The sequence below is a fragment of the Schistocerca piceifrons genome, chromosome 6 (genome assembly GCF_021461385.2).
Source record: "Schistocerca piceifrons isolate TAMUIC-IGC-003096 chromosome 6, iqSchPice1.1, whole genome shotgun sequence".
Taxonomy (NCBI): domain Eukaryota; kingdom Metazoa; phylum Arthropoda; class Insecta; order Orthoptera; family Acrididae; genus Schistocerca; species Schistocerca piceifrons.
Genome location: NC_060143.1, coordinates 308,060,152 through 308,132,240, shown reverse-complemented (window position 1 = coordinate 308,132,240; position 72,089 = coordinate 308,060,152). Strand labels below are relative to the sequence as shown.

The following is a 72,089-nucleotide window of genomic DNA, read 5'->3' as shown; positions in this document are numbered from 1 at the left end:
TTTCAAAGCAATCTGTGAGGAACTTTTGGGGGATACACGATTTTGAACAAACGAACATTTGCATCTATATAAATAAAGATATAAAGATTCTTATTGCTTTGAAATTTTGACACAGCGTTGCATTTGAACACGCTCGTGTTTTTATATACCTCACATATTATACATATGCATATACGTAATAATTATGGAAGTAATCTACATAAAAATCTTAAATCTCCGACAGTTCTTTACTGATTGCTTTGATATTTTGCCACAAAGTTGCATTCGACTACACCCGTATCTTCATATACCGGTAACTATTTCTTAAATATATATATAATACACAAATAAATGTGTATCACATAAAATGGATACGTTATTACCAAAAATTTCGAAAATTTATTGAGCTATCTGCTTCAAATTTCTACAAAGTACACTATGGACACTCGGACGGGCAAACGCTGTACTTTTTTAACCTATACTGTACATAAATATATATATACAATATATGATAATGAAACATGACTAGCAAACAGGAAAATTAAATTTATGGCTCATCGGCTTATAATTAGAATACTACTACAGAATCTAAATTTGCAGTAACAATAAACAAGGCCCATCGAGAGAGGGGAGAAGAAGAGATGGACAAAACAGTGTTAGGAAATGAACATAGCAAGCGGAAAGCAGGTGATGGACAGAGAGAGGTGGAGAGAGAGGTGGCAGAAGGAGATGGAGAGAGGGGGTTAAGGACAAGATGGACGAGAAAGAGGCAGGAGGTGATGGACAGGGAATGGAGGGGGAAAGGGGGAGGAGGCGATGGAGAGGGATTAGATAGGAAAAGGTTGATGGAGAAAGGGTGAGAAGATGATGGAAAGAGAGAGGGGGAAAGAGAAATAGATGGACAAAGAGAGAGGAAGAAGCAGATAAGACAGAGACAAGGAGAGAAGCATGTTAGGATGTATCTCCAATTTCCCTACACATTAGAAACGTGTGCGCTCTCTTTTGTTTCTTTTCCATTTAACCAGACTGAGCCACAGCAACGTGTTGTCTTGAACGGCTGGTGTTTGAGTTAGTTATGACATAGATGAAATCGAGGTGATATTTCAAGCTATTCGTTTGTTTCGTAACACAGATTCATGGTGGTCTAATATTGTAAGTCATCTCTTCGGCGCAATGCAGACTAAACTGTCAAGAGCCGAAAACAACCTTCAAACAATGATATGAAACTGACAACTGTTCCGAAATGTAGCATTGTCTTTCAAAACAAATTACATAAGTAGCTACGTGCCGAAAGGCTCTAACATAACGCTATATCCAGCAAATCAGTGAAGAGACTTTCAAATATGTTTTGTAGAAAATCACCTCATGTAATTCTATTTAGTAATATATCCTTATTCTTTTACACAAACAAATTACATGAATTCCAAATTACTTTATTGCTATTTTATTACAGAACCTTTTCCACACTTTATTATGTTCTTTCCTATGGCTGTATTCAGCACTATTGTGATCGTAAATCCATGGGTACTCTTCACTAGACCAAAATCCAATGAGACCGATGACCTCGCTGTTTGGTCTCTTCCCCAAAATAACCCAACCCAACAAAAAATTAATATTGAACTTAGAAGCGCTTATAATTTTGGAAATTTGTGGTAAGGTCTTATGGGACCAAACTGTGGAGTTCATCGGTCCCTAAAGTTACGCACTACTTAACCTAACTTAAACAAACTTACGCTAAGGACAACACACATAACCAAGCCCAAGGAAGGACTCGGATCTCCGACGGGGGAGCCACGCATGTCTTGACAGGATGCCTAGTCCGCGCGGCTAACCCACTCTGCGTTTCTAATTTTCCTAGGTACGAAGACAACCGCATAGCTAAAGTAGAAAAGTTCATGAAATATAAGTATCACAGGCGTGGTGCGTGGCAAAATGTGGAGCAGGCTGCATTCAATTGGCAGTGGCGTGGCTTGTCATGCTACAGTCTGGAACCGCGTGACAGCTACGGTCGCAGGTTCGAATCCTGCCTCGGACATGGATGTGTGTGACTTCCTTAGGTTAGTTAGGTTTAAGTACTTCTAAGTTCTAGTCCCATAGTACTCAGAGCCATATGAACCATTTTTTGGCTTGTCACACGACTCAGCTTGATTGCATAGTCCGGTAGGTTCTTCTCTATTATAATCAGATTTAAATTACTTTGTGATTGACGTTCGGAAACATGGAAAATGGCTAAACGAGAAAATGAAAGAGTATTAATATTTGAAAGAAGAATTATGAGGAAGATTTGGGGACTGATCATTTAGGAGAATGGGGAGAAGGGTAAATGAGTAAATCTACCTCTTGATGCAACAACCGACAATCGTATAGAAGCTGAAGAGCAAAAGAATACACTAGGTTGGCCATGCAGCAGTAAGAAAGAACAAAGATGAAGAAAACACTTGAGGGGAAACCAAACAGCTGAGGCTCCATAGGAGGACCAAGGCAGCGCTGGATGGAAACGTGGCAAAGAAGCTGGGGCCTTGGGGACTAAAATCACCTGGAGGAACGGAGCACAAAACAGATGGGAAAGGAGGTAGTCTGTGGTAGCAGCATATCGTCTGCTGGGCCTGTGATGACTGAATATGTTTGTGTGTTTGGCGTCTCAGCGAGTCGAGTTGTAGGAACCAGCCGCCATCAATCGTATTGCTTTCTCGAGTGCCATGAGCTTACTGTGTTGCAAGTTTTGCAGATACGTGCCGCTTTTTCTAGCATGGCTAGCTGCACGTCAGCAACACTGCCCTCGCCTCTTCGGTTTGTCAGTCACAAAATAATTTTTAAGCGAGTATAGACCGTCTGTGCGCTCCATCTGAAGCTGTAACACAGGTGCATACCCTTCGTCACGCCGCGTGTCACTCCACTTGCCGCGTCTCTCCGATGGTTGACTTAGATAGGCAACTTGGACACAGTGACCACTTTAACTGTTCAGTAATGCTTTTTTTATTGCGTGGTTGCTTGGCCACCACAGCGTACGTTATGGCTGGCATAAGGCAATTCCGCAACGAGTATTACGATGAGAAGCGGCAGGGAGAGGCAGTTATTCCATGTGGCGTTCACTTTTGGCGTTACTTGTCACCAGAGTAGACAAAGGCAGCAGCCCGTGGTGTGGGTCAGAGATAGAGGGCACACTGCCGACGCCCCGTCCCTGTTCGCAGAGAACGCTCCACGCAGCATTCTGACTTGCAAAACCACTACAATCCATTACAACGTCTGGCTTCATTCGAACTATAACAAAACTGATCTGTTCTTCGGTTTCGCAAAGGAGGGTGTGAGTTCTGTGTGAGAAAAATTTTTTTGCCCTAGGAGCTGGTGTGGCAACTGGTGTCACATGCCACGCGCTGGTTACAACTCTGTTCACTCCATGTTCGAGTGGAACAGGAAAGAAAATGGTTAGTAATGGCACTACGTGCATGCAGTTTACAGTGCCCTGCTGACGTTGTACTTCGATGTATATTTACGTAGATGTAGATCCAGCGCCGACACTTTGTCAGACCAGGTCTTTCCACTTTTCCCGCAGCGCACTCCAGTTGTAATTAATTCTGTCTACAGAACCGCAACACCTCATTAACAGCTCCTCGACGTTTTTCCACTTTCTTCTGGGGTTACAGTCAATTAAGCAGATGGTGCAGGGAGCAGTGTGTGAGTGAGTGTGTGTGTGTTGAGAAGGAGTGCAGCGCTCGCGTTGGAGAGGAGCGAGCTAGGCGCCTGCGGCTTGTCTATTAAGGCGGGGGCGGCAAGGCCATTAGCCGACCCCAGGTGCGCCGCTAAAAGGCGAAAGCGCCCCGAATGAAAGAGCTGCGAGGGACGCCGGTTTAGGCGTTGCAGCGCGTCAAAGCTTGCTGCCCGTCTGCTCATTACCAGAGCAGCTGCAGCCCGGAGGGGCTGCACTGGACCAGCCCCCGCAATGCCCCCCTCCGTCATTAGAGCAGCAGGCGGGAAGTACGGGGAAGTCCCTAACAGGTGGCTCTGGTTTGAAGGGCTGCTGATGGCGCTCAAGCGATTCTCTTTGCTGGCCAGGTCTGCCAACAGTATGGGAATCAAGTATGCACCAACACTAGGAAACATCTCGAAGAAAACGACGATTAACACAAATCGGACATGTTGTTGTGGTCTTAAGTCTGAAGACTGGGCCGCGCGGTGTGGCAGCACAGTTTGAGGCACCATGTCACGGATTGCGCGGCTCCTATCGCCGGAGGTTCGAGTCCTCCACATAAGTTGGTTTAATTAGTGTGTAAGTCTACGGACCGATGACCTCAGCAGTTTGGTCCCTTAGGAATTCACACATAACTTTTTTTTCTGAAGACTGTTTAGACGCGGCTCTACATGCTACTGTATCCTGTGCTCTTCATCTCCGAATAACTACTGCAAATTAAATCGTTCTGAATCTGCTTATTGTAGTCAACTGGTCTTCCTCTACGATTTTTACCCCCCCCCCCCCCTCAAACTTCCTTCCAATACTAGATTTGTTACCCCTAGTGTCTCAGAATGTGTACTATCAAATGGCTCCATCTTCTAGTCAGGATGCGCCACAATTCCTCCCCAATTCTATTGAGTATTTTCTCAATAGTTACATGATCTACTCATCTAATCTCTAACATTGCTCTGTGGTCCCATGTTTCAAAAACTTCTATTCTCTTCACTGTCTATTCACTCTCTAAATTCGGTGATTTTATTGCGAGCTTACATCGCTGGTGACGTGCACCCGCTCTTTCGGTCTGTTAATACAGATCACTGTCTATATTCAATGTCTCGGGACTTGTGAGGAAAACCACTTCATTCTGAAGCAATACCGTATCTCTAGTTCTAAAGCATGTATAGTTTTTAACATGGATCTTGTTAGCGATACTTCTATGCGCCGGTAGAACCAGACTGCTTGTCACGGTCACATAGTTATTGCGATCGCGTTTTTTAAATAGCTGGTCGCTTATAAAACTATTATGTCTCTCTTCCTAGGACACAACCAGTCCCACTCGCAAGAAAAATAAGATATATCCATCCATCGCGAATTTTTGTTCAGTACTGTTTGGCGTCACCAGCATTCAATTTTTGGTGAAGTATTACACTTAGTGCAGCATGTGTGATAGATTCACTGTGATCAGAGCGTTTATAAAGTGCGTACGTGTGTTACAACGTGTGCAAAGAAAATTACTATGTCGCGTCATAGAGAAGGTATGGATTTGACGTGGAAAACTGAATAGCCATCAGGGGAATGAAACATTTTTAATGTGGGATACAATAGTACAGATATTATTTCCAGAGGCGCAGCCATCAGGAGGGGCTATTTCTGATACTTGTCGAATGTCATCAGATTGAGGCTGCAATCGTAATCTTTAAGTACAGTGATAAAATGTGCGTGGGTGGTTTCCTAGAACAATTCTGTCACCGGAACGATTGACATTTTCGGCTTACGGTGAGAGTCGTCCAACTGTAGAATTGGGTTGGGGGTACAGGAATGTAGCTGACCTAACCCTGTCGCCCTCTAGGCAGATGAATAGCGAACTAGTACTCAGTATGTGTTGGGCAGCCTTCGTGATCCTGTCTCTGTGGAGATTTGACAAGCTTCTATATGGACATGTGTTTAAGCTGGACCATTATTCTCTTCCAAATAAATTGTCCAGTTGATTGTTTCTACATATTTCCCATCTTTACATGGTGAAAGACAGATGGAAGACACGTTTGTTGGTTCTCTAGACATGAGAAACACGTTAGTTGACTTTGTAAAGTAGGTGGATGACTTGGAATCTGTTATATCACTTAAATCGGTATTCGCGAGTGGAACTACCAGTATCCTTTATTTTTTTCCAGTTCTCACCTAATGGTCTTTGTAGACGAAATAAGTTTTTAGTTACTGAGGGGTTTGCAGCACATTCCACCTCACTACACCTCGCTAAAGTTTCTTGTTTCTAGAAAAATAATTTCCTCTCTTTATCTTCGGAATTATACTGTGCATGCGATATTGCTATGCAGTTGATATTGCTATGTGCTTAATATCGAGAACTATTCTGGCAAATCTTGCGAAAATATATGAGTTCTTGTAATCCCAGAGTACTGAGATGTGTGTGGAAAGCATGGCAGTAGCAAACAAGCAAGCAGATCAGGGCCAGAAACACTAACGCCTTTGTGCCGATGGGAACCAGCCCAGATTTTGTACAACGGTTTGGACAGTGATTGCTGTCTGTGGATCTGATCACACGTTGTGCTAGCATGTGAACAGGACATTTGACTCATGACCATTGGATGCAGTGGGCTAGAATGTGAGCAGGGCATTTGAGTCGTGACCATTGGATGCCGTGGATGATCTACCGGCCTCACAGGAAACATCTAGTGTTGTGAGGATTATATGCAGTTAATGTGCTTTTTTTTTAGATATGTCTGTCTTCGTGGTATTTGTACATGAGTCCGGTGGTCGATAGCTACATGCAGGATGCAAAAGTTATGATTTTGTATGGTGCAGGATATGATTTGTGTATTTAGTACATCAACATGGTATGTGGTGATATAGCCCAGTTGGAGATCGGTTTCATGCTGAAATACTCAAGAATTCCTCGACAGTACCAGAGCAGTGTAATTGAGGAAGTGTCTTTGGCAATACTTTACGTAATTTATTATCTGTAGAGGACTTCTGCAGAGTTTAAGTGTCAGTGCACTATGACTGCTGTATGTTTTTTTCTTTCCTTTCGATCTGTACAAAATAGTTTATCCGCTGAAAGTCTCGTCTGCAGAAAAGGGAGGTCAGCGCTCCAACACCAGAAGCAGCAGCAGTTTGGCAGGTAAATTCAGGAAGGACTAATCAAAATCCTCTATTTCCAAGATATCCTTCGTGTGGGGCATAGGAGCCTCTACACACTAGTTCGAACAAGTGCGGAGCAAGTTATCTTCAGAAAGTGCTGTGACGTCTGAGTGTAACATGATGTCTTCTTTGTTCGAGTGTTCAGAGACATGCCCAAGGAGACCATCCATCTCTTGCAAAATGCTGTCCCTCACCCCATCATTGTGGTTTTAGAGCATCTCCAGACCAGCAGCTGTAAGATATCGAAAATTCACCGAAAATTCCAGCCATTTTTCTCGTCTGTAGGACAGTCTTCGAATTCTGTTTGTGAAATTGTCCTGATTTTCCCCTCTGTGCTTAGACAGTGCTTCGAGAAGTAAGGAAAACAATGTTCCTGACTCCAGCAGCAGCAAATATAACACTAAGCCCACTCACCATTTCAGAAAAGTGATGAACACCCCAGCAGCTGTAGGATTTAGAATTTTTTCTCTCTCTCTGGCAGTGACTTCAGACAAGTCATGAGCTTGCCGTTTAGAGTTACAGAGACATTTATTTTGACTTCCAAATATCATTGTTTTGGCGTGTAAAATCAGATATTGCAGCTGATATTGGTTTCAGGATCTGTTTCCCACAAAAGCGTGTGGAGTGTCTCAGGGAGGTTTCACAATATACAGCGATCATTTTAGAGTCCATTTTCGAGTGTGGCGGTATACATCGCAAAATTGTACACTTTTATTAGACGTTTTTGCAAGTAACAATACTGGTCAATAATTACATACTCGTATAGAGTTCATGAGATTTAGTGGAATTTGAGTGCATGACTTCAGAAATAACTTACAACACTGAAAAGTGAATATATGAACATGGCTGACTTTGGAATTGAAAGTTCGAACACGCATGTGTGTTTTAAGGGATCATAATATGCTTGAAGAGTGAGTGTGTTACAGGAAGTAAACATTACAAGTTTTATATGTGAAGGTTGGTTGGTTGGTTGGGTGATTCGGGGGAGGAGACCAACCAGCGAGGTCATCGGTCCCATCAGATTATGGTATGATAGGGAAGGAAGTTGGCTGTGCCCTTTAAAAGGAACCAGCCCGGCATTTGTCAGAAGCAATTGATGGAAATCACGGAAAACCGAAATCAGGCTGGCCGGACGCGAGTTTGAACTGTACTTCCCCCGAAAGCGAGTCCAGTGTGCTAACCACTGCACTTATATAGCATGAGGTTCGAGAGAGTTCACCAGTTCAAATACTTTGTTTACTGGCAACAACAGCTTAGAAACGGGCAACAATGACAGAGTGGCAATTGCATGTACTCCCTCAGGGAGACATTCAAATCACAATATCAGCGAATACTAAGACCAGAATATATAACAAAGTGATTTGCCCAGCTGTCAGAAACTGGAACAGGACAAAATGTGAATAGGGAAAGCTATTAATATTTTAGAGAAAAGTAATGAGGAAGATACAGAGACCAATCTTAGATAAAGTAGAATGGAGAAGGAGGAAGAATGAGGGAATCTACCTCTTGATGCAAGAATTAACAGTACTACAGAAGCTGAAGACCAAAAGAATCCAGTGGACAGGATATATAGTCCATGTGCCAGAAGAAAGACGGGTGAAGAAAGCATTTGTTGGAAAACCAAACATTAGATGCCCCCTAGGACGACCAAGGCAGCGTTGGGTGGGCGACCTGGCAATGGACCTAGCAGCCCTGAGAACTGAAAACACCTGCGGGGACTGAACACAAAACAGAAAAGAATGTAGGCAGTTTGTTGAAGCAACACGTGATCTGCAGGGCCTGTGACTGTTGAATACGCATTTGTCGACGTATGATATGCACCCAAAGTATTCCACAAAATCATCGTAACCACACTGTCCACTACCATTCCTGAAGTACAGCTGAAAATGTAAGACTACTATTTCAACCCAAATTAATTTTGTACTCTCTTTACAAAATCGGACAAATTCAGAATATGACATCAAGCAAGAGGAACTTTATCCTCCAAAATGTCATTACTGTCCATAATTCGTCGCATATAAGTGCAATGGTTAGCTCACTAGACTCGCTTTCGGGGGAAGTACAGTTCAAACTCGCGTCCGACCATCCTGATTTCGGTTTTCCATGATTTCCCTCAATTGCTTCTGGCAAATGCCGGGCTGGTTCCTTTGAAAGGGCACGGCCGACTTCCTTCCCGATCATTCCATAATCTGATGGGACCGATGACCTCGCTGGTTGGTCTCCTCCCCCGAATCACCCAACCAACCAATCAACCTTCACATATAAAACTTGTAATCTTTACTTCCTTTAACACACTCACTCTTCAAGCTTATTATGATCCCTTAAAACACACATGCGTGTTCGAACTTTCAACTCCCAAGTCAGCCACGTTCATATATTCACTTTTCAATGTTGTAAGTTATTTCTGAAGTCATGCATTCAAATTGCGCTAAATCCCATAGACTCTATACGAGTATATAACTAATGACCAGTATTGTTACTTGCAAAAACGTCTAATAAAAGTGTGTAATGTTGTGTGCTCTCAGTACAGGTTGTGATTCCATATAGTAAAATATGCCAAAACTGAAAACCACTGCAGAGAAGATGATTTCAAGAATCAGGATAAAAACTAATTATTACTGAAGCAATTAGGAAAACCCATGTTATACACCACAACAGGATCGTCCAGGTATAAGTGGTTTGTTGTATATGAATTTGTCAGGTTCTAATAGGACTGGAACACTGAATATGTATCTTTACAGTTCATCTATTCCAGGAATTGAGAATGTCGACCATTTCTGCCTTTTATCGGCATTGATTCTAGCAGGACATCACTTCCAGGGATTCAAAGATTTTAGAGAATGTTTTGATTTCAGTGATACAATTGTGACAAAGTCATGTAGGAGGCAGACTAGTTTGCGAATGTTTGTTTCATTTGCAGCTTGAAACGCTATGCCTACATGCAGTAGTCACTCCTGGGTATCCAATGATTGACAAATTCCGAAACGCGTGATATGAGCAATAAAGTAATTCCTTGCATGGTGTCTGACTTTCACTACTGTGACCCACATTTCGTAGATACAGGACTGATTGTTTTAATTTCAAGTCTGACGTCGGATAACAAATGACAAGAAATATTTTTTTGTGAGATATAATCACAAATTTATAGTTTTCATATTTTTTACTTTTGTTTTACTGTGAAACTTTCCTTTTTGCCAGATTTCATGATTCTAGGCCAGTTGGAAGTACCCTTGTGATGACTGAGGTTGCACCTATCAAAATATGTTAAATAAATTGTAAGGTGGCAGAATAAATGAAGACCAATTTCGCACCTTATATAAGAGTTCATACGTTGTAACAGGAAAGTTAATATGACATCTAATTTATTTCGGTGGTAAGGAGCAGATTTGCTGTTAAGTATGTAACGAAAAAGGGATGATACTCGATCGACGGTACTAACACACCACTCCTATATAATGCATTCCAATGAGCAGAGGGTGAAACAAGCAGCGAGAGGGAACATTTTGTGTGGAAGCCAGCATGGTCAGAGGATGCAGCCCAGGAGGCACTACAGAAAGCTCTTAAAGAAGCACGTCCCGCAGCGAGTCAGTGAGCGGACAGGTGACACATACTGCAGGGAGAGTAACGGACCACCAGAAGAAGGACAGAAACAAGCTTTATAAATCTGCATTTCGGAATGCCAGAGGGATACATACAAAACTAGTGATGCATTTGATCACGTGAACTCATAAGTTCTGGCTTGTAAAGGATAACAACGGCGTCACAGTTTCTGACGTAATGCATCGCTTGTAATACTATGTTCAGAGCAGGGGTTGCCTGCACTGGCGCCTGTATGCTGCCATAAACATACCAATATCACCACGCCACGCTCTACCTTCAGTGTACAAATGTCTCCTAGTCTGGTCTGCTGAACTGCTCTCACACTGGAACGTAATTCACATACATTGCCACATTAAAACATGTTTTCTTGTGGTTGTTACATTTGCCGTCATCTAGTCGATATGCCAGCCGGCAGTAATGAAAAAAAACTAGATATTTTTTTTAATTTTTGGCGAATTTCACAAAAATGTAACTGCAGTTGTGACATTGTATGCTGAGACTAACATACTGAGGAAATTTATGTGAAATGTATTCCAGATTTTCTCTCAGTTGTTCTGCCACTAATGCTGCTGAGTCGGGAGGTCGGTAAAAGGAGCAAATTATTAAGCTAGCTCGGTTGTTGAGTGTAACCTCCACCCATAGTAGTTCACAGGAACTATCCACTTCTGTTTCACAACAGGATAAACTACTACTAACAGTGACAAACACGCCACCACCGGTTGCATGCAGTCTATCCTTTCTAAACACCATCTGTGTCTTTGTGAAAATTTCGGCAGAATTTATTTCTGGCTTCAACCAGCTTTCCGTACCTATAACGATTTTAGCTTCGGTGCTTTCTATCAGCGCTTAAAGTTCCGGTACTTTACCAACGCAGCTTCGACAGTTTACAATTACAATACCGACTGCTGCTTGGTCCCCGCATGTCCTGACTTTACCCCGCACCCTTTGAGGCTGTTGCCCTTTCTGTACTTGCCCGAGGCCATCTAACCTAAAAAACCGCCCAGTCCATGCCACACAACCGCTGCTACCCGTGTAGCCGCCTGCTGCGTGTAGTGGACTCCTGACCTATCCAGCGGAACCCGAAAACCCACGACCTTATGGCGCTAGTCGAGGAATCAGCAGCCCACACGGTCGCAGGAATCGTCTCAGCCTCTGATTCAAACCCTCCACTCGGCTCTCTACCAAATGTCCGCAGTCAGTCCTGTCGACGATGCTGCAAATGGTGAGCTCTGCTTTCATCCCGCTAGCGAGACTGGCAGTCTTCACCAAATTAGATAGCCGCCAGAAGCCAGAGAGGATTTCCTCTGATCCATAGGCGACACACATCATTGGTGCCGACATGAGCAACCACCTGCAGATGGGTACCCTTCATGGTATCCGGAAGGACCCTTTCCACATCTGGAATGACTCCCCCCCCCCCCCCCAGTATGCACACGGAGTGCACATTGGTTTTCTTCCCCTCCCTTGCAACCATATCTATAAGGGGCGCCATTACGCGCCTGACGTTGGAGCTCCCAAATACCAATAAGCCCACCCTCTGCGACCGCCTGGATCTTGCAGACTGAGGTGCAATCTCTGGAACAGGACAAGCAGCCATGTCCGGCTGAAGATCAGTATCAGCCAGAGACAGATCCTCAAACTGGTTCGTCAGACAAAATGGAGAGGCCTTTCGTTCAGCCCTCCGGAATGTCTTTCGCCCCCTGCCACACCTCGAGACGAGCTCCCACTCTACCACGGGTGAGAGGTCAGCCTCAATGTGCGCAGTATCCCAGGCAGCCACAGCCGTTGTCCGATCGGGGGATGCGTGGGAGCCAGCCGGTGTGACCGAGCGATTCTAGGTGCTTCAGTCTGGAACCGCGCGACCGCTACGGTGGCAGGTTCGAATCCTGCCTCGGGCATGGATGTGTGTGATGTCCTTAAGTTAGATAGGTTTAAGTAGTTCTAAGTTCTAGGGGATTGATGACCTCAGATGTTAAGTCCCATAGTACTCAGAGCCATTTGAACCACTTTTGATGCGTGGGACGAGCTGGCAGTCCCTGACAAACCCCCGTCCAGGCCCCCACAGTGATGCCCATTGACAACAGCCTCAAGCTGTGTGACTGAAGCCAACACTGCCTGAAGCTGGGAGCGAAGGGGTGCCAACTCAGCCCACATCCGAACACAGCAGTCGCAGTCCATGCTAAATACTGTTGTGCAAAGAACATCAAACCTATCTACAGAGAGCACAAACAATTCGACACATAATTTAAATGGTTATTAAAATACAAGACTGCCTAGTAAATGCAGGAATGCTGCTACTTGCGCACTGCTGATGCACTGCTCGGCTGCAGATGGCTAACTGTTTACGGATGAGGCTTCTTTTACAAATCATGGTAATGTGAATCTGTGGAACATGCTCTACTGTTCCGTGCAAAATCCCCACTGGACTCGCTAAGTTGCGACAGTGGAGTGTCAATGTTTGATGTGGTATGATTGCTAACTGTATTGTAGGTCCCTATTTTTACCGTGGAACAATAAATGGACAACGATATGCATCATTTCTTCAGCACACACTAGAGCTCGTCATAGAAGATCTAGGACTGGAAACTCATCTATCACTGTGCTTCCAACATACATATAAGCAAATCTGGTCCTTACCACCGAAGTAAATGAGATGTCACATTCACTTTCCTGTTACTATGTATGAACTCTTATGTAAGGTGCGAAATTGGTCTTCATTTATTCTGCCACCTTACAATTTATTTAACATATTTTGATAGGTGCAACCTCAGTCATCACAAGGGTACTTCCAACTGGCCTAGAATCATGAAATCTGGCAAAAAGGAAAGTTTCACAGTAAAACAAAAGTAAAAAATACGAAAACTATAAATTTGTGATTATATCACATGAAAAAATATTTCTTGTCATTTGTTATCCGACGTCAGACTTGAAATTAAAACCATCAGTCCTTCTGTATTTACGCAGTGTGGGTCACAGTGGTGAAAGTCAGACACCTGGCAAGGAATTACTTTATTGCTCATATCACACGTTTCGGAATTTGTCAATCACTGGATACCCAGGAGTGATTACTGCATGTAGGTATAGCGTTTCAAGCTGCAAATGAAACAAACATTCGCAGACTAGTCTGCCTCCTACAAATCTTTGTCACATTTATATCACTGAAATCAAAACATTCTCTAAAATCTTTGAATCCCTGGGAGTGATGTCTTGCTAGTATCAATGCCGGTAAAAGGCAAAAATGGTCGACATTCTCATTTCCTGGAATGGATGAACTGTAAAGATACATATTCAGTGTTCCAGTGTCCCGCATACAATGCAAAAGTTGCCAGAGACGTTCTACATGCGACATTTCCAAATAGGTGGATGGGGCGGGGAGGTACTGTGCGATGGCCTGCACGGTCCCCCGTCTTGATGACATTAGAGTTCTTCCTCTGGGGCGCAGTGAGAAACAGAGAACCACCAAGAACAGTAGTACGCAACATCGTATTACAGAGCGTGTGCGGCAATATCTGTAGAAACTCAACAATCTGTGCAACACTTTCTCGTTACCCTTCTGCAAATGTGTATTGATTCAAATTGAGGGCACTTCGAATATATGTTGACGTGAAAGGTTTCATTGGCCAAAATGTGGGTGTGTTTTCTATGCTGGGTGTAATGCACAAGAATACAGTTTCTGTGGGCGACAGAGCACTAGCTAATGTGTTTAGGAAAGTGATTTCAAGTGTGTTATTTCTAATTGTAGCTCTAGTTGTCATTTCGCTAGAATAAACATACATTTACAATTTGAAAAACGTAACTTTTCATTCGACGTGTTACTTGTTTATTTTTGTGGGTTGTGCATACCTACCCATTGTGTGAGACCCTGACACAGGCAGCGTGAGGTGCACGATTTAGTCTCAAGACGTGCGCTAGCTATGCGCTTCATTTATTTCAAGTGTCAACTTCACTTCGCAATTTCTCGGGATGTATTAGACTTATTGCCATGCAACCAACGCAATTCTTTCTGTGATTTTTCATTCTATTGATTCCATATGAAATAATAGGGGGTGTCTATTTAAAAATACAGACGTTTCTGTTAAAAATAATATTTGTTTACGTATTAAATCTTCGCATGGTATTTGGTTTCCTAAGCCCCTGTCGTACGTTCATTCTGGTGAAAACCGTTTTTGAATATCTACTGTTGTTCCAGAGATATTTGAGGTGGCAGAGTTAAGTGAGACATCCCGTATATATTGTTTTCAAAACACCATAGATGATCCACAGACCCCAAAAGCACTCTAACAGAGCTTCAACAGAGTAGCAAAGTTACATATTCGCAGCACACGACTTATAGCAAGAGTATAAATAATTTATAATACAGGAGAGAATGATAAGTTTGTATCTACAAAACTGTGGTTTGAAAAGATATTACTCGATTCTATAATCAACTCTCATTTCACGAAAAGGGAAAACACTATGAATCATCGTTCCTATGTGTAAAAGGATACCATTGAAAATGCTGTGCACGACCGATCGCAAGGTAACTGCAGGACTATTTAGAATACCTATAAGAGTATATTATTAGACACCACAGCAAGTAACTGAAAAGTCTCACCCATGATCTTCAAAGTCGTAGAAGCTCGGAAACAGTTAGCATTCTCCCAGACAAGCGAGAAGCAGAATAGACCAGACGGTATCCCAAACGGGAAACCAGGAACGCCGGCCGGGGTGGCCGAGAGGTTCTAGGCGTTGCGGTCTGGAGCCGCGCGACCGCTGCGGTCGCAGGTTCCAATCCTGCCTCAGACATGAATGTGTGTGATGTCCTTAGGTTAGTTAGGTTTAAGTACTTCTTAGTTCTAGGGGACTGATGACCTCAGAAGTTAAGTCCCATAGTGCTCAGAGCCATTTGAACCATTTGAAACCAGGAACGGAATGGCGAAATCTCATTTGAAACTACATCACCTTGTGGTTCCACACCCGAAAACATTTCCCATTCACTAATTGCCTAAACTGACGTCCAAAGGTACAAAATGTGTCAGTGAAGTCACAAAGAGTTACCTCAAAGAACTCGTTTCGACTAATCGAAGCTGACTATAGGACAAACACGCAAAGCATTGCGAAGATAATCTCACGAGTTGTGAAAAGTAAAAATATTGTGGGCGAAAAATAAAACTGTAACTTCCAAGGCGCACGTAAAAAACTGAATGGAGTTGTAAAGCAGGGAAATGCCCGTATGCACAAAGGTAATTACATATAATAACATCGTTTTATGAGTTTAAACTCAAGATATACAGTTACATTGAAAACTAAGATCTGCAACAGTATAAAATGGAGACCGCAGAGGAATGTGATCATAAAAACATTCTAAAAATTCCATTTTTGTCATCAAGTGTTCGAAATGACCAGTGTCTATGCAACATGTTTACAGTATCTGACAGACTTCGACACAGACTGATATCGGTGAACATGTTCCAACAACAATGTATTGTCTTAAATTTCCTTGGGTCATTGGAACTGATGCATAAGATTCATCTTTGAATTTTCACAAGGGAAATAAGTCCAGTAGTGTCGAATAAGGTAAAGGTGCAGGCCAACTGATAATGCTATCACATCCTATCCAGAGACTAGGAAATTCCTTGATGAGCGTTTCACTAGCTACGAGCAACTAGTGAGCTGCGCATCCATCGCGCTGGTACCACATACTCGTATTTCAAGTGATACTTGCTCTAAGAGAGCACTGGAACTTCTATTAGAAACTGTGCACGTCTTTTACCTATTAAGGTTTCTTCAACGAAGTAAGGACCAATCAAGTAGTGTCTTATTATCCCGTTCCAAACGTTCACATTTCACTGCCTCCTGATGTTCAAGCTGTCTCGGCCAGTGATTATTCTCGGCGGCTCAACAATACATATTACTTATATACATCGTCCCATAATTCGTAAAGGTGAAGGGAATCCTTTAAAGAAAGAACATATTCTACATCTAAATCTACATTTATACTCCGCAAGCTACCCAACGGCGTGTGGCGGAGGGCACTTGACGTGCCACTGTCATTACCTCCCTTTTCTGTTCCAGTCGCGTATGGTTCGCGGGAAGAACGACTGCCGGAAAGCCTCCGCGCGCTCTCGAATCTCTCTAATTTTACATTCGTGATCTCCTCGGGAGGTATAAGTAGGGGGAAGCAAAATATTCGATACCTCATCCAGAAACGCACCCTCTCGAAACCTTGACATCAAGCTACACCGCGATGCAGAACGCCTGTCTTGCAGAGTTTGCCACTTGAGTTTGCTAAACATCTCCGTAACGCTATCACGCTTACCAACTAACTCTGTGACGAAACGCGCCGCTCTTCTTTGGATCTTTTCTATCTCCTCTGTCAACCCGACCTGGTACGGATACCACACTGATGAGCAATACTCAAGTATAGGTCGAACGAGTGTTTTGTAAGCCACCTCCTTTGTTGATGGACTACGTTTTCTAAGGACTCTCCCAATGAATCTCAACCTGGCACCCGCCTTACCAACAATTAATTTTATATGATTATTCCGCTTCAAATTGCTCCGTACGCATACTCCCAGCTATTTTACAGAATTAACTGCTACCAGTGTTTTTTCTGCTATCATATAATCATACAATAAAGCATCCTTCTTTCTATGTATTCGCAATACATTATATTTGTCTATGTTAAGGGTCAGTTGCCACTCCCTGCACCAAGTGCCTATCCGCTGCAGATCTTCCTTCATTTCGCTACAATTTTCTAAAGCTGCAACTTCTCTGTATACTACAGCATCATCCGCGAAAAGCCGCATGGAACTTCCGACACTTATCTACTAGGTCATTTATATATATTGTGATGTGATGTGATGCCTTATCAGAATTGAGCGACAGAATTCCACACGTCTGCTGCATCACCTCTGGTTAATCTGTAGGTGAAGGGACACACATTACGGATGGAAGCTGTTTGCGCGCAATATGCGAACAATGTTGGACTGATTTTTCCAGAGGTATACCTCTTTATCTGAGGTACATCTGGTTTATGAGCAACAGCGGCCAGAACATTTATTTCGTTCACTTGCCTTGTTGCAGGCTTCTTCGTTACTCTCTTTGTTGTATTCCAGTACCATTCCAGTATGCCCGCATCTCGTGGTCGTGCGGTAGCGTTCTCGCTTCCCACGCCCGGGTTCCCGGGTTCGATTCCCGGTGGGGTCAGGGATTTTCTCTGCCTCGTGATGGCTGGGTGTTGTGTGCTGTCCTTAGGTTAGTTAGGTTTAAGTTGTTCTAAGTTCTAGGGGACTGATGACCATAGATGTTAAGTCCCATAGTGCTCAGAGCCATTTTTGAACCATTCCAGTAGCTTTTTCTTCCTAATTTGTTTAATTTTCATTCTTATTGGAGACCATCTACTCCAACATCTGTCGGGACACTTTTGTGTCTACAGTTCAACAGTTCGAGTCATGTTCCTTTTTCATTCTGTGTAAAGAAGAAGCACATTTAGTTTCTCTTGGATTGTGGTAGACAATTTGGTTTTTGAGGCTAACCTTACTCGATACACCTGAACGACACAGACAGAATGAAAGACCTATTTCTCTCTGCCCCTTTTATGCTGGTACAGGAGCAGTATCGTGTTCTTATCTGATGTGACTTATTTCCATATTTGGGTATGAAATCACGACTTTCTGCATAAGACAGCAAATCGTTTCTTCTTCAAAACAAGTAAATCCTTAGTTCTACAAGACTAGTAATCGTATTTCGTAAAACAAATCTTCGTTGAATACACCTTCTTTAAAACTACTATATGAGCAGCAGAAATGACCACATTTCCATATGAAAAATTGAAATTGATACCGATATCTCTGTAATTAGTATAACTATGAAAAGAGGCTATACATTGTTTAATAAGAACTTTCTCACAGTTAATTCAGCCATAATCAGAATTACCGTGTACAGATCCAGAAGTATAAGAGGTGAACACCTTAGCTGATTTGTCCTGTATGTTCAAGAGATGGTGACTTCCTAATATATTTTTATTTGTTCTGCAATCCATCCATCAAGTTCTTCTGTAAATGTGCTCTCATTTTATGCTTACATTTAATTGTTGGACTCTAGTGAAATTTGTAATAGTCATAGATGCACGTTATGTTACTTACACTTCAAGTAAGTCTCATCTGGAGCATGAAGAGAACTGCAGTTTGCTCAGGACACTCATACAGGCAGTTGCACAGTAAAAGAAAATATATTGTAGGGTTGTCTTCATTCCGTAGGTTATCGTTTTATTTTCATTTTAATAGTGCATATGGATTATTTATATACAATAGCAATACTAACATAATATTGATTTCATTATTACATATATAAGAAATATACATACCTGATCTATTAAATACAATATCGAATTCTATTGACAACAAAGAAGAGATACTGTATGAACCATCAAACCTAACAAAACCTAGATTTCGGTTACGAACATTATAACAAAAAATCGCTTTATTTTCAGTTTAATAGTGCATATGGATTATATATAAAATATACAATAGCAATACTAACTGTAACACTAACATAATATTGATTTCATTGTAACATATGTAAGTAATATACATACCAAATCTATTAAATACAATATCGAATTCTGTTGACAACAATGAAGATATACTGTATGACCCATTAAACCTAATGAAACCAAAATTTCGATTATGAATATTATAACTAAAAAATGAATAATTGCCTGTGTCAAGGAATGATAATGTTTCATTATTACTGTTATAGTTACCGATACGAAAATCTTGAAAATTTAGTAAACAAATATTGTTTCCATTGGTGGCAATATTAGTATTATCGTGATATATATAAAATATACTAAATACAATATCACGTATTATTGATAACAATGGCAAAATACTGTTTGAGCCATTATACCTAACAAAATGAAAATTTCGGTTACGAAAGTTATAACTAAAAAATGAATAGTTGCCTATGTCAAAAACTGATAATGTTTCATTATTACTGTTATAGTTACCGATACGAAAATCTTGAAAATTTAGTAAACAAATATTGTTTCCATTGGTGCCAATATTAGTATTGTCGTGATATATATAAAATATACTAAATACAATATCACGTATTATTGATAACAATGGCAAAATACTGTTTGAGCCATTATACCTAACAAAATGAAAATTTCGGTTACGAAAGTTATAACTAAAAAATGAATAGTTGCCTATGTCAAGAATTGATAATATTTCATTATTTCTGTTATAGCTACCAATATAAAAATCACGGAAATGAAGTAAACAAACATTTTCATTGACGACAGTATTAGTATAATCGCTATTATCAGTGTCTCTACACATATAAAATATATTAAATACAATATCATGAACTGTTGGTAGCAACGATGGGATACTGTTTGAGCCACTATACCTAACAAACCAAAAGTTTTGGTCATGAATGTTATAACTAAAAAATGAATAATTCCCTATGTCAATAACTGATAATGTTTCGTTATTTCTGTTATAGTTACCAATATAAAAATCGTGGAAATGAAATAAACAAATATTGCTTTCATTGATGTCAATATCAGTACAGTCACAATTATCAGTATCACTGTGATTGTCACCATCATTATATGAAATGTCATTATCACAGTCATTGAAATACACATGTGATGGTCTGCTGGTGTCACAGGGTGAGAGAAGCTGCTCCAGTCCTGAGTGCTCTGTGACACTGGGCGGCCATATCTCCACAGCTACCTCTTCTCCCTGCACCTAAACAATAATATGCCAGCTGTCAAAAACCCCAATGGTCGAGGAAACAATGGAACATTCATTCAACTTTCGACCTTCCCTCATCAATTTCGTAACAGGTGGACAACTTCAACTATCTGAAACTATTGTACTACCACAACTATATCAGTAAGATATTGACTTTATTGTGAAAGAAGAAAATATAAAAATGCAGTAAAAGAACCAGGCAAAAAGGAATATAAACGTCTCAAAAATCAGACTAGTGCAAAATGTATAATGGTTAAGCAGGAATCGTTAGAGAACAGATGCAAGGTTACAGAAGCACATATATTTGGAGGATAGATTGAAACCACCTACAGAAAAATTAAAGATACCTATGAATGCCAAGAGTTCAGATGGAAAACCACTACTAAGCAAGGAGGGGAGCATTGAAAGTTAGAAACAATATACAGAGGGGCTATACAAGGGAAATGAACTTGAAGACAATTTCATAGAAAACAAAAGAGAAGGTAGATGAAGATGATATGGGAGACATGTTAGTGCAAAAAGAATCTGACAGAGCACTGAAAGACCTAAGTCGAAACAAGGGTCCTGGCATAGACGAAATTCCCTCAGAACTACTGATATCCTTGGGAGGGCCAGCCATTACAAAATTATTCCATCTAATGTGCAAGGTATTTGCGACTGGTCAAACATGCTCAGAGTTCAAGAATGCAAGAATTCCAATTCCAAAAAAGTAGATGTTGATGGGTGTAAATATTACTAAACTATTAGTTTAATAAGTCAAAATATTGATGTGAATTACTTGCAGAAGAGTAGAAAAAGTGGTAGAAGACGATCTTAGGGAAGACCAATTTTGGACTTTGGAGAAATGTAGGAACACACGAGGCAATGCTAGCTCTGTAACTTCTCTTAGGAAACAGATTAAGGAAAGACAAGCCTACGTTTATACCGTTTCTAGACCTAGTCACTGTTGACTGAAATACATTCTTTGAAAATCTGAAGGTAGCAGGGGGAAAATACAGGGAGTGAAGAGTTATTTACAGCTTATATGGAAACCAAATGGCAATTATATGAGTTGAAGGGCATAAAAGGGAAGGACTGGCCGGGAAGAATGTGGGTTATGGTTGTAACCTACCCCCACCATTATTGAATCTGTACATTGAGCTAACAGTAAAGTAAAAGGAAGAAAAAATCAAGGAAATCAAAACAAGGGCAATAGAATGTAATCGAATTAAGTCAGGCATTGCTGAGGTAATTGGATTAAAAAATGAGGCATTAAAGGCAGTAGATGAGATTTGCAATCTGGACAGTAAAGTAACTGATGATGTGAGAAATGGAAGGGTGTAAAATAAAAACTGACCATGGTAAGAAAAGTATTTTTGAGAAACAGAAACTTGTTAACATCGAATATAATTTAAGTTTTAGGGAGACTTTTCCGAAAGTATTTGTTTGGAGTGTAGCCTTGTATAGAAGGGAAACGTGGACAATAAGCAGTTCAAACAAAATGGAAATAGAAGCTTCTAAAATTTGGTGCTACAGGAGAATGTTGAAGAGAAGATGGATGGACAGCATAACTAATGAGGACATACTATATACAATTGGTGAGAAAAGATATTTGTTGGACAAATTGACTATAAGAAGCCATCGGCTGATAGGAGACATTATAAGAAATCAAGGAATCATCTATTAAGTAATAGATCGAAATATGAGAGGTAAAAATCGTAGATCAGATGAATACAGTAAGCAGATTCAATATTGCAGTAATTTGATTATGAAGTACTTCCACAGGATAGAATAAGATGGAGATATGCTTCAAACCAGTCTTTAGACTGAAGACCATGACAACATGATGATGATCTCAGCACAATTTTAAAAATCTGTTGCTGATTCGGTGGGATATTTTCCAGTTGAGATTAATATGCTTTGGTAACACCCATCTATTTAGTTGGAGATGAGGAAACTACCACTAATTATGGACCTATTTCATTCTCCCAAGTCTTCTAAAATGTGTTTGAGGAAGTTACCGTGTTTAACTATGCATAACTTGCTAATCGCTTCTTAGTTTGGCCGTTTTAAAGGATTCTCCTTAGAGAAAACAATACATGATCTCATATATTAGTTACTGGCACAACTAAACAAAAAATGTTTTCAGTTATTATAGTTTGTGATGTTTCTACAGACTTTGGACCTATTTCATTCTCCCAAGTCTTCCAAAATGAGTTTGAGGTAGTTATCATGTTTAACTGTGCATAACTTGCTAATCACTTCTTAGTTTGGCCATTTTAAAGGATTCTCCTTAGAGAAAACAATACATGAGCTCATATATTAGTTACTGACAGAACTAAACAAAAAATTTTTTTCAGTTATTATAGTTTGTGATGTTTCTACAGACTTTTAACCTGTTTCATTCTCAAAAGTCTACTAAAATGTGTGTAGGAAGTTATCGTGTTTAACTGTGCATAACTTGTTAATCGCTTCTTAGTTTGACCATTTTAAAGGATTCTCCTTAACGAAAACAATACATGATCTCATATATTAGTTATGGGCAGAACTAAACAAAAAATGTTTTCAGTTATTATAGTTTGTGATGTTTCTACAGACTTTGATTGAGTAAATCACAATATGATACTTGGCAAACTAAGGTATTATGGCATTAGTTTTTGCATGAACGGATTCTTACCCTCATTACAAAAGACAGTGTCTCATTGACAGAATGCCACAGGTATGAAACTAGCCTAAGAGTGCATAATCACAAAAAGTGGGGTTCTAAAAGATTTGCGTTAAATCCATGCTTATTCTAAACTTACACAAACATGCTTTCAATGACTTTATAGACCTCTTCAGCACTAATTTTTTGATGACATAAGCATGCCACTACTAATCAAGGGTCCAAACTCAGTGTTAACAGACACAGCTCAGATGATAGCTGATCAAGGCTAGATCTAATCCATAGCAGGCATTTTGTCTCAGTCTCTCAAACACTCATGTTGTACAAATCTGAAACTAGTAATGGTATCTGCAGAAGCAGACTTTAACGATTATACCCAAAATTAAGTACAGCATGTAAAGTTTGATGAGGTTTCCAGTGGATAACAAAGTCAAAAGGAATCAACACACAAATAAGTTCATGAACAAACTCAGAGTAGCATACTCTGCCCTTACAAGGATTTGTCACTGTGAGTAGATAGTTACCTACATGTTCCACAGAACATTTTGCACGATATATTGTAATGATGTGGAACAAGTCATTTTACATTCACATCACAAATGAACTTGTATATACAGTTACATTCTGAAGTTTAGTAACTTTTTTCACTAAAAGGGAACAGATATACAGATGTGAGTTAGTAATTCCAACCCACCATCTTTTACACAATTCAGTAATAGAAAGTCTTCTACAGAATGGATGGAGTTTTCAATGAGAAAGTTTCTCAGTTTGTTACCAAATTTTATTTTGCTGTCTGCCAGACACTTTATATCACCTGACAAGTGTTCAAAATTTTTTTCTGCAGCAGTATGCACATTATTTCATGCTAAAGACAACCTTAATGCGGTGTAATGAATGTCATTTTTCCTTCTGGTATTATAAATATGTACCTCAATATTCATTTTGAATTGTAGTGCATTAATTATAACAAACTTCATGAGGGAATAAATATATGGTAAAAAAATAGTCAGAATGCCCACCTCAAACACTTGTGCACAAGATGACAATGGGCGAGCACCAAATATTATACTTGCAGCATGTTTTGCGCAATGAAGACTTGCTTCCTTCAAGATGAGTTGTTCCATAATGTTTATCCATATGACATTATTGAATGAAAACATGTAAAATATATCGACTTACTGACTTGTCTCTCAGGAAGGTTTGCAATCATTCTAAACGCAAGTGTGGCTGAACTAAGTTGTTTTGGCATTTCCAAATTACGTTTTTTTCCAATTTAAATTCTCATCAGTATGGACACCTGAGAATTTAGAAGTGTCCACCCTATTTATTATTTCCTCACCAGGTGTTACACTTATTATTGGTGTAGTAGCTCTAGATGGAACTGAATATATTGTGTCGTTTTAATATTGAGGGTGTGATCATACAAGGAACTTGTCAGTGATACTTTCAGAAACTTTGTTTACTATTTCTTTTGTTTCTGCACATGTTCTGGGATTGATGGCAATACTAGTTTCATCTGCAGTAGGAACTAATTCTGCTTGTTGTATACTAAATGTAAGATTGTTGACACATATGAGAAACAGCAGTTGACCTACATAAATGGTTTCTCCCAAGTCAAAATTATGTTCCTGGACCATATTGCTTAAACTGATAAGTATAACTTTCTGAGGCTATTTGTTGGATATAACACTATCCACTGGTTGACTGTATTATCAATCCCATAAAACTTCAATTTATCTAGGAGAGTGTTGTGATTCACGCATTGAAATGCTTGCATAGTTTGCAGAAAATACTAACTGCTGTTGTTTTATTATTGTAAAATTTGCTGAGGGAATATGTAAATAGCATTTTCAGTAGAGAAACTCTTCAGAAATAGAAGCTGTGATTTGCTGAGTATGTTATTGTGTTTCAGGTATGGTATTATTCTACACTACATCGCTTTCTCAAAAATTTTGGAAATTGATGTCAGCATGTAGTTACTGACATCTCTCCTATCACTTTTCTTAAGGAGGGGTTTGTCAATGGCATGTTTCAGGCTCTCAAAAAATGTCTTGCATTAATGATGCATTATGTATTGAAAATAAGATAATGCTTATTATAAGGGAAAATCTTTAGTGCTCTATAAGAACCACCATCAAAACCAGATGAGCTCTTATTTTTGAGAGATTGTATAATTTCCTTAATTTCAGACGGACAACATGGTGCGTGATACATTCACTCAATGATGGAAGTTACATTTTCAACATACTGCTGTTATTTTGCTCTTGAACTGTTTATTCTGATGTTTTCTACTATATTTAAGAAAGGGTTATTAAATATATTTGCTACTTATGAATCATCACATATTGTCTTACCATTCAGTTTGGTAGAGATGTTATCCTGTTTTGTGGCCAGTTGCCCTGTCTCTCATTTCACGAAATGTCATATAGCCTTAAGCACGCTGCCAGAATCACTGATTTGTTACATATATGCATGTTTTTTAATTTTTTAATAACTTTTTAAAGTAATTATGAGTACCTTTTGCAGTGTACAACTACTGCAGGATCTCTACTCCTTCTAACCAAAAGGTAAATTTCCCTTTCCCTTTCATGAGATGCTTCAATCCCTCTAGTGATCCACAGTTTTTTACCTGATTGTTTATTCTCTTTTCTGGTTAGCTTGTGCAGAAATCTTTTTTGAAATACCAGTATGCATTTATTGTGGAATAGATTAAATTATATGTTATCATTTGGTACATACAATAGAATACATTAATATTTGTTCCATAGATCATGAATATGATATTTCTTAATGATATGGAAAATGTCAGATTAACATATTTCCTTTACAGAATGTTTTTTATTTTATTTTATTTATTTATTTTTGCAGTTACTACTTCATATTTAAAAATTCATCTACTGAGTAGAAACAGTTGTCATTCAGAAATTCTTTTAATTTGTTTTTAAATGTTGTTTAGCTATCAATCAGATATTAATGCAATTTGGCAAAAGACTGAAGATTTTTGTGGCAGCATAATTCACTCTTTTCTGTGAAATTTGGTCAGAGTCCATTTGCAGAGACCCATTTACAGAGTCAATTTTCTTAAAGACATTCCTTACAATTTCCCCACCTGATTTTGTTTGTAGAGTGTGATTACTATACTTGTATCATCAGCAAAGAGAACTGCCTTTGCATTATTATCATACTTTAAGAACAATATGAGCCCAAGTCTGACCCCTGTCTTTCTTGATAATCTGCAGTTAGAGGACTCTTCTGATTTTTGTAGATAATCTGTACTGTTAATTTAAACCTTCTGCATTCTTCCAGTTAAATATGAATCAAATCTTTCTGCACTGTCACACTTGTACCATAATACTTAAGTTATCTAGAAGAATTTCACGATTAATACAGTTAAAAGCTTTAGAGAGTTCACAGAATATCTGAATAGGAGATGTTCAGTTATTCAGATTTCATTGTAAATTATGTCCCATGTCATCTTCTGTAAACTATTCTCAGAAAGTTGGTCCTGAAGTCATTAGTTGTTCTAACTGATTTCCACAAAGGAGTATCCATGCTGTAAGGCACTATGTTATTTATCCTAACTGCGCATCATGATCAGAAAAAGTATTTCTTACTGGGTAAACAGTTATTTCCTTGCTATGAGCTTCATTTTTGTCCTGTACCATCTGGGCTACACTCCTTCTATGACTACTACCTAGGAACAAGACTGTTTTGTTCCAACTCCATGCTACGCTATGCAGGGACTTTGAGGATGTAGATCAGGTAATTATAGTTGGGAGAGCAGGAAACAGCCTGGCTATGAATCCAAGATATAGTATTAGGAGTGACCTGGACAAAATAGGAGCAGAAAGTGGACACATGAATGAGGGGTTTGTGGAGGTCTCTCAGCAGCATTATCAGCCATGGGTAACACTGCTGTATGGCATGTTAAGACTGAGCCGAACTGGATGCTCCACACAATCACAAAATCTCACATAATTGTTGTTCCAGTTGATGCTGTTGGTAGGTGGGAGCACATTACACATGACCTGTACCTAAATAGGAAGGGGAAATATAAATTAGCTTCTCTATTAGCAGATACTGTAAGGGGGGGCACAGTCACACAAGGGATGATCCCTATGGTTACTGGGACCAGGCAGACAGGTTTGTTAGATTAAATCCATGGTTAAGACACACAATAATCAAGAAAAATAGAATAAAAGAAGCTTCATGTACAGTAAATAGAGATAAAGCTAAGGATAGTATCAATTTACTTCATCAAAATATCAGAGGAATAAAAAATAAAGTAGATGAGCTGATACTGTGTTTAGATGATCTCAAAAATAAGAATGAGATTGATATACTTTGTCTGCCTTAACAATATGTATCTGTGGTGATGGAAGATGTCAGTATAAATGAGTATAATCTTACACTTGTAGACATTGCATGGAAAAGGAGGAGTTACATTTTACACGAAACAAAGGTATAAGTGCAAGCAAATTTTGTGTCAATCAGAACTTCGAAGTTTCTGTATGTGAACTACAGCTAGATAATGTAGTGTGATATTAGCAACAGTGTACAGGTCCCTATTATGAGATGGGGAGCTATTCATTAAAAAAAGAGGTTTGACTCCCTTGTTTGTCAGACAAAAAGAAGAAGTTATTAATCTGTGGTGATTTCAATGTAAACATTCTAAGCATTTCTGATAGGAAAAATTAGTAGAAGTATTATTAATGACATATAACTTAGAATCAGTTATCAATTTCCCTACACATATAGCTCTAAAAGATAATGTATTTGTACAGCAAGAGGATGTAAAACTAACTCATGTTTTCCCTGTGATAAATGTATTATCAGACCATGATGCACAACTGATTAACTTACATAGCTTAGCAGGATGTACAGTTCAGAAACTATTAAGTAAAAGTGTAAGGCTGCTCAGCCCAGTATCATAGAGCACTTCAGAGAAAGTTTGAGGAATGTTAATTGGTGAGCTGCACATAGTGAGACAAATGCCAATGATAAGTGCAACATATTTCTTGATAAATTTATATTCCTTTTTGAACACTGTTGCCTCAAAAAATTACTAAATGTGAAACCAAACAGTTTTCAAAGAAACCTTGGATCACTACAGATATTAAAGTGTCTTTAGAAAGGAAAAGAAAATTGTATGAGGCAGCAAGAATTAGTAAAGACCCAGAAGTAAATTTACGCTATAAATATTATTGCAACGTACTGAGAAAAGTTGTCAGAAAATCAAAAATTATTTATATTAGAGTTGAAATTAACAACTCGGGCAATAAAATGAAATCAGTATGGAATTTTGTTAGAAGAGAGACAGGAAAAGTAACCACTGGGGTAGATAGTATTACTATTAAAGAAAATGATAGCATCTTCACCAAGAGCACACAAGTAGCTAATGTACTGAACAACCATTTCTTAAGTGTAGGTAAATAAATTGGTGAGAATAGTTCAAAAGAAAAAGCCATGCATTACATGGAAGAGTCAGTTTTGAGAAACCCTGGTCAGATTAATTTTCGATTAACAACTACTTGTTAAATAAGGAAAATCATTAAATCTTTGAAAAATAAATGTTCTGTTGCAGTAGATGACATCTCTAAGAAGATATTAAAACAATGTGAAGCAGTTACAGCTGACGTTCTGAGTCACATCTGAATGCATCACTAACTCAAGATATTTTCCCAAACAGGTCAAAATACGCCATTGTCAAACCTCTCTACTAATAGGGGACACCACTGATGTCAATAATTACCGACCAATATACTTTCTCATTGTAAGACACTTCCAGGGGCAGATGTGGACTCTGGCCACAATCTATTGGTTATGACCTGTACATTAAAACTGAAGAAACTGCAAAAAGGTGGGAATTTAAGGAGATGGGACCTGGATAAACTGAAAGAACCAGAGGTTGTAAAGAGTTTTAGGGAGAGCATAAGGGAACAATTGACAGGAATGGGGGAAAGAAATACAGTAGAAGAAGAATGAGTAGCTTTGAGGGATGAAGTAGTGAAGGTAGCAGAGGATCAAGTAGGTAAAAAGACCAGGGCTCTTAGAAATCCTTGGGTAACAGAAGAAATATTGAATTTAATTGATGAAAGGAGAAAATATGAAAATGCAGTTAATGAAGCAGGCAAAAAGGAATACAAACGTCTCAAAAATGAGATCGACAGGAAGTGCAAAATGGCTAAGCAGGGATGGCTAGAGGACAAATGTAAGGATGTAGAGGCTGATCTCAGTAGGGGTAAGATGGATACTGCCTACAGGAAAATTAAAGAGACCTTTGGAGATAATAGAACCACTTGCGTGAACATCAAGAGCTCAGATGGTAACACAGTTCTAAGCAAAGAAGAGAAAGCAGAAAGGTGGAAGGAGTATATAGAGGGTCTATACAAGGGCGATGTACTTGAGGACAATATTATGGAAATGGAAGAGGATGTAGATGAAGATGAAATGGGAGATACGATACTGCGTGAAGAGTTTGACAGAGCACTGAAAGACGTGAGTCGAAACAAGGCCCCCTGAGTAGACAACATTCCATTGGAACTACTGACGGCCTTGGGAGAGCCAGTCCTGACAAAACTCTACCATCTGGTGAGCAAGATGTATGAAACAGGCGAAATATCCTCAGACTTCAAGCAGAATATCATAATTCCAAACCCAAAGAAAGCAGGTGTTGACAGATGTGAAAATTACCGAACAATCAGTTTAATAAGCCACAGCTGCAAAATACTAACATGAAATCTTTACAGACGAATGGAAAAACTAGTAGAAGCCGACCTTGGGGTAGATCAGTTTGGAGTCCGTAGAAATACTGGAACACGTGAGGCAATACTGACTTTACGACTTATCTTAGAAGAAAGATTAAGGAAAGGCAAACCTACGTCTCTAGCATTTGTAGAGTTAGAGAAACCTTTTGACAATGTTGACTGGAATACTCTCTTTCAAATTCTAAAGGTAGCAGGGGTAAAATACAGGGAGCGAAAGGCTATTTACAATTTGTACAGAAACCAGATGGCAGTTATAAGGGTCGAGGGACATGAAAGGGAAGCAGTGGTTGGGAAGGGAGTAATACAGGGTTGTAGCCTCTCCCCGATGTTATTCAATCTGTATATTGAGCAAGCAGTAAAGGAAACAAAAGAAAAATTCGGAGTAGGTATTAAAATCCATGGAGAAGAAATAAAAACCTTGAGGTTTGCCGATGACACTGTAATTCTGTCAGAGATAGCAAAGGACCTGGAAGAGCAGTTGAACGGAATGGACAGTGTCTTGAAAGGAGGATATAAGATGAACATCAACAAAAGCAAAACAAGGATAATGGAATGTAGTCGAATTAAGTCGGGTGATGCTGAGGGAATTAGATTAGGAAATGAGACACTTAAAGTAGTAAAGGAGTTTTGCTATTTGGGGAGCAAAATAACTGATGATGGTCGAAGTAGAGAGGATATAAAATGTAGACTGGCAATGGCAAGGAAAGCGTTTCTGAAGAAGAGAAATTTGTTAACATCGAGTATAGATTTAAGTGTCAGGATGTCATTTCTGAAAGTATTTGTATGGAGTGTAGCCATGTATGGAAGTGAAACATGGACGGTAAATAGTTTGGACAAGAAGAGAATAGAAGCTTTCGAAATGTGGTGCTACAGAAGAATGCTGAAGATTAGATGGATAGATCACATAACTAATGAGGAAGTATTGAATAGGATTGGGGAGAAGAGAAGTTTGTGGCACAACTTGACCAGAAGAAGGGATCGGTTGGTAGGACATGTTCTGAGGCATCAAGGGATCACCAATTTAGTTTTGGATTGCAGCGTGGAGGGTAAAAATCGTAGGGGGAGACCAAGAGATGAATACACTAAGCAGATTCAGAAGGATGTAGGTTGTAGTAGGTACTGGGAGATGAAGAAGCTTGCACAGGATAGAGTAGCATGGAGAGCTGCATTAAACCAGTCTCAGGACTGAAGACCACAACAACAACAACATACTTTCTCACTGCAATTTCAAAAAACTGTTGAGAAAGTAATGTGCTCAAGAGTGGCTAGCCATCCCAGTAGTAATGGGATATTTCCAGAATGAGATTTTCACTCTGCAGCGGAGTATGCGCTGATATGAAACTTCCTGGCAGATTAAAACTGTGTGCCCGACCGAGACTCGAACTCGGGACCTTTGCCTTTCGCAGACAAGTGCTCTACCATCTGAGCTACCGAAGCACGACTCACGCCCGGTCCGCACAGCTTTACTTCTGCCAGTATCTCATCTCCTACCTTCCAAACTTTACAGAAGCTCTCCTGCGAACCTTGCAGAAGTAGCACTCCTGAAAGAAAGGATACTGCGGAGACATGGCTTAGCCACAGCCAGGGGGATGTTTCCAGAATGAGATTTTCACTCTGCAGTGGAGTGTGCGCTGATATGAAACTTCCTAGCAGATTAAAACTGTGTGCCCGACCGAGACTCGAACTCGGGACCTTTGCCTTTCGCGGGCAAGTGCTCTACCATCTGAGCTTCCGAAGCACGACGCTTCTGCCAGGAAGTTTCATATCACTGCACACTCCGCTGCAGAGTGAAAATCTCTTTCTGGAAACATCCCCCAGGCTGTGGCTAAGCCATGTCTCTGCAGTATCCTTTCTTTCAGGAGTGCTAGTTCTGCAAGTTTCGCAGGAGAGCTTCTGTAAAGTTTGGAAGGTAGGAGACGAGATACTGGCAGAAGTAAAGCTGTATGGACCGGGCGTGAGTCGTGCTTCGGAGGCTCAGATGGTAGAGCACTTGCTTGCGAAAGGCAAAGGTCCCTAGTTCGAGTCTCGATGGGCACACAGTTTTAATCTGCCAGGAAGTTTCAGTAATGGGATACTTAGTAAATCACAGTTTGGATTTCAAAAATGCTTTCCCACTCAGAGAGCAATATACAATTTTACTGCCCACTTAATGGATCCTTTAAAAAGTTAAATGTCACCAACAGGAATTTTCTGCCACTTACTCAAAGTGTTAGATTGTGTGAACCATGACATTATGTTACAGAAATTACAATTGTATGGTATAAATGGTATAGCATGTGAGTCGTCAAAGTCATATCTACCTAACAGCAAGCAAAAAGTTTCTTTATATGGTTTAAGTAATTTAAGGAAGTTTATCACTTTATATAACTGGTGTGAAATTACACAAGATGTTCCACAGGGTTCGATCAAGGGTCCCCTTCTGTTTTTGATATATGTGAACGACCTCCCTTCTTACTTGAAAGAAGAAGCTAAACTGACACTGTTTGCTGATGATACAAGCATCATTAATAATCCAGTTAAAGGAACTCCAATAGAAAATGATACAAATAATGTCTTTGGGAAAGTTATTGATTAGTTTTTTTTTAATGGGCTTGCTCTGAACTTTGAAGAAATACTGTACATACAATTTTCTTAATGCAAGGAGTACAGTTCCTTCAATAAATATAACACATCAGCAGAAGTCAATAGATGGGGCAGAGCATACTATGTTTTTGGGTGTACATATAGTTGAGAATCTCAATTGGAAAATTCATCATTTGAATGTCCTAAAGCGACTAGGTTCAGCAACTTTTGCAATCAGAGTAATTGATAATTTTGAGGATATAGAAATTAGCAAGCTAGCATACTTTGAATACTTTCACTCTCTGATGTCATACAGAATACTATTTTGAGGTAATTCAACACTTAGACAAAAAGTATTCACTGCTCAAAAGAAAGTGGTTAGAATAATGTGTGGGGCTCATAGTCGCACATCTTGTAGGCATCTCTTTAAAGCATAAGGAATTCTTACAACAGTCTCACAGTACATTTACTCAGTAATGAAATTTGTTCTCGACAACATGGACCAGTGTAAAAACAACATTGACATTCATGATTATAATACCTGAAGAAATAAATACACTATTCTCTACTTAACTTATCTTTGGCACAGAAATGGGTAAAATGTGTCGCAGTACAACTTTTCGATACATTACCAGATGAAATAAAATGTCTTGCAGACAGCAGTAACAGTTTTAAAAATAAATTGAAATCATATCTCCTTGACAACTCCTTCTGTTCCATAGATGAATTTTTGAATAAGAATAAATAAATCTATAGGTATAATACATGTATTTTGTGCCATTTAAGTGCATGAGGTAGGTAACAAAGATTTTAAGCATTTTTTTAAAAAAAGACCTTCATTCATGTGCGCATTTCTTATGCACTTGACACATTCCACATCATAACTGTTAGCATGAGATTGATCAATGGAACATGCAAGTAACTAACTAATTAACTCTCTCCACTAAGTTTCTTTGCTAGAAGTCAGCTGCACCCTAATGTGGCCTACAGCTGGATAACACTCTTCCCCTCCCATGTCAGGTAACAAGTCAGATTTATTTCGTTGATTATGGTGAAGAGCTATTCTCCTTTTATCTATTGCTTGTTACCTTTACTCAGTTCCAAAGATCATTTACCTACTTCAGCCAGCTAGTTCAAATTTCAAGTGATCTAATTCTGCCTGACATATCATAAACCACCAACCAGGTATACGGAGTAGGTGCCAGGTAAGCAACAAGGGACCTGCTCAGACACTGCATTATGAGAAACATGACAACGTTCAGAAGCATTACATTGTGGCATGTTACAGCTTTCAAGCATGCATGTATGCAACCCCTAAAAGGAAACATTGTCCCCTGTGTGCATTAATCTTTTTCATACTTGTAGCAATTGCTATAAAAGAGAACAGATTGATATGCTTTTCTAATAGCAGACGGAATTTTTGAAATTTTATTGTATTCTTATGCACATAGTTGATCAAATCTGCTAATTTCACAATAAATAAAGTCTTTCTTTTCAGTGAATAGATTAATTCCTTAGAATGTCTTTCAGACAAGTATGTAACCTATTTCATGGTATTTTACACATTTTGCTCATTTTAGATTCGACAGTAACAAAAGCGCTTAATGTCATGATGTTATCAATGTGTTTTGCTATATCTGTTAAGGAATGTTTAAGTTAAATAGAACTCTACACAATTTCATAGTTTTGATTTTTCATTTTTTTCGGTAATTTATGTGGTAAATAAAGAACCTGTAAAAAAAATTCAGTAAAATGTTAAAATTATCGGAGCTACAATTAATTTGACACAGCTCTGTTGCTGTTATTTATCATTAGCAGAAAGAATTTGGGTTTTCACTTTTAGGATCCTTTTAACTAAGTTTCCAGTTTACTTATTGCTTATCGAGGATTTGCCCACAGCTGGTGCAAAGATACCTGTCATCTGAGGTAGGTGTGGCTTTGGCACATGCAGAATCTGCCTTGTGTGAATAAGTGAGTCTAGCCTACCAAGCAGGTCACGGGGTGCATAATGTTGGTATCTAACACTGAGGTATGGAGAATAGGCGAGAACAGTAATATTTGTACACTCATGTCAGTTTTGTATGATTTGCATGTCAGCAGAGTGAGCCCAACTTGAGTGAGGTGTGCTTAATCACGTATTTGGCGAGTGGAAAATATGTGCAAACATTTATGATTGATTTATGAGTATTTTTATATTAAATGAGACAACAGACAATTTTTTGTGGTGACCTTGTGAAAACTGAAAGCAATGGATGCACAGAGGACACCGAGCATGGTACATCAGTGGTAATCACACTAGACTCAATTTGAAAGGATAGCGTTTAAAATATGGATGAGACCACCCTGACTTAGATTTATCTGTGATTTGCCCAATTCCTTTGAGGCAAATACCAGGATGATTCCTTCAAAACGGCATGGCTCATTTCCTTTCTCATCCTCAAAAAAACCTGTACTTATGCTCTATATCTAATGACCTCGATTTTGACAGGATGTTAAACCCTAAACTTCCTTTGTTCCTTTGCACTGATGTGTGGACAAACATTAGACAGTGTGGGGGCTTTCTTGTCTAAACATGAAGTACAATTCAGTTGGAGTTTAATATAAACTGTTGCTGATTAGAAGAAACATTTCTCATCATTTCAATGCATTTTTGAAAAAGTTAATCAAAAAGAACTTTAAACAACCATGGAAAAAACGCATCGATTACAAGCTGGATCAACATATCTTTTGAAAGAAGATGTTAAATGTATTCGGCTAGAAGGAGCAGAGATTCTGCAGTAGTTAAACACTACAAAAGCCACTCAAAACTACCGTGAAAATTTATTAAAAATTCAGAAATTTGCGTATGTGTAAGAAATCAGTAATTCTGACAACATGCTGAAGGCTACATGAAATTTAGTGAGACGAGAGACAGGGAAATCGGCCACAGGATAACATCACTACCGAACTGAATGAGGGACGATATATGATGATTCATAAGTAGCAAATATATTTAATAGTTTTCTTAAATATAACAGAAAACATCAGAACAAACAGTTCAAGAACAAAATCACTGCAGTACATCGAAAATGTAACTTTCATAATATTCACTCATATGAATTAAGGAAATTATACATTCTCTCGAAAATAAAAGTTCATCTGGTTTTGATGGTGGTTCTTATACAGTACTAAAGATTTGTTCCCTTATAAAAAGCACTATCTTATATTCAATACATAATGCATCACTAATACAAGGCATTTCTCCAGTGAGACTGAAATATACCATTGACAAACCCCTCTTTAAGAAATATGATAGGAGAGATGTCAGTAACTACATGCTGACATCATTTTCCAGAAGTTCCTCATGTTGCATATTGTAAATAATCCAATGCAGTTCAAAAAACAATTGTGCATATAAGTACCATACCTGAAGGAAAAATACCATTGCGTGTTTCCTATTAAGGCTGTCTTTACACAAAAAGGGGTGCACGGTTGTGGAATAAAAATATTTGATCAAAGTAAAATTTGCAAGCAAACTAAAAAAGTTTCTCATTGAAAAAAATTTCTATTACTGTATTGTGTAAAAGTTTGTTGGTAAGAATTACTAACTTACAATGGTAAACATAGTTAAGAAGGGACTTTATAAATGTTCACCATGTAGCCATATTTAAAAATTAAGTTGTGAAGTATATGTAAAATTACTCAGTCCACATATTGCAGTTTGATGTGCAAACGATCAGCAGAACATGAAACTGACTAACTATGTATTAACAGCATCAGGTTATGTGGAGGAGTGAGAAAAGAAGTTTGATAGGGTATGTGTCACAAAGGTACCTCGTTAGGAACTCAGTAACTGTCAAACGTGACCTTTTGGAGTAAGTTTTCCTTCAGTACCGTGCAAAAAGTCGATAGCCTAATGCAACATTAAAAATACAGTAAACTAATAGAATTCAGTATCCAGAACCAGTAATTTACCTAAATAATAGATAGGGAGACTTACAAGTGACGAGTCTCGATAGCCCAATGGCAGGTCCTCCAGCATTTCTCTGATATGGGAAGGCTGGCGTGTTACAATGGGAACATGTGCCCCAGATGAATTGGCCGCTGTGTGCATCTCATCAACTGACTCGTCGCGTACACGAGCAGTATCTGATGCCATCTCATCCAAATCAGCTTCAATGTCTGTGTCGTTTACACTTCCCTGGTCACTCATTTTCAACTCTCTGAAAAACAGAACACACACTTTATAGGTTATGGGTTCCGCCTTTTTGCCAACACACTGGTTTTTTTTTTACCCAAAAATGTTAGAGCACGTCTGGGCCATCATCAGTGGGTTTTTGTTTATTGAAAAACTGTGAAAAGTGAACGTATTTTAGGTTGTAAGTAATTTAACAAAGTGAGTCTAAAGGAAGTTTTTCTTCGTTTTGCTTCTTATGGTTTTGCAGGACCTCTAGTATGGTTTCCTGCACTGATAGCTTGTCATCTGCAAACCAAAAGATGAAAGTCTGGGTGAGATAACGCATCCCCTGATTTTTGAAAAACTTGATTTTTGCATGTCAAATGTTTCGTGTATATATGTGTTACTATTAACGTTTTGTTGTGACTGATCCTTTTTCTTTTGTGTTCCAAGAGCACTGTGCGCACATGTTAATGTACTTTGCGTAATTTCTTTCTTTATAAACGCCTTTTTATTACGTAAAACGCGGTGAGCACTATGTTTGTCCTACGAATACTGATTGAAAAGTGATGCATGTGAGTTGATATTTTCCTGATCTGTTGAGCTTATCTGTGGGTGTCTCCTATGTTCTGAGTTTTTTCTGTGCTGTATTGTCTGTCCTATATGCTGTTTGAAGTCCCTCTTTCTTCAATATATAGCCTATTCTGTGGACGTTTTTGATACTGTAGGTGAATATGTGCCATTTTCTATTGTGTGTGAAGACTTCCAGCCCACATATTTTGCTTATGCTCTCTCAGTATTCAAATATCATGTAGTATTTTGGAAAACAGTGGTACAAGTTTTAAACCATTTTGAGTACAGAATTAATGGAAATAGTGGACCAAATGTCATCATGCAGGCAGCTGTTGAGGAAATATAAAATACTACCACTTCTTTGTATATACCTACCAGATAATGCTGTAATTGTAAAAGAAAAACTAAACAGTAGCACTCCACATGTCACCCATAATTCATCTGTAAATAGCTACTAAACATGAGAAATAAGCTATCCACATATACAAAGGACAAATACAGCACTATCGCATTCCTCATCCTGGCATCAAACTGTATAATGCATTACCCACTTCAACAAAAGTAATAACGGACATAAACAGTTTTAAATGAGTCTTGAAGGGTTACTTGATTGAGCACTGATTCAATGCAGTAATGGAGTATCCAAAAAATAAAACTGTAACATGAATTAAAATTGAATTTCTTAAATTTATAAGAGGCATACAGTATTGTGTGATATCACTGTTGTTGACAAGATGTATGGGAAAAATTTCAGAAATTGCGTTTAGTTATTAAGGCAAGATTCAGAATCTTTTTTACACTGCAGAGTCCTTGATTCACAGAACTAATAAATTATTTAAGACAAAAGGGTATTGCAATTTGCACTCCGATAAGTAAAGAATAATTAGTCCTATACATGTAGTCAGTAAGCCAAATTCAAGCCAATGTCAAGATTAACCTAACCTAACCTAAAGTCTTAATAGTGTTGCAGGGGTAATCAAACTTAGAAGTTCACAACAAGTAAGATGCGTAGTAGTACATTTACAAAATCATTTTGAGCGTGCTGAATTGTTGTAGTTTGTACATACCTGAGATATATGTTGCTACAGTGCTTAAAAGACGTTCGACAACAACTAGAAACACTTCTACAGATCGAATCTTTTCCTTCAGATAGATTTAGATTGCCCCTGTCTTTTACAATCACAGGACAGTCATCTCTTGCACTTTGGTTTCAGCTAACATAGTTCCCGCCTTCCGCTGTACTGCTTCAAGTTAAGGCCAGAATATCGTTCCGGTGTTACTGACGTATGCCACGACGTCACCATGTAACGTTGATGGCTAAACTCACTGTGCTGTAAGTCCCGCAATACTGGTTGGTCAGAAACAGTCTGAAAAGATCGGGAGGGTGTTGCAGGGACGAGTGTGGTGAGAAATAATTGTTAAGAAAAACATTCCATACGTTGTGCAATTTCAGTGTTACTTAGCACTGAAGTTAGCTAATCAGGTCGTTGCGCGCGCAAATTCAAGCACTTTTACACGTTAAAATGCTTCAAGACATAATTACCTGTTAATCTGGGAGATACATTGTTGAAATGTTCATTATCAGTTAAAATACGCCTTTTTTGGAAGACATAAATTTAAGCTACATGAGCAAAAACTAAGTGTTTTCGCTTTGAGGAAACCAAACGAAGGTCAAGTTTGGCAGCACTGTCTCTGGCAGGCTGCTTGAATTTGGGCGCGTGACGATCTCATTGGCTAACTTCAATGTTAAATAACTGGGAAATGACGCAAAGTATCGATTTTTTCCTTACTATTTATTTCTCAGCACAGCTTCCCCTACAACATCCTTACAAGCTTTCTACACTGCTTCTGCTCATCCTGCACACAAACCAAGGCTGTTTTAGGATGGGCAGAGAAAGCGATTAAACAAATGAACTAAGTCTAAATTGTAGTAGAAATAAAGACAAGGAAAAATTATCACAAGAAAAAAGTAGGGCTATGAAATATGAAACAAAGATATTCAAGTAATGTAGGAGACACTGTCACAGATATACCAGATAATTTACTGGGCTTTCTGGAATAGCAGCTGAAGGATGGTGCCAACACATCAGTGAAGTAACACTTCGATATCCAGAGAAGAGCCAATCGACGATACTTCAGCATGTGAAAAATGTTTTCTGAAAGTCATCACCTGCGTAACATTTAACTTCAGGTGGCATGAAAGATGCCAGCAAGCTAATCTAAAATTTATAAATGACAATTTTCCGTGGTCTTGTCGTGTTTGTGTACCTGAAGAAAAAGTGGATCTGATAAAAACTGTGAACTCGAAAGTCCAAATTATAAAGCAACATAACAGTGACATGGAAACTCTAAAGATAGGATTTCTATCATTGACAGAAGGAAAGGAGAAACTTCCTTGTGAAAAGTGATCGTATTCTCAAGCTGTTAAATATGCACACAACGTCACTCATTCTCAAAAGACAATACAAAGTGAGAGAAATGATCAAAATTAAGTGAAAAAGGATTCGACAGATATATACAGAACACGTGAAATTGACAGACATGTACAAACAGATTAATGTAAGAAATGTAAGTAAAACCTATGCTCATGAACAGAACTGAGTGTAACAAAACGAGTTCCTTTAAACTGGCAATTCTATTCCGAAAAATATCGATGCCCCAAACTGTTAAACCCATGTTCTACATAGCATTAGGATGCATCAGATGAATAAACACATGAAAAACGTTTGAAGTACCAAACAAACCTCAAAGGAGGTTCCAATGTCTGCAAAGAAAATTATAGAGGTTTCTTTGCGAATTTGGGGACGAATTCTCTTCCTAGCAGAGTGAAAACGACGCCATAAACGAAACAAGAAATGCAATTAGAAAAGCCGAGAACATCCATTGCGAATTCAAGACGGTAATAAGTGCAGTTCTGCACCTCAAATCAGTGAGCAATATCTATACATACAGGATAATTGACTATGTGCTATATCAGGTGACACTTTAGGGGCAGTATTTCTAAATCATAATAAATGCATTACCAGTAATAACTTAAAACCAGACAAATTTCACTTGGGTAGTTAGGCTCTAAAGATTGCAGAAAATATTGACAGCTGTGTTTAAAAAAATAAATTTAAAAAATCCAAATGGATTTTTAGTTAATGTGGTGATAATTTTAAAAAATAGAAAAGATGATAGATCAGACCAGCGAGTAGAAAGGTTTAATGAGAAACAGGAATCTGAAAGCAAAGTAGTGATAAATTCTCAACAAAGCAATCCAGAAAAATGATTTTATGCTATTTTACCAGAATGTTCGGTCACTATGCAAAAAGTGAATAGAACTGGAATTGGTCATTTCAGATTGATTCTTCTCTGTTGTGTTCTGAATGAGCACTGGTTAAGAGAAGATGTATTACATAAATTTTACATACTGCTGCTTGACAGATAAAATTTACTACAGATGCAGTATGGTCATAGCTTCCAAATAGATGAAAGTAGCAAAGCAAATATCAATATTGAACAGCCACGATTTACATATAGATAATCTTATTTTTGTAGGGTGCTTTATAATGGCAATTAAGCCAAAACAAGCCTGTCACGTAAAATATTAATTATGTTAACTTATTGCAGTTGGTTTAAGAGCTTTCACTTACAGTATGTCTTATAATGACATATACTATCCTGTGGACCAACGGAACATAGGACTGTGAACTGACTGGCCACACTTGTAGAAACCAAAACCACTTCTTGGTAACTGCCGCTCAGTCAAAAGTGGTACACTGTAGCTGCAAACATTTACAACAGTTTAAGACGTTGAACTGTGGAACATACTGAAATACCTGCCATACAGTTACCAGCAATAAAACAATTGTGGTACGGATCTCCAGACTGATTTATTAACTTTCGTAATCATAATTACTGCAATGACATCACGATCGCTTATCCTCTTCTTTTACAGACATTTTCGATAAGGACCGGCTTATTTGTAGCCGAAAGGTCTAGGATATGTCCACTGTGTGTGAGCTGCCGAGCTAGCTTTTCAAGACAAGACAGTTTTTAGAAAACGTAGTCGAACATATTTCGCATGACTGTGTGTCTGTACCTTCCCCCCCCCCCCCCCCCAACGCAAAAAATCCAGAGACACCCCAGTCTATACTCAGTAGATTAAAGCCGCCTCCGTCCGCAGCTCGTGGTCGTGCGGTAGCGTTCTCGTTTCCCGTGCCCGGGTTCCCGGGTTCGATTCCCGGCGGGGTCAGGGATTTTCTCTGCCTCGTGATGACTGGGTGTTGTGTGATGTCCTTAGGTTTGTTAGGTTTATCTAGTTCTAAGTTCTAGGGGACTGATGACCATAGATGTTAAGTCCCATAGTGCTCAGAGCCATTTGAACCATTTTTGAAAGTCGCCTCCAACTAGTATTGCATGATCTGGTTATTTACGTGCTATTTCAATGACTCTAGAACTTTCATGGCAGAATCGGTTGCCCGGTAAAAACATCCAACAATTAAATTGGTTTCGCCTACACCTGTTACAAATGACCAAATGTCTTCAGTTTTACACTCAACTTCGACCTCAATATAGACAAAATTTTTGTGAAGTTCAATGAACACTCCCCTTTCCGATATACTCGCTAAATATCTCAGTTTTCCACTTCGGGTTTCAGCCAGGTCGGTCCCAAGAATAATTTGAGCGTGAGAACTTCCCTGGAGGGCAGTAAATTCGGGAATTTGAATACTTCGACAGTTTACTGATAAAATTATGACAGCTGAGGTGTCCTTATTCTGAAAGCCGTTCGGTTTCCCTTGCTGCATATCGAGCGGATTGTGTTCATCAGAGCACCGCAAACTACTGCCTAGCCTAAAAAACCCCCCGGTACACTTTACAAGTACTCTTCTACCCGAGTAGTTGCTTTCTTTGTGTAGTGCACCCCTGTCCTATCAAAGGGGGTCCTACAAATCCCCAGACGATAACACAGGGTCTAGAAATCAGCTGCCAAGACCGTCACAGAGTCGACGAAGCCTTTGGTTGAGACCATCCACTTGGTTCCAATCCAAAGAACACCGATAATTCTGGGAACGACGCTGCAAACTGCGAGCTCTGCTTGCACCCCGTGCGCGAGGCCGGCAGCCTTCACCACCTCCGCCAGCCGCCTGTACGAACTTAGGACCGCCTCAGAACCTATGCGGTGGGCGTCACTGATGCCGACGTGAGCCACAATTTGCAGAGGACTGCACCCTGCTCGCTCGATAGCCTCAGACCAGGCCGCTGCCACAGCTCGCATGAGAACTACCGGCAGACATACTGAGTGCACATTGGCTTTTTTCCTAGTCCTGAGTGATATCTTCCTAAGGGGCTCCATAACGCGCCAGCATTGAAACTCCCAATAATTAACAAATCCCTGCCCACGTGTTCCTGCTTGCACCCTGCTGAAGGACCGGTCACCTGTGCACTCAAGGGGTGAATGGGCCTTCCAACTCGAGCGACGCGAACGCGTTACCACCCGCCACTCACCTTGCTGTTGAGGACGGCTCCAATGTCGGGGACACTAGGAGGTACCACGGAAGCGTAGCCCGTGGACAAAATAAACGACACCTGTGGTGACCCACGCGACGCGCCAGATTCTCCGCCACCACTACACTCTAAAGGAGCGGCCTGAAGGTGATTGACCGTAGCCAAAACACATTCAGCTGTTCGCAAACTGCGGCCAGCTCCTCCTGCGTCCGCAAAAAGCATGCACTCATCTTAGCCATCCTAGTAAGACTAACTGAAGAAGTGAGCAATAAAAGAAGACAGAGTTCTAGATATGCAACTTGCTACACTCCCGATGTGTCACCAATGGACGCTGATGCACTAATGAGATGTGTAGCTGGCGGTTCAGTGAGCAACTATTGCACTTCAGACTAAATGAATTTACGAATACAAAAACTCGAAATTAAACCTCTTAAAAAGAAAAACACGAACGAAATTTAATAAGTATGTTACAAGGAAAACACAGAAAGGTAAACACTTAACTTGCCGCTCTGTAGTTGTAGTATATAAGCCGAGAGCTGCAGCCTGACTGACTGCCTTCCTAAACGAGCGGAAGTGGCTGATATCTAGCGGACGTACACATGGCTACAGCCACTGAATGACGCTGGTGATAACACAGGTCCCGCTTTCCGACAACACGTTTCCCTCCTTTGGCTGCGCTATTTTCGCCTTTACATCAATTTAAAATGATCGTTTCAGTAATCAAGTTTATTCGGATATTCTTTGGTGATAAAACATCAAACATGGGCGTCTGAGGCCTAGATTCGCTTCTGTGACCGACCTTGGTTTCGAACGACAGTCCGCGGTTCCTTTTATAAATGGTCACTGCGAGCTCTCAATACGGCAACAAATGGATATTATATTTCAGCTCCCCCATGAATTCACGCCTCTTATCGTCATATAAAATTTGACAAGCTCCTTTCCAGAAGGTACCAAATCCGAAAAATTGAAAAATGTAATAACATGTGGCAGTACTACTCAGAAACATTACCTATGTATTAAAAACCTGTTATTTATGCCAAAACATAACGTATCCGTTATATATTTCCCCCTAAGAGTTGCTGTTCATGATGAAGAGTACCAAATTCAGTCTTATTTCGTTTCCAAGGAGTACCAAATCCCAGCAGCCAATCGTTGTTGGTAATGACGTCACAAACAATATAGCCGACATTTTTTCATGACACTGTATGTTATAAGGATGTGTCTGGCGCTTTTCATGTTCATTGTGAGTTTTTGATTAATTTATGGAGTCTGATATATTATATGAAACTTACAATTTTCTGCCAGAGGGTACCAAACTCATTTTTATTTATGCAGTAATAGTTAAACAAATAAACATTTAACAGAGCTATTTGGCGTAGAGCTTCTCGACATCTGTCTGTATATAAAAATAAAAACGAAGCTGTGAAACATATTCCCAAGATACTGTGGTTTTGAAACGTTTTCTGTATCTCCTGTTAAGTTACATATTTATGGATTTGCTACCTTTTGGAAATGAGCTTCTCATTTGTAGATGACGAATGGCGACCGGAGGAAAGTTTCACATTTACATGTTTTACTTTTCTTCTGTGTATAACTTGAGGAGTTTCAGCAAATTTCCTAATTCAAAAGCTTCTCTGCCCTGAGGCGCCTGACTCAAATGCAATAATGATGTCATCTTCCATGGAAAACAGAAGGTGCAGTGTCGGTGTTTTCTCCGTTGCTCATTCCTTGGATGCGCCTTGAAGTGCCGTAAAAGGCCTGATGTTTTAAAAAAACTGCAATAATTTATAAGATAACGTACAGGAATTACGCGAGAGAATGGCATACGCACTGTGTGAAAATAAATTGATTCGTTCGTCATCATGATACCCTTTCCTTTAATTAGACTTAGTTATCCCTTTCTTGTAGGAAAACCAGGCATAGAATTGCGTTTGTACCATCCTGTAATCGTATCGTTCGTAGGTTCCGGTGTTCTGTCAAGAGAGTTAAGCAGGTCACTTTTATTTGTGTCCCGTAACCGCAATCATTGGGCAATAAAGCAATTTTCTTTAGGGTGCTCGTGTACTACTTCAAACCGAACACCCTAAGAATGTATGCACTCCCACAAGGGAAAATAGCAAATCACTTAATAAGTCACAGCAGAGGAAGTGACGTTAAAGTTAGAGAGAATCTTTTCCCTAGCAGTGTTATTTGTAAATGAGCAAATAAAAAGTGACACACTACCTACTTTTATCAAAACATGTTCGCTCGTATTAAGTAACACCTAGCTGCATTAAGACAGTTCCTTTCATTAATTTTCGGTGTACACATGACTCAAAATGGACTTAGGTCCACGGCCAAGCTCAGAGGGAGGGTAAAACTGTCACTCTTTGTATAAAAATGTAATAAAATCTGATGTACACAAATGCAAAAATAGCAAGGCGGAGCTGAATAAACTTAGGCTAAACTCAATAACCATTACTAGTAGCTAGAGCAGCAGTGGACGTAGTCAACACTTCCATTAGTAATTCTGATGCAGTTTGCTCTTGTCTTTTATTTCCCGAACTGTCCGCCTGCTTAGCTGCGAGGTAAAGTGCTCGCTTCCCATGCAAGCGGGGCCGGGTTCGATTCCCGGCCGGGTTGGAGATGTTCTCCTCTCGGGGACTGGGTGTTGTGTTGTCATCATCATCATCATCCTCATCAGCGGCGCACAAGTCGCCCGATCTGGCGTCGACTGAAATAAGACTTGCACTTGGCGGCCCAGCTTTTCCGGATGGGGCCTCCCGGCCAACGATGCCATACGCTCATTTCATTTCCAATTCCGAAACTCTCGAACTTGTGAAGGTACTTTGAAAATATCTGCTCCCATGAGGGCACTGCGTGACATCTTTACACCTCGTGTCATCATTGCTCCGTGAGTCTCATTGATAAATAAAAACTATTTCCTCGTATTTGTTTAAATTGTCACTGGCTCTCTCATATGCTTCCTTATGGAACCTCCTGTCATCGTTAATGTTACTGATTCGGAGTACCTACGTCTAAAATTTGAATTCTCGTGCGTTTTCGCACTTCAGTCACTATGTTCTCAACTAACGAAGTTCAGTAATAAACGCAATGTGGCTTCTTAAAGTAGCACTGGACTGACTTGGTTTGAAACATGTAAGTTGTGTCTGGCTTTAGACCGACACATGAAATTAACTTGTCTCAAGAATATGTAGTTGGTGTTCAAGTGTAAAGTGTATCATGACACTAATCATAATAATATAATAATCAGATTTTCACTATTGGGCTTACTTGTAGTACTGCCCCATGTGATTCATCCTCAGCGTTTGCCGTAGTTAGATCAGTGTGTGTATGTGATTACCTAAGAGACCAGGGTGCTGAGGTCATCGGTCCCTAAACTTACACACTGCTTAAACTAACTTATACTAAGAACAACACACACACCCATACCCGAGGGCTCGAACTCCGGCGGAAGGGGCCGCGCAATCCGTGACATGGCGCCTCTAACCACGCGGCGACTGGGCGCACCAGTTACCTCAGTCTTCCAATGTGAGATTTTACGATACAATAGGGCAGAATATACAGATGCAAAGAGTATCTCCAGTGTCGTGGGACCAGTACTAATCATCAAAAATCTGTAACAGCTTTGGTACTGAGTTTGATCAGTAAAGGTCGATTATGTCTCGAAATACGTTATTCCAGTGTGTTTACGGCGTAGCGCCGTATACCGATCCCGCCTTGGAGGCGGTTAAGTGGGGGATGTGTCTCAGAGCTGGATAGTGGCAGATGGTGACGCGAGACTGGACGCGCACGTTATGTATCAGCCGATAGAGGACAGTATTGCATCGGGGACTGTGATTTAGTTTCGATTGTGCCCACTAGAGTGCACTAAAGTAATAGAATGTTTTTCATAAACTGTTCTAGTATTTTCATAAAGTGTTATTATGTCTTTTTGTGTATGTAAAATGTCATGAACGTGTTTTAGGAGTATGAATGATGCGTGAGTGTGGTTTAAGGTTAATATGAAGATAATTGTTAAACGAGTTACGTAGTGGGATTTAGTGTGGGAACATTTCGAAGAAGTATGGATGTGGACAAATGGGATTTTTGTAGAATAGATTTGTAAAGCAAATTTATGCTAAAAAACTTTATGTATAAACAAAACTTCAGCATATTAGATAATTACGTCGGTAAAAAGTGCAATCGTTAGATTTACTGTATTGTGATTGGCTATTGATGAAAAGTGCGGACTGACGCGTGAGGATGTTGTTTTGCTATTGGCTGTTGAGTAAACAGACCAATGGTAAAGCAATATTCTTCGCGCTCCTTTCTGTGCTAGTAGAGAAGATTAGAGTACTCTAGAGAGGAGTCGGGGCCTATCCATCAAACAGTTAGAACGTGTGTAGTAGTAGTTCCGATGGAAATGATAAGTTGCCGGATCTAGTGTGTTGTAAAGTGACGGCATAATTATTCCGATGGGTGTGTAGAAATTTCGGAATTTTTAAGTGAATTTTGTGACAAGAAAAGACATAAATTCCGCGTGGCGTATTGAGCTGGTCGGTGGCTAAAAACTGTGACTGCATTAGGTACTGACAGACTTTAAATTTGTCGAGCTTTCTCAATCAAACACAATCCGTATTTTTGTAGCTATTACGTTTTCGGGAAATGCAACACCATAAACTTGCTAACGTGAGTGAAAGGGATTGTGAGTGACTGTGTTAAGACTAGCACGGGCTTGGCAGTGATACTTGTTCACCTAAGTTTCAGAATATATTAATTAAGGACAGAATTTCCAACCTTTCATTTCGTGTGAAAACTTTCTCCCGAAACATAGATTTGTGACTTTAACAGCAGCCTGGTTCACGTCGAAGTACAGTAGGTTTCGCTCGGCCACCCCACTGATGATACGCTGAGACAATGTTCACAGGTAGGTGCAGGTTCGTTACAAAGGGACGGAAGGAACCGCGCCGCCGCATGTTGTACTAGTGTTATTTCGTTCAAAAGGTCGATTTAACTTGACGTGGTTGTCTAGCAGGGACTGCGTAATTCCGGCCTTAGGAGGTAGTTCCGCTACGGGCTCAAAGTTTGTAAAACGTCTTCAGTCACAGTTTCTACCAGCAACTTCGGTGTATGTACTGCAACGCGCCTAGGGTAAGCATATTAAGAAGGAATATTGAGTCACTTGCGTGTTAAATTGTGTATAGCTGCGTATATTAGCAAACTTTATAAGGTCGATTGTGATGGGTCGCTAGGGCACTCTGTAGCGTATGGGTCGTGGCGCAGTGTTGCTTATCGGCGCTTGATACGTGCAATCTCAGTGCCGCCGAGTTGCGCAACCGTCCTGGCGGCTGTGGCGGTTTCCCGCTTCGACTCCACAGGCAGCTGTTACGAAGAATATTCACTACTAGTAGGCGGCAATATTCTGTTTTATTAGGCAGTATCAAAACCTACACTGATTCGTGGTACGCGCAGGTGGCGTCCATGGAATTCCTGTTTATGCTAATATAGAAATATTTCAATCAATATTTAGTAATTTTGAATTTGAAGATCAATAGCCTCAGGAATCTCGTATAATGATTACACAAACTCACTTCAGAAAGTTTAGACTTTTCCTAAGAAACTAACACATAAATAACCTATTTCATCTTGGTCTGATAGCAAAAATAGTGAGGGTAGTCCGGAACAGGGATTGTTTGGATTAGAGTTCATCATAACCGTAATTTTACTTGCAATGCTGTTGTGGTTCAAATATTTCATGCCAGGTTCGGATATTTGCTTATCTTCCTCGCAGCGGCCGAATCAATAATATGCATACAGTAGCAGGGCCCTTGTTCGTATATGGACCTCCATTAACCAACTAGGACAGGATGATAAATAAGGCAATCCAAGCCAACAGGAGGTGTCTTAGCAGGGTGGACAAAATTATGTTCAGCCAATAAGTAAATTTACCACAGTATTAGTTCGTGGAAATTAAATGGCTAAGTCATGTTACTTGTATAACCCAATAAAATCTTTTCAAAGAGTCGTGGTTAGTGGACATTATTATTCAAAAGGCTTACGAGAAAGCCACGAAAGAGCATTGAACATTCCAGGAAAGGAGTCATGAATAGTTTATTCGGTATACGACAGTGGTACAGGGTATTAATTTGTCGATCATTACTCTAAATGAGCGATCGATTCATCATCAAATCTTTGCGTTTCACTTTTCTTTTCCATTATTTCCAAAGAAGGACATTACGATGTAACTGTAATAGGAATGAAACCGTGTTTTTCGTATCGGGTGATAGTATTAGGAATGTACGACAGGTTGAGATGGAGGCTACGTTCCAGTTTGCATTCCTCGTAATTGCAAGTGTACGGCTTAGGGCGTGGCCGAACGAAGACGCGGGACGTCCTTTGTGCCGGGATTGGCTAAGTTCCGCGTGACGTTTACATTCTTTATGATGGCCGCCACACGATGGAGAAGGGGAGATCACTAATTCACGCTCCTTGTGATGTATCTATGTGGCGTACATCACAAAATTTATTGTTATTCTCAGTTTATAACTAGACTCTTGCGTCCTAATGGGATAACATTATGGTGTTCTCTAGGTAATCCACGGCTGCAAAGCGCCAACACGTTTCTCCTAATATTCCTTATGGTAGTGTACTACATATCTCGGCACTGGCGAAAGTAAACTTCCTTTGGTTGACTCCGTAGTTCAGAAACAGGTTCACATTACTGCAAAGACATGGATTACAGCGTGTGGAAAATTTCATTAAGACTAATTCCCTCCAAAACAATTCATTAAAAGAGTACAAAATGGTTGCGAATTATGCTACCTACTTCAGAGTCGGTTTTCTAAATAATTTGAACAAATACAGTTACCTTACATAGCATTTGCTGTTTCAGTGAGTGTTCTTCAGTTAATTATAAGTCTTCGTAACTGGCTTTTCTTTTTAGACCTGGCTGTCTGATTATTCAATTAATGAAACACACCAAATGAACAATGAATCCTCTGCAAGCGCATGGTCATTATCTGTGGTCGTGATCGGCTATCTGGTATATTCAAAAGGTCATTGCTTAGCTATGTAGTAGATTGACTGAGACTGGAGGGATAACTGTGTGGCGGTACAGTGTCAAGCTCTCTATATATCAGCAGAAACAATGTGAAACCTCAGTAGAATATCTTCTTCTATGAGTATTATTCAACCATCTCATTATAATGAATTCGTTGAGCGTCACTGTGAATCACATAGAAAGATAAAACTGATAACCTTTCTACTAGAAAGTAATTCATATCCTTTGCATACACACAGACACTTGAGTGAGGCTCGTATAGACCGTAAGTGTTGCTGTGAAGTTAATTATTGGTAAGTATATGAGAGGCACTCCGTAATATTTTAACAGCTAATCCGTTTTGCTTATACTCATCAATTCTAATATTTGGTTGTCACAAAACTGTACTGTGCTCAGTTCAGAATCATTTAGATCGAACGGAAAAAACGTAGTAAAACTTGCTATATCCCATCTTCCTTAGTACGGAGTTTTGCTAAATACAGTCCAGGTCATTCATAGCTTGACAGTTGCCATCCGTTTGACTCGACGGATAATCTTCTCATAGGCCTAATAGTAGCTTCACAGTTTGCCCCCGACTGCTTAGCACAAATTGCCACAGTTGTAATAGCTTCTGCTGTTCGATAGATCATCACTTTAATCGTTTTGTCTTTTAAGACAACTCATTTCATTTTCCACTGCTCTAGCTACTAATCCTTAACGCTATGACTTATTCTGCAACATAGCGCACTTGTGTGTGATAAAGTGGTGCAAGCATCTTCTTCTCTCATTTTGAGGGGTAGCATGCATCTGTTTTGCAATTGAATCTGTTTGTCTGATACATGTTTATATACACGATTCAAATAATAAAACAGACTGGTTCTCCAGATATCGTCCTTCTCGGTTGTGTTATAATATTAATCCCAGCTCAATTCATCTGCCTAGAGGCGAAACCACTGTATTCCTGAGAAAGAATTCCCCCCAAGTGTATTCAGACGCATCTGTGGAAAGAATAAATGGTTTTCCAAAATATGAGTAGATTAATAAAGGTGAACTCGTTAAACCGCCCTTAATTTTTCTCATAGCTATTTCACATACATCTGTCCACTCAAATTCAGTACCCTTTTTAACAACTTCGTCAGTGGCTTGGCTATCAGAGCATAATCCTCCACAAAAGGGCGATAATAATTTTCTAGTCCCAGAAATGATTGCAACTCCGTCTGCACTAACGACAAGTCCCAGCTACTGGACCTGTGACTTACCAAATGAACACTTCCCTATCTTCAAACATAGTTGTGTATTTTGCAACCTACACAAAACACTCCTTAATCTCTCTGCGTGTTCCTCAGTTGTTCTTAAAAAAATTATTATGTCATCTAGAAACACGAGACACATAGTAGGTTTCAAACCTCTCAATAGTAAAAAAAAATGGTTCAAATGGCTCTGAACACTATGGGACAACTTCTGAGGTCATGAGTCCCCTAGAACTTAGAACTACTTAAACCTAACTAACCTAAGGACATCACACACATCCATGCCCGAGGCAGGATTTGAACCTGCGGCCGTAGCAGTCGCGCGGTTCCAGACTGTAGCGCCTAGAACCGATCGGCCACACCGGTCCGCTCTCAATAGTAAGTTTGCGAAACTCTGAAAAGTGGCAGGCGCATTCCTTAGACCAAAAGGCATACAGAGAAACTCATATAGTCCAGTAGCAACCAAGAAAGCAATTCTGCGTTGATCTTGTGATGCAATAGGAATTTGGTGGGTCCGCGAGCGCATGTCAATAGTGGTAAAATACTTACAATTCCCTAATAGGTCCAATGTTCCGTCGATATGGAGTAGATGGTAAGTGGTGAATTTGTTTACCGCTCTCATATTGACATACAGAATATAGGATTTCTCTCCATTAAATGATTTCTTTTGGGATCACGACGACAGGTGATGACCATGCGCTTGCGGAGGGTTGGATTATCCCTGCAGCGAACTGCTGTTGCTTCAACAAATGATTGTAAATGATACGATAATCCATAAGGTTTCTGAGCGATCGGTATAGCATCTCCCGTGGAAATTGTGTGCTGTACAAGGTCGGTTGCTGGAAAATACTGCCGTCCCTCGAGTAACCACGCATATTCCTCCAAAACTGCCTGACTTAGGCAAACGAGCCAATTTCTATCGCAACTTAACAGAAGCGTAATTGCATGAACCTCTGTTACTGGCAGAATTATTCCTCCCACCTTGCTTAAACTGTTCTTCAAATTGAACTTCTGTTTCCATAACCTCTTCCCCAACTACCAACATCGTCCTACGTGGAATCTCGATGTCTCGTTGACCGAAATTGTCAACACAAACTGGTACTCTTTACTTTGTGCCTAAAACTTTCGGTTTGCTTATGCCTCTCTTAACACTGATTTTCAACCAGCGGAGAACGTCGTTCTGGCTGAGCGGATCGACCTGAAAGTCAGATCTCGGCGGTATACGAGTTTTCACGTCAATCCAGAGATTTTTTGCCGTACTTCCTCTGAGTCTGACAGGGGTGGTATCTTTTGACGCTCACGTACGCGGTTCTATTGGAGCTTATGGAAGAGGCCTCGTACCTCCTATTCCTCACAACTGAGACGCGCTTACTGCCAAAACAGTGTGGTGCTTCACTGAACTGAACAGTTTGCATCTTGTAATCTATTAGCGCCTAAAAACGGTGCAGGAAGTCATTCGCTAAAATGATATCAAAATCGCGTCAGTGTCTCCTCACTACTTCCATGTCAAACCCGTATTTTTTTCCGTCGATTTGCAAATCGACAAAGTGAGTTCCAGCCGGTATTATTATCTCCTCGCCTAATCCGCTTATATTACACACACGCCCTTCGTGTTGGGATACAAATAAAACACTTATGTGAGCTCCGGCATCTATTAACATATGGACAGTCTTTCCTCTGAGCTTAACTTCTGGTATTAAATTCGCCATCTCATTACACCTTCCCTTTTTTACTGGATTGGTGGATTGATAGCTCTGGCTGGGGGCGGGTGGGGGGGGGGGGGCGGGTGGAGGAGGGACAGGGGATGGCAGGACTTGCCTCTAGGTCATTCCCCCATTATGTATTGTTCCACTTAGGCCTCCCATTCCTTCTATCATTTTGCAGAGAATCCCTCTGTTCAAAACTTTGTCTTTTGTGTTGTAGACATTTATCGCTTGGCTGCCCGATTGTGCGGCATTTTCTGCAACAAGAAGCGCGACAACGCTCTGCAACGTGTTTTGACTTTTCGCATCGCTGAAAACTCTCGGCCCGATTCATTACTGCGTGTAGGGGTCGAAACGAATCGCCATGCTTCTTCGCGTATTAAGGCTAATCGAACTGCCTTATGCAGAGAGGTGGGGGAGACTAGTTTTATCTCACTGCCGATCTACGGATTAATTTCCCGTATAAATACATGAACTGCTGTAGCTTCGGCTCCTCGATTAGCTAGTCATTACGAGTTTGGTACTTCGCTAAGGCATAAGTGCGGCAAGTATAGTGCTGATGCGATCAGCAAATGCATCAAAATTCTTTCCTTTCTTCTGTCGCGGTGTCGATAGTCGATCTCAGTAATAACTGACATGCCATTTGTTGGAGTAGCGCTCCACTAACCCCATCGCCACGACAAAAGTGACTGTCTCACGTAACTCATCGACTCTTCATGCGTGTGTGCATCGGAGGAAAGGTTTAATTTTTTGTTTCAGAGAAAGTTATCCGCTCAGGAACATGTTTGTCCTACATCACAGACATTTAGGAGGGTCGTGGTGACATTTTCAGTGAGAGTACTGGCAACATTGACATGACATGACACGGATCCCAAGTAGCGGCTTTGGAGGAGCTCTGCAGCAGTCATTATTAATGCCTGCCGGGTTTCACGGCGGAAGTCATACAAAGCTTCATCAAGCTATCTCTATAAATTTAATTTGTCAAGTGCCAGTTGATTAAGCTGCTTTTGTAAGAGAGCGAAACGATCTGCCACAGCATTTGAAGCAGCAGTAACTGCCGAAGCTGTTTCTGGCCGCTCTGGTAAGGTACGCGGATGTGTATCAGGCATAGTTGCAATATTAGGGACAACATTTCTGCAGACGAAGGATTTTCCCAAAGAGGGGTCTCAACAGTAACCTATACTAGACAAGCAGCGACGAGTCCCCACGGCAGAGGCTCGGAGCACAGGCGATGAAGGAAAGTAAGGGCGGATCGCAGCGGCAGTTACATTAACATCCGGCGTCGACGGAGGCAGTAGGGAAGACGGCTGTGTCGACGGGTCAGCCGTATTGCGGCGCCGGCCGTCGAGACGACGAAGGCGGCTTCGGCAGCATCCACATACAGCGAGAGGCGGCATGCGCTCTCGGCGGTGCTATAGGATGGTGCGGCTACGAAGGAGCAGCATGGTCGGCAGCGCGCACCAGACTGCGCCCGCAACGACGAGAAGATTGCGACAGCAGCTTGGCGCGGTCTCGAGCCCAAACAGGACACCAAAGTTTTCTGTCATTGGCCAGGTTACAAGATGACTACCAGGCTAGGGGCTCTGCCAACTCGTATCCATCAAATTAAAGTGGCTGTAATTTGGAAAGAAAACGTGTCTACCGGACCTAACGGAGAGCTAACCCCACTTCAGCTGACACCCTATGTTCGTGCAAACCTTGGTTCGGATGGCAAAATGAGCGGGAAGCGGGTCGTCCAGTGGTGTTAGGAGAAAACCTTCGAAAGAAAAGACTGTTTCCAGACATCAGTCGAGATTTTATTCCTCAGAAAGCCTACGCCTAAGAGGTACACTAAATTCAAACTCGCTACAGCAACAGGAGGCTGACGCATTTAAAATGAGAGGCATTGGGCCGCAAAGGGCGGAACTAGTAAACACGTACGGTCGCGGTCCGAGCTGGCAAACGAGACGGCGTTCTCAGTACCGACGCATTCTCACCAACCTGTCTGGCGCACACCACCTGATGCCCCCAGTCGTCCTGTTTGTGGGCAGAGGGCGCTTGAATGGGTGTTTCTCCGTCAGTGGTAGTCAAGATAGCGCCTCTATTCTTGAGACAATGTTCACGTGAACTGAGGGTGAGTGTTACACAAAACATCTGGTACCATGCTGACTCAGGCTCTGCCACTGTCTTGCCAATGAGGCAGTACCATATGTCATATGAAAGACAATTAAAATTAAAATTCGAAAACACTTTTAAAAACCGTTTTTCTCTATAAAACGGCTCACCATGCACAAATGCATACATTAATTTTACAAAAAATTATACAACCACATTATGCATTCTCTAATACATGGTGAGTTATTATGGAAAACACAACCGTAATTTCTTTTTTAAGTCAGAGTTTCAAAAACTCAGTATCTTACTACAACTTATTATATGTTACATTTATCGATGTAAATACGAGTATATGTAGTATGGACTGTAACTAAATATTAATAATGTATAACATTACATTGTTCATCTATCATTATGATATCGTTTTGAAATCATAAACAACTGCTCCATATGAAAAAATCTGAAAAATCTTAAATATTATCACACCTAAGTATATATTATATTTGTCAGTATACATTACTATACCTAAATATATCAAATATTACCAAACATGAACAGTGTGTAACTTGCCAAAAACTCATTGTAACACCATATTTATCTAATTAATTATTGGCACCTGAAAATCAGCAGACTTACTCAACCAGCAGCAGGAATCTTAATCTATAAATTCAATAAAAAAGCAATCTACTACACACACATCTATAGATGTTATAATAAATACTTCTACAGTCTGTTCTACAAGATCTGAAAAATACATTCACAGTATGGAAAACTGTAGACATAGTTAGCTCATGAAGCGTTTGTGTAAAAATACATAAACACATGCTCTGTATGTAGAAAATATGAAGCATTCAAATTTATGAGATGCATACTTTGTATGCAAAAATGTGAAAGCAAAGTGATCACATGCAAACTTTTATAGGATAACTTTCTAAACACCAACTGTTCACATTCATTGTATGCATTCTACATACAACAGCTTTATAAAGACCAGTCATTGGCACATATTCTATGCAGCCTATGTGTAAGAGTTTTATAAAAGCTAATCTGCACACACACACACACACACACACACACACACACACACACACACACACACACACATGTACAACACACACATACACACAAACACAAATTTATGAATGCATCTATACACATTGTTATAAATGGTTCATACTACTCTGCAAACACACACTCAGACATGGAAAATGAATACATTCATCATGACTGTCAAGTGAATAGCGTGAGTATGGCAGGGTTTTGACTGCATCCTCACAAATCAATCTTCTATCCTCTTAGTATGACAAATAACTTCTCAGTTCTGAAACTATATAAACCAAATTACTCTTAAATCGAAACTTAACCTGTCACATCATATGTTGTGCACCTGCATTGTCATTTCAGGTAATTGTTAGTCGAAAGACTCCATGTAACTGAACGACTCATACACTTAGCATGTCATAGAGTCTGACCTGCTTGTCCACAATATGCATACATTTTTGATTGGAGGCCCACAAACTCGACAACCTGTCATCCATTTTTTTTTCTTTCCCCCAGCCAATAACTTTATTGTTTGCTGTAGCTATGCAATGAGGATTATCAGCTTCATATTCAGGCGTGTTGACTGCATTGCAGTGATACCTTATCACTTCATACTGATCATAAATCTTCATCCAGTAAATGAAGCTGTTTGTATTAATAGAAAATTACTTTCTTCAAAATCAACTGTGGGAAACTCATTATGGAACTGGTAAACGTGGAGTTCTGACATGTCTAATACACACATACCAATACAAATAGGTTTTGTAAACAGTATCAACCATTTGGCATCTCCAGAGCTGTAAATTCGTTATGGAGGTAGTTGCCCATTTAAAAGCTGGCATGGGGATGTACTGTCTAGTGCCAAACAGGCCATGTCAGCTACTGACTAAATGAATTTTACCGTGATTCCTAATATTCTGCATTGTTTTCACAAAAATCGTGTTATCATTAATTCATAAAACCTTTTTTGAAAACTACATGTGCAGAAGTTCTTTTTTTTATTCTTCTTTGTTAACAGCTTGTGGTGGGAATAGTTTCACAGAATCTGATGCTCTGGACATAGTAGCAAACTGCTGTTCATGTCATGGAAACTAATGGGACACATCAGGTATAGCCTCCAAGATATATCCTTCACAATCATCACCTTCCAGAGCTGAGAAATAAGGTAAGCAGGCGATTTCATCTTCAGACAGCGATCGAAACCCTCTAAAGTAAACACTGTTTCATGGTATGTCCATACATATTGTTATCATCTAAGTATAGGATTTAACTTGAAACATGGGTGATTTCTTCGCAGATTATTTGGCTTAGTGTGTCTAGTTATACGTAACACCCTCACCCATAGAACAGAAACATCATTTAAAAGTTCAGGTTTCATATGTGTCTTTAAGCATGGCATCCCAGACCAACTCAGGTGTGGTGTAGTAAAAACAGGTTCAAGATGTACGTTTCCAGGCATACTCTGTAATTTTTCAAACATCAGCTAGGAAGTGTACTTTTGTGTCCATGTAAAGCATAGCCCTTTAACCCAAGCTGCAAGAATCAAATTCCCACCAAACTCTCACCACATTCCTGCATCCTGCCTCCATTATGGTATCACAGGTAAATGCAAATACATTGGGCAGCGTGGTTTCATTGCGTTTCTCCATCGAATCCAGATATTCGTTGAAGAAACTCACTTCTCCATAATAAGCTTGAACTTTCGATCATAAGGCTGTGCAGCTTGCATATTCATATTCTCCAAATGTTGTTGTTGTTGTTGTCTTCAGTCCTGAGACTGGTTTAATGCAGCTCTCCATGCTACTCTGACCTGTGCAAGCTTCTTCATCTCCCAGTACCTACTGCAACCTACATCCTTTTGAATCTGCTTGATGTATTCATCTCTTGGTCTCCCTCTACGATTTTTACCCTCCACGCTACCCTCCAATACTAAATTTGTGATCCCCTGATGCCTCAGAACATGTCCTACTAACCGATCCCTTCTTCTAGTCGAGTTGTGCCACAAACTTCTCTTCTCCCCAATCCTATTCAATACCTCCCCATTAGTTATGTGATCTACCCATCTAATCTTCAGCATTCTTCTGTAGCACCACATTTCGAAAGCTTCTATTCTCTTCTTCTCTAAACTATTTATCGCCCATGTTTCAATTCCATACATGGCTACACTCCATACAAATACTTTCAGAAACGACTTCCTGACACTTAAATCTATACTCGATGTTAACATAGTTCTCTTCTTCAGAAAGGCTTCCCTTGCCATTGCCAGTCTACATTTTATATCCTCTCTACTTCGATCATCATCAGTTTTTTTTTCTCCCCAAATAAGAAAACTCCTTTACTAGTTTAAGTGTCTCATTTCCTAATCTAATTCCCTCAGCATCACCCGACTTAATTCGACTACATTCCATTATCCTCGTTTTGCTTTTGTTGATGTTCATCTTATATCCTCCCCCGGGTTCCCGGGTTCGATTCCCGGCGGGGTCAGAGATTTTCTCTGCCTCGTGATGGCTGGGTGTTGTGTGCTGTGCTTGTAGTTCTAAGTTCTAGGGGACTGATGACCATAGATGTTAAGTCCCATAGTGCTCAGAGCCATTTTTATATCCTCCCTTCAAGACACTATCCATTCCGTTCAACTGCTCTTCCAAGTCCTTTGCTGTCTCTGACAGAATTACAATGTCATCAGCGAACCTCAAAGTTTTTATTTCTTCTCCATGGATTTTAATTCCTACTCCGAATTTTTCTTTTGTTTCTTTCTCTGCTTGCTCAATATACAGATTGAATAACATTGGGGAGAGGCTACAACCCTTTCTCACTCCCTTCCCAACCACTGCTTCCCTTTCATACCAATCGACTCTTAAAACTGCCATCTCGTTTGTGTACAAATTGTAAATAGCCTTTCGCTCCCTGTATTTTACCCCTGCTACCTTTAGAATTTGAAAGAGAGTATTCCAGTCAACATTGTCAAAAGCTTTCTGTAAGTCTACAAATGCTAGAAACGTGGGTTTGCCTTTCCTTAATCTAGCTTCTAAGATAAGTCGTAAGGTCAGTATTGCCTCACGTGTTCCAATATTTTTACGGAATCCAAACTGATCTTCCCCGAGGTCGGCCTCTACTAGTTTTTCCATTCGTCTGTAAAGAATTTGCGTTAGTATTTTGCAGCACTGACTTATTAAACTGATAGTTCGGTAATTTTCACATCTGTCAACACTTGCTTTTTTTGGGATTGGAATTATTACATTCTTCTTGAAGTCTGAGGGTATTTCACCTGCCTCATACATCTTGCTCACCAGATAGTAGAGTTTTGTCAGGACTGGCTCTCCCAATGCTGTCAGTAGTTCCAAGGAAATGCTGTCTACTCCCGGGGCCTTGTTTCGACTCAAGTCTTTCAGTGCTCTGTCAAACTCTTCACGCAGAATCATATCTCCCATTTCATCTTCATCTACATCCTCTTCCATTTCCATAATATTGTCCTCAAGTACATCGCCCTTGTATAGACCCTCTATATACTCCTTCCACCTTTTTGCTTTCTCTTCTTTGCTTAGAACTATGTTACCATCTGAGCTCTTGATGTTCACGCAAGTGGTTCTATTATCTCCAAAGGTCTCTTTAATTTTCCTGTAGGCAGTATCCATCTTACCCCTACTGAGATCAGCCTCTACATCCTTACATTTGTCCTCTAGCCATCCCTGCTTAGCCATTTTGCACTTCCTGTCGATCTCATTTTTGAGACGTTTGCATTTCACTTTGCCTGCTTCATTTACTGCGTTTTTATATTTTCTCGTTTCATCAATTAAATTCAATATTTCTTCTGTTACCCAAGGATTTCTACTAGACCTCGTCCTTTTACCTACTTGATCCTCTGCTGCCTTCACTACTTCATCCCTCAAAGCTACCCATTGTTCTTCTACTGTATTTCTTTTCCCCATTCCTGTCAATTGTTCCCTTATGCTCTCCCTCAAACTCTGTACAACCTCTGGTTTAGTCAGTTTATCCATGTCCCATCTCCTCAAATACCCACCTTTTTGCAGTTTCTTCAGTTTTAATCTACAGTTCATAACTAATAGATTGTGGTCAGAGTCCACATCTGCCCCTGGAAATGTCTTACAATTTAAAACCTGGTTCCTAAATCTCTGTCTTACCATTATATAATCCATCTGAAACCTGTCAGTATCTCCAGGCTTCTTCTATGTATACAACCTTCTTTTATGATTCTTGAACCAAGTGTTAGCTGTGATTAAGTTGTGCTCTGTGCAAAATTCTACCAGGCGGCTTCCTCTTTCATTTCTTACCCCCAATCCATATTCACCTACTACGTTTCCTTCTCTCCATTTTCCTACTACCGAATTCCAGTCACCCATGACTATTAAATTTTCATCTCCCATCACTAACTGAATAATTTCTTTTATTTCATCATACATTTCTTCAATTTCTTCGTCATTGGCAGAGCTTGTTGGCATATAAACTTGCACTACTGTAGTAGGTGTGGGCTTCGTGTCTATCTTGGCCACAATAATGCGTTCACTATGCTGTTTGTAGTAGCTTACCTGCATTCCTCTTTTTTCATTCATTATTAAACCTACTCCTGCATTACCGCTATTTGACTTTGTATTTATAACCCTGTATTCACCTGACCAAAAGTCTTGTTCCTCCTACCACCGAACTTCACTAATTCCCACTATATCTAACTTTAACCTATCCATTTCCCTTTTTAAATTTTCTAACCTATCTGCCCAAATAAGGGATCTGACATTTCACGCTCTGATCCATAGAACGCCAGTTTTCTTTCTCCTGACAACGACTTCCTCCTGAGTAGTCCCCGCCCGGAGATCCGAATGGGGGACTATTTTACCTTCAGAATATTTTACCCAAGAGGACGCCATTATCATTTAACCATACAGTAAAGCTGCATGCCCTCGGGAAAAATAATGGCTGTAATTTCCCCTTGCTTTCAACCGTTCGCAGTACCAGCACAGCAAGGCCGTTTTGGTTAGTGTTACAAGGCCAGATCAGTCAATCACCCAGACTGTTGCCCCTGCAACTACTGAAAAGGCTGCTGCCCCTCTTCAGGAACCACACGTTTGTCTGGCCTCTCAACAGATACCCCTCCGATGTGGTTGCACCTACGGTACGGCTATCTGTATCGCTGAGGCACGCAAGCCTCCCAACCAATGGCAAGGTCCATGGTTCCAAATATATAGATTCAAAAAGTTTCTGAAGCGGAGTCTCCATTTATATTATGGATGAAAACTGATATTTAATGAACGGGTTGATAATTCACGTGGTATGGATTGTTCACTGCCCCATGAAATTTGCTGGTGAGATGGCACTGATCCATCACCAGTGTCTCGATAGGCTGAAATAGTGGCAGCTCACAAAAAGACCAGTTATGTCATTGTTATACAGTTCCAAAACTTCTTGAGTTTACATTAGAGGAATCATGGAGTGATAAGCCGCATCACCTTCCTCTGGAAGCGATTTAAGCTCAGAGAGTACCCTTTTGCAGAGTCTTCCCAGATATATGATCTATGCAATTTACAATCACAGTTACACACAACGGTAACATGAGGTGCTGTGACGAAAGGTACATGCCAAATTGTGAGAATTATGTGAGTGACGGTGGCGCTATTCCCACATCCCGTTACAGGAATGAGAAGACGTTCAAGATCAGTATAAACTACAAAAGCTGCTCACTCCTTGTGTTGAATTTTCCTAAATTCTAGTAACTTGTTAGCTTTGGTAGGGATATAAACATGTACCAGCTCCTGGATAGATCAAATCCTCTGTGCAGTCATTTGACCACTAGGATAAAATTCGATGAGGCTCCTAGCTCAGATTCATTGCTGATGAATGTCTTTAGTCAGTTGGGAGAACATTAGTTCAGACATGCTTCTGATCCACCAGTAATGCTGTAAGGAACTGTTAGCTGTGAGTACCAGATTAGCAAGTTTTATGTGCTGACATACACATAAGAAGAAATGGAGTGGACTAACAATTTTATGTTTAGTTTCATTTCAAGATTTAGTTTTTGCAGGCTGTACATGTGAACTGAAACTTGGGGGTTTTGCCTCTCAGTTTGAAATGTCCTGGAGTTTTACAGAGTAATCATTACTAGTAAAACTGTAAAATTCATAAATATCATGCACATGATATTTACAGATATGCCCTGGGTATTGCCAATATTTCTCTCACAAGCCAGAAGGGACCGAGAAAAGCATGCATTATCGTTATTCTTCACATTCATAATGTCCTTTTTACTAGCTATATCACTTGAAACATGGATATATGAAGAACCTCCACACATAGTATCAAATACACGTATGTGTTGTGCCATAGGATACAAACTAACACTTTTCTGGACTGTGTCTCCTGAAATTGGGAGAAATGGATCGCAGTTTAAGATTGCTATATCATGTAGCAAGTGAGGTGCCGTACAATATCACATCAGTTTTCCATCACAAATGTATGTGGACAGCAGTAATGCCACCATTCCTGTTTACCACAATAAATTCACAGGAAAGGGAATTGTGGCTCTTTATAGTGGGATATCACAGATCATTAATGATTTAGGAAATGTCAAATCCCAAACACTTTGATATGCATTCAGGACCATAATTAGATTTGTATCCAAATCGAGTTCTTAAAGTGTGCATCATTGCTGCTATTTTCAAATCCCCCCCCAGATTACTAGAAATGGTAGGCCTGTAGCATCACACTTGTCTACTTTATTGTTATGCTTATTTTCAGTAGAGCATGCTGAGAAGATGCTGCTGGCTGATTGAAAAGATTTGCATTTAAGCATCCTTGAAGACACTGATACGTGGTGATGGTGATGTTGACCAGAACGAGCATTTGGGTGTTGAATTGGATTCCCTATAGGTTGTTGCATTGGCACTGGACTAGAGACTCAGCAGGTGACAGCAGCAGTGGTGACCAGACTGAGCAGCCTGCTGGTCAGTTGGATTGTTGTACTGCTTGTGACATCTCTGGAAAAAAGTATGCAATATAGTATTGTATAAACAACCTTCATTGCGTTTGTACTACACAGGAACTATAACTTGGCAAACAGACTCCTCATTCTGATCAATAACTGATGAGCCCGTTACTTCATGTACCCCACCTCTCCCTGCATCAAGTCCTATCCACTCTGTCCACACCACCTCCGAGCAATATACCAACTTATAATCTGCAGTAGTAAATAGTCTGATACAAACTGTACTTTAGGAGTATTTTCCCATTTCCAATGACCAAAATAACAATTCTAACACATTGTGATCGTCTTTCAATTCAGGTAGCTTTTACTGCAGCGATTCTACATGTCACTCGATACCAGCAGATGCATCTTTAGTAATCGTCTGATCATTGACATCTACAAAATGATTCATTGTATTAGACTGTAAATTTTACATACACATGAACCGAAAAAATCAAATTGAATAAATTGTAGATGGTGAGGTAGGTGTAGTGAATGAAAAACAACTTTTAGAGTTATAAAACAGTTATTTTAAAAAATACAGAATATTATGTCTCCATTAATGGTCCTGGAGTTTAGATCTGCATGTCTTGTAGTTTGCATCTGTGATGTATGAGAAAACAATTCTTAAACTATAAATAAAAAATGGAACATGAATTTAAAAACTATTATCCATCACTTACCACCTTTCACCACCCACCACTGCCAAGTTTTCTTTAATTATATTCAAATGAGAGCTGAGAGTCCTGTTTAGCTGCCTATGCAACAGTAGCAGGCCATTTTGTGGCTCTTCACTATGAACTATATAGAATTGATACTTAGATTATATGGAGCTCTGTTTAGCCATATATGCAACAGTAGCAGACCGTTTTCTAGATCTTACTTGGAATAATGCTTCCCTCAATATACTGTTCATTGTGACTGGTTGTGGTGGAGAAGCAATCGCCACAAAAGCCTCATCAACACTTCCAGCATTTCAGTTGTAACATAAAACGGACAAATCACACACACACACAGAGACAGACACACACACACACACACACACACACACACACACACACACACACACACATACATACACATGTGCACATACACGAATGGAAGAAACATATTATTGATATTTACATAGAAAACTTCCTATCCTCCCCAACAACCAGAACTGGGCTTTCGGATGCTCTGATTGGGCTCAACAACAACTGCTTGCAGTAGTGGGATACTGGAAGCAAAAGCCTCATTCTCATCTCCATGCACCATGTCAACTGTAACATAGATAGGATTAATAGTAGATAATTAACATCCACAAACACATGAGTTGAGAAAATGCTGTCAGTACTTCTAAGGAACATTACCCCTTCATCAATGGATGTGGTCACAAACGGATATGGACATGCGACCTCGCCATTGTCCATAGCTATAAATGTAAGATATGAATAGAGACTTTTCAGTTTGTAAATACTACTACAGTCCACTTCGTTTCAGATAAAAGAGCTGTCTTATTACTAATATGAAATGGAAATTTTGGCTTCAGGCACCACTGTCGTTTGTAGTGGAAACGATCCCACAAATACATCTGCAAATACAAACTGAAAAGAATTCTCACTGTCCATCAGCATCTCAACTGTAACATACATGGAAAGAATCATCAAACAATGAGCAAATCGCATCCACACATAATATTTAAAATATATTTCAATTACTGACAATACAAATCCTGATGTAACCCCACAAGCTTACTATTGCTGCATTTAGAATTTCTTGATGGTGAATTTTTCAAAAAGGATTGACTCACTATCTGGCTGGCTGAAAATACGAGACCATAGCCACCTCTGCAGCTTGCTTATACATCCTCATATGATGTCATTGAATTCCTAGCTGCAAAAATAACAATCATGGAACAAGGAAAGAGTCCATATTGAACTGTAAGGTATACAACATTGAATAAAAAGATACATATAATATTGAAACAATTTATTCACTAATAACAACAATACATTTCTTCTTTAACCTTATTAAATTGCATATCAAGTAATGACTAAATCATTTATTCACCATCCAAATTTATTACAAGACATTTTCGCATGAATTCATAAATTTAGTCTTCTCATTCAAGGTTTTTTGTTGATACATTTTTGTGGACTGCTCTCATCAGAGTCACTTTTTCACCATCTTTACACACATAATAGTGTTCACATGTTCAAAGTTCCTAAGTGTGTATAGAATATCAGTGTAATTTATTCCTGTATCATACTAGTGCAATTCATGACAGTTTTTCATCAACCACATGGCACTTCTACTAGTCTTGTGACACTGAACATCTCTGAACTACTTTTTCAGTGCAACATTCGTATTAGAAGTTTTAATAAAACACCCATCAGTTCGAAATGTCATGAAGGCGATGTTTTTCGTGGTAAATTCACAATTTTCGCCACTAAACACTAAGGTGTCTGCAACCTTAAAGTTCCATTGTGGAATGGTTTACAAGTTCTTTCTGTATAATTGTTTGTCCTGTGCTGGTGATTGGTGATTATCAAGTCGCCCTCTTGCGCCTTTTGCATTTTAACTGTCCAAGCGACTGCTGAGACTCTCCATGCAAGGAACGCTAAGGCTGTAAGGCCTGCTAACGTAAGTTTGGCTATGGGAAACACTCCATTGATGTTTTAGTTATTTGTTAAACCCGATGTGATTTAACTTGTGTTTTCCTTTTTTCTTCTTTATGACTCGTTTAACTGTTGTCAGAGAGAGAGAATACATGTTGTCACACTCTCTTGACGTTTTGTTGGACAATGAGCAACATTTATAGCTCGCTGAAATTTTATTGTAGCAACCAGTTTGATATTGCACATATTATTTTATTAACTACTAATGCTGCAGTACACTGCCCATGCCAATATCTCCTCTATAGGAAAATGGAGTTCTACTGGTAGTCAAGTAGATTATCACATCAACAACCGATGCATTCTGTTTGTCCCATGCTATGAAACTGTGTGATTTCCTACTTCTTGCTCCTTATTATATATGACATCCTTGATGTCACCCCATCTGTTGCGTGGTGATGGAGTCTGAAGCCTTTAAGGGGACATTGTATATCCTATGCTGCCAATGTTAAATTATCTTGGAAACTTTTTAAGACATTAACCTACAATTTTCCATAATTATTTTGTGCACCTTTCTAGATAGACTGAACTAGAATTATTACTAAAATTGTATTGTGGGGCATGATATCTCTTTTTTTTTCAAATATTCACTTTTCTGACAGAACTTTGTAAATAAATGAACATAAAAACAAACCAGCTTAGGATACTTTAATTCTTCTAGTTCCATATGTGTTGAATCTCACACTTGGCGTGCTGTGAAAATCTCATGTCTGTATCATCAGTACGTTTCTAGAAAACAGATCATTTAGTGCAAAAAATGTAGTTCAGAGATATAGAAGTTCAAAACTTTTTGTTACAAATTCTTACACAGACTTTCATTTCTATGTCTTTTATGCACTAGAATTGTCTTGGCCCTTAGTCTGTGTCTTCATCGGTGTCACAACAGCCCATTGCTTACCACCTCCTTCTCTTTCTTGCTTGTTTTGTCATTTGCTGAGCAGCTATCTCTGCTTCATGTACATGAAGTTCAGCCAGTTCCCTTAGTCCTTTAGCTGTGTTCTGTCCAAATCTTACGCCTGACTTCTCCAGAACCTTAAGTCTTTCATAGTTCCCATTGTTAAAATTTATTACTGCATCAGACACTGCTAACTTTAGAGGCATAATCCAAGAAATACATTTTTAGGCACACATCACCACACAACATTATCGAAGGACTCATCCACATACAGGGTCTTCCCATGTAAACACTTTTTTAGTAGCTCAGGATTTGCCAAATCTCTGTAAAGAGGTTTGATTGCCTCCATTACTGCAACAGGAAGAAAATGTTTATGTGTGAATTCATGCAGGGTGACAGAAAATTCAGCTTGCCTATATTTACACCAAGTGCGTGGTGGAGGTGGACACAAAGCATGACATGGCTTTTCATCGGTTGATTTTCGATGAAAGGAAGTGCTCCACACAACTCTTTTCATCTTCTCTAAATTGTCACAGTTATCTCTAATGGTCTTCCCATAATATCCCTCTAATTCCTCAATTTCTTTGTCCATTAGTCTACCAGCATGTTTCGGTGTCTTGCCATCAGACAGTTTTGTGTTACCCAGCTTGGTTTTTAGGTTATGCAGATGCGTTCCCATCCCTTTCTTGACATGTCATACACATTCAAGTTTTTGTATAGGAACATCATATGCCTTACTGTTTTTTACTGCAATGAAAGCCTTGCTGTCTCCATCACCTAAGTAATTCACATATCTCACACCTCTCCTTCTGAAACCACTGGAAAATGTTAACTGCTCGTTTTACCTCCATTCCTCCACTTGTGGCATCATAATTTGTTATACACTGCTGCTTGTGAAGTAATCTGTTCTGGCTCACTGCACAACCTTGGCAGTACTTATTGAGAACTTCAAAATCGAAAATTTTTCCAGTGTCAATACTTATTGCAGATGTAAAACCATTTTTAGAACTAAACCCACGATTTTGCCAGGATCCATCCACAGAAATACTGACATCTGTGTCAACTTCATTTTGTTCAACGGCTTCTGATGTAGGAGCAACCATTGAATCTTCAGCCACAGCGTTTACAGAGTCCTCAATTGCTGTTACATATTTCGTATACCTACAAGGTGGTTTTGTCAAATTCAATGCAGTGCAGAGAACATTGCCAGCCCTTACACCTTTACGAATGCATTTAAGGCCATAGAACAGTCTCACATTAGTTTCACACAACTCATTACTTGAGCACTTTGATGAAGTATGAGACGCTTTTTCGTTTTTGCACTGCTGACATTTAATAATTAATTTAAGCACAACACCTATTCTAGCTCCAATACCCTCATAAAGTTTAACTTCGCCACCACAAAGACAGCAAGAGACAGTTTCAGAAAGAACCTGTGGAAGGATTTGCTGATCAATAATGACGTTGTTCATAATATCATTACTTTTACCACTGTCACCCGTTTCTAAAGTTACTTTCCTTTTCGATGCACTAGGGGCCATGGTCACTTCAAAAACATTATCGTGGTTTTCTTCACTGCTAGCACACGTTTTTTCAAGTACTTCAGAAGAAAATGCAGGTCTCACATATCTATTACCCGCAAATTTGCGTTTCTTGAAGTTGCTTTTACGCATAGGCATTTTATTTACTTATAAAAAGCAATAGAAGTTACCTTACTACAAAAATTGCCCATAATCACACAACTTTCAACGAAAACTAGTATCAGAAACAAAGGACTTATTTGTTTATTCGTAATGCCAACGTCTGAGACGTAGGCGCAAAACAAAGAAATTCACTGTGTAGTTCCCAAGATATGACTGCCCAACTGTAGCAGTATATGCATAGCCACGAATTTTGACAGTTACATGTCAATGTTCAAAATATTATTTGAAGGTATCGTAATTGCCTGATTTTAGTGTATTATATGCGAAAATGTTCACGAAGGTCCAAAGTACATTATGGAGTAGAAAACAGAAAATGTCAAATTTCAACGAATTTCAAGTACAAAGTCCCCTTAACCAATGTCTCACCTAATTATATGCTCTGCAACACACATGTCTGCTTCATTAGTTTTCAGTAGTTCTACTGTGTAGGAACTGTCCGGTATTTCATTTCCTCTGCTGTCTTTTAAGATATAAACGCACAGTTTTGGTCATTTCACCTTGCAGACTGTAAATATATTAGGTGGCCAGTTACACAAGTATGATTTTTCATATGAAGTGATGTATTTGGAAATACAAACGAAATCATCAATATTAAATTTCTGTTTGGATCTAATATGACTGTATACCATATTTAGAAGCTCATTATCATGAATGTCAATAGATTTAATATTTATTGTTTGATGTGTGGTTCGATTATAATGCTAAATGATTTGTGGAAGTATGTCAGTCCATTTATATTATACACAAAGATTGAACTGCTCACACATACGTTTTTCATTGTTCTTTCCAGTCAGTCTATGACTGATGCTTTTGTCTGTCAGAAAGTGGAATGATAATGTATTCCATATCTATGCATTAAGGCATTAAAGCATTGACTCTAAAACTCTCAAGGTTCTGTCTGTAAGTTGTCCAGAATGCAACATGTAGCAGTTTGAAGAAATTGTTCAAACACCCTTCGCAGTTTTTGTTTTCACAGGTATGTCCCAAACACATTTTGAGTAGGTTTCATTGACCATTAAAATATAATTGAAACTTTTATTCTTGTACTGCTACAAGATATGCCTGCCAAAAATCTTCTAAATCTCTAATTAAAGGAAGTCTACCTGGGAATTTTTCTATGTAGGTTTCTGTAGTTCTTTGAGAACTGTTTCCATAATTACTCTATGATGGGCCTTTTGTGAAACTCAGAAATAGGTGGAATGATCTCTTTCGTATACACCATATTACTCTAAAAATGTTGATGCTAAAAAGTCTACTACACAGTTAGAATTATCATAATGTATATACTCCTTGTTCATTGTCTTATGGTGAATGTCGATTGTGGTACCATTAATACCATGTTACCATCTAGTAAAGATTTAATAATTCAAGACAATTTCTTACTGTGATTGTTTTTATACAGCTCTCGTTTTTCTTGCATACCTTAGTCATATATAATATTTATGCATACATCTTTAAATCGAGTGGTAATTTATTGCCTATTTCTGCCCTTTTTTTAAGAATACTATGCCCAGTACACTGAACAATGATTGTAACTCTGTTGTTTTAATATGTATTGCATTTCTAGTTAAGTTTATTGGACAACTATTCTGCCATGTCCTGCTACAGTGCCACATGTCCTATCCAAATCGAGATTATGTGTTACTTTATAATATTCATTATCATATTAACATCTGGTTGGCCACACTTTTATTAAACAATTGCGAGATTCTTTAAACGGTCCAATGACAACTCAAAAAATTCTCTTTGAGGTTCTGTTCCAGACTCAATATTTTAGTTCCTAATTGCCTTAATTTTTGACGAATTCTTGTTATGCCCTGATAATTTTGTGTTTTGTCTACACGCTGCCATGTACAAAACAAACTTTGAGTCTTACACAGCTTATACATACCACTTCAGACTAGTTGGGGGAGAGTCTGCTTTTATTTCTCTCTCACTGTAGACTTACGTTTGTAGTCAGTGTATTGATTGTCCTCTCAGTTTCATCGACCCTTGCAACCAATATTTTGTATCGTCTCAAAATGGCTTTCTATGGTTGTTTATCTCTTTCAGACTTTTATTAATCGACTGAAAGTTTGCATGGACAAATAGAAGAATGTTATTTTGTGGACCCTCTTGGGTCTAGTATTTGAGATTCTAGCAAACTTCTCCATAGGACAATGTTTAATGAGATATTTACACCAGTATCTTGATACTTGTACCAAGGTTTGACGTATGTTTGCTGTTGATAATTTCTAGAAACGAAGTGTCACAGATTTCCTCTTGAGAATATTCTGAGTGATCCACGTCCAAGTTGTTGGGAGACTCTAGAGGCGACACTTCTCTCTGGTATCTCTCTCTCTCTTTTTCTCTAGCGAATATTCTTAGCTGACTACCACAAAAAATGCAGTGTGTCTTACATTCGTTCACAGGGTTGTGTGTGAAACAGGTGGAAATTATCTGGCGTGTGTTTTTCTAATTGGGTGCTGTTACTGTACAGTTATTAACTTCGAGTTTATTTAGTCAATTTTTCATTTTACTACTTTCATCTAATAATACTGAATGGCCTTTCACCACACTGTTTCTATCAGTCATATTATGTTTTACCTCTGTTGCTTTTTAAGAATATCCAATAACTCATCTCTGGTTCGTTTACAAAGATGAATCATTTGCTCATACTTATCCATGATGTGTTACATACTGAGAATGTATGCTGTCTTTTGTGTTAAATATGCTTGGCAATATTCCTAGTGCTGACCAGGATCTATTTCCAAAGTTTTGTCAACTGCTATGAAGCCATACTTATTATGTTTGAAACAGTTTGTACAAATACTTTTAATGTCATTGAAAGATATATCCCTACTGACATTTACATCCTAAATATGTTTTATGTTGTAGTTGCCCTGTTTAAAGGTTAGAATAATTTATAGGTTATCTTGTACCAACTATGTAAGTGTCTTAGACTATGTTAGTGAAGTATAATAAATATCAGTTGCCTTATGCCACCTAAAGGGAAAATAATTTGTTATCTGCTGTTGGTTTCCAGTAGCAACATCGTCAAAAAAGAACACCAAATCCGATTTTCCTTTGTATAGTGGTGGCACTTTGGTACTATCACTGTACTTACCATATGTCACTCCTTTAACGCCATCAACATACCTTTTAATAACTGATGTTTAGGTTTGACTAGAAATTTGGACAGTTTGTATACAGTCTCAAACTGTCTGGATGAGTTTGTAGCGACTTTATTACATTTGTTATGCCCCAACTTGATGAGCCAACAGTAACTTCCTGTATGTCATCAGTTAGGAAAGAGTCGTTTCTTTTATTCTTGTTTTTTTTCTACATGTTATATGAACAGTAGGCAACTATTAGTTCTTTGTGAATAATTATCGCTTGATTTTTATTTTAATCTTGAGATGCCAAATTGTATGTTTTACTTCTGATGAAGGGACTCTTATTAGTTGCAGAAACCTAGGTCAAAAGACTTCATTTTTGCGACCAAGGGCAGTTATTGCTTCAATTTTACTTCTTAAACTGTCGCTGACAACGCAGCCTAGTTAAAAATCTTAACATTAATATACATAGGGTTTTATAGGAATAAGGAAACACTTCATGATTTATACACATTTTCAAGCAGAACATAAATCGGAATGTCTGGTTACACTTTATTCAGTCTGATTGATGTCACAATGAGCTAGTTCTGTTAAATCTGTAAATAGATTTTCATCAATACTTAGGAAATATAATCGCAAAGTAATACATTCACCAATACCTTGCTGTTTAGCATAACTTGAAAACATTAAATTCTTAACTTTCTTTCTTGAATGAGTGTACACTAATTTTTGTTGAATATTTGTACTGACTGGTAAAAATCTCTACTGCAAACAGTGTAATGTTGCAACTACACTTCTGGAGCTTCAGTATTTCAACTACTCATTATTGCAGTTTGCACAGAGATTCCCCCTTATCGATTGATAATATCGCTCTACTGCTGCAGAATTGAGGATTTTCAGTTACTGCAACTGGCTCAAAAAGACAATCAAGTAGCGTTCCATCATTAACTCTTTTCATACTACTTGTGTTTCAAGTTATACGAATAACTGAAAACTACTACTTCTAGGTCAGGTAGCAGTCGTGTTTGCTTCACCAGTGGATACTTATTTGTATCATTTGAAACAATAACAATAACAAATGAGTAAAGATATATGCATGAATAGATGGATAGTATATATAACGTAGCATTACTTACATTATTCATGTTGTTGTGGTTTTGTCAATAGATACTTGCAGGTTTCAATTGAATCATGTTGTAGTGGTGGTGGCTTTGTTGGAGGGTGCATGTAAGTATCATATGAAACAATAACAACGATAATGAATAACAAAAATTACATGTGCATATGTATAATTTTACAGTCTTATATGACATTGAAATT

At 39.4% G+C, this 72,089-nt stretch overlaps 1 protein-coding gene across 1 annotated transcript; it reads right to left on the bottom strand.

Moving 5' to 3' along the window:
• Positions 1-18,841: 18,841 nt before the first annotated feature.
• LOC124802519 (putative uncharacterized protein DDB_G0289263) lies at positions 18,842-42,897 on the bottom strand. The gene is made up of 3 exons (XM_047263360.1): positions 42,844-42,897; positions 36,104-36,326; positions 18,842-20,145 (listed from the first exon to the last, which is right to left on the bottom strand). The coding sequence occupies exons 2-3, from the start codon at positions 36,314-36,316 to the stop codon at positions 18,880-18,882; spliced, it is 1,479 nt and encodes a 492-aa protein (XP_047119316.1). The 5' UTR covers positions 36,317-36,326; positions 42,844-42,897; the 3' UTR covers positions 18,842-18,879.
• Between the last annotated feature and the right edge of the window lie 29,192 nt (positions 42,898-72,089).

Excerpts from the sequence above, each read along its gene's own strand:
- LOC124802519 (XM_047263360.1), bottom strand. The coding sequence starts at position 36,316 with ATGAGTGACCAGGGAAGTGTAAACGACACAGACATTGAAGCTGATTTG. Across the intron at positions 20,146-36,103 it reads GCTATCGAGACTCGTCACTT|GTGCAGGGAGAAGAGGTAGC; the intron begins GTAAGTCTCCCT and ends ATTATTGTTTAG.